A 72,089-nucleotide genomic window follows, 5' to 3' on the forward strand; every position below is an offset into this window, starting at 1 on the left:
GATGGACACGCTGAAGGGAGGCAACCAACTCAGCAGAGTCAGTCGCTGTCAAGTCTGCAGTAAGATCTTGTAGCCGGGAGAAGTGTCGAAGATAGAGAGAAGAAAGGGAAAACACAGAGACTGAAACAACAAAAGAGAGGGTGATGATTACTTCTCAGAAAGAAAAAGAGAGAGGAGGTAAAAAATTAAAAAACAATCCCCCTTAAAAAAAAATTCTTGACCAGATGACTGACTGAATTTAAGCACCGTCCCCTGCTTCATCCCAGGATCTCACTTGGGGTGTAAAGGTGTCCTGAAGGGCTGACGAGGGCACTTCTGTGGGTTTACGATGCGTGAATATCGATGTTAGAGAGAGGGGGATGGATATAGAACGAGAGAGAGAGAGAGAGAGGAGGGATGGAGAGATGTGGGGTCTTGGTTTTGATTGCTCTGCACTAGGATATCACTGACAGTGTTGCTAATATGTGTCTTTATGTGGGTGTTTTATCGTTACTATGGCTACGTGGTCTGAAAACATTCACGGCTACCTACTGCAACTGCAAACCAACCCTTCGGACCACACTGAACCGTTTCCCCTTCCTGGCTACGTCCCACATGCCCCCCTATTCCCTATATAGTACAGTACTTATGGCTTGGGCTCCATAGGCCTCTGGTCACAAGTAGTGAACAATACAGAGTTCCATTTGGGACAGATCTCTACCATAACAACTACAGTCATAAACCTGAGAGACCTGCTATTCTGTACATACCTATTTACTGCTAGCCAGCCACTTTAACACACACACACCAATGATATCTTTGATGTCTGAGATACAGTAAGACTCTATTATTACCAATATGTCTTTTTTTTTATGTTACCCTACTCCGGGACTCAACTTGACAACAGTTTGGAAAAAGGCACTTTTAAAATACTAGAATGATTGGCATAGATAGTGAGACAACATCATCCAATGACGAATCACAGTATTAGAACAAAAACAATTGGTCATAAGAGACCATGTATGTGAATGTATTGCACTGATGTGAATTCCAATAATGGGTAAGATATAAATGTCAGTCCGTCTGTAACAGTCAGTCCGCAACGTTTGACTTGTCAATCAAACGTGTGCCTTTTCAGTTTAGCTATAGTGACGGACGGTGAAGATTTAGGTTCAGCACCACAGAAACAAACCTATCAGCTCCTCGATTCACTGCTGGCACACAAATCATCAACAACAAATGCACATGATTATTATGGTTATTTCATCTCACTCCACAATTGATGTTTCCGCCCACAGTGAGATCCTGATAGTTGTGAAAAGGGGTGGGACTTGTAATGCAAATGTACTGTAACTGCCACAGAGCGGAGAGGATACCACAAGAGCGTTGGGCCAGTAACCGAAACGTTGCTGGTTCGAATCCCTCGCTGATTATGTGACAAATCTGCCGATGTGCCCTTGAGCAAGGCACTTAACATTAATTGCTCCTGTAAGTCACTCTGGATGAGAGCGTCTGCTAAATTAGTAAAATGTCAAATTAAAGTTGCTTTATGGCAATTACATTTGCCCAAGACAAACACAAATGTTCGGGGAAACAGATATAGAGCACTGCTACTTTACTTCAACTCTCTCGCTGACTAGAATGGGTGACCAAGCTGATAGTACGATGCACCAAATCATACTATCATTTAAAACCGTCATATTCTGCAGGGTTTCACTCACTCACTCTGCTCACCTCGCTAGCCTATCTGCTCACCTCGCTAGCCTATCTGCTCACCTCGCTAGCCTATCTGCTCACCACGCTAGCCTATCTGCTCACCTCGCTAGCCTATCTGCTCACCACGCTAGCCTATCTGCTCACCTCGCTAGCCTATCTGCTCTCCATGTTTTGTGACCAAAATGTTTTTAGTTTTTTTATAAAAACCCGCCACCCACCATGCTCAAGACAAAACATACAAGTACGCAATAACCGCTTGGAAGGAATCCCAAATAAATTGATTTTGTCCCCCCACACCAAATGCGATCACGACACGCAGGTTCAAATTTCTAAACAAACTGTGAACTATTTGTTAATTTGAGGACAGGTCAAAAAGCGCTAAACATTTATGGCAATTTAGCTAGCTAGCTTGCAGTTGCTAACTAATTTGTCCTATTTAGCTAGCTTGCAGTTGCTAGCTAATTTGTCCTGGGATATAAACGTTGAGTTGTTATTTTACCTGAAATGCACAAGGTCCTCTACTCCACCAATTCATCCACACATAAAACGGTCAACCAAATAGTTTCTAGTCATCTCTCCTCCTTCCAGGGGTGGCAGGTAGCCTAGTGGTTGAGCATTGTGCTATTAACCAAAAGGTTGCTAGATCGAATCCCTGACCTGACAAGGTAAAATCTGTCGTTCTGCCCCTGAACAAGGCAGTTAACCCACTGTTCCTAGTCCAACATTGTAAATAAGAATTTGTTCTTAACTGACTTGCCTGGTTAAATAACATTTTTAAAAATGTTTAAATCCAGGCTTTTTCTTCTTTGGACTTTATATGGCGATTGGTGTTACCACGATGACCAACCGAACTCAGTTAACCTTTCAATCACCCACGTGGGTATAACAAATGAGGAGATGGCTCGTGGGTATCTGCTTCTATAAACCAATAAGGAGATGGGAGAGGCAATAATTGAATAACATGTATGTGTACATTTATTTTGCAGCGCTCGCACACACAGTACAAGTGGTGTAGTCAGCATGTTAGAATGTTTGTTATTGTACAGAAGCTTACTATATATCTTTATCAACGTTAAGGCCTATTGTGTTCTGGTAGTCCCTATCTGCTGTCCTTAGCCTGTTTTGTTAATGGCCACGTTCCAGAGCCGACTACATTAGGTTCCAGAGCCGACTACATTAGGTTCCAGAGCCGACTACATTAGGTTCCAGAGCCGACTACATTAGGTTACAGAGCCGACTACATTAGGTTCCAGAGCCAACTACATTAGGTTCCAGAGCCGACTACATTAGGTTCCAGAGCCAACAACATTAGGTTCCAGAGCTGACTACATTAGGTTCCAGAGCCGACTACATTAGGTTCCAGAGCCAACAACATTAGGTTCCAGAGCCAACTACATTAGGTTCCAGAGCTGACTACATTAGGTTCCAGAGCTGACTACATTAGGTTCCAGAGCCGACTACATTAGGTTCCAGAGCCGACTACATTAGGTTCCAGAGCCGACTACATTAGGTTCCAGAGCCGACTACATTAGGTTCCAGAGCCGACTACATTAGGTTCCAGAGCTGACTACATTAGGTTCCAGAGCTGACTACATTACAGACGCCTACCAAATCTCACAACACCTGAATAGGTGATTAACATATCAGCTGATCACATTCTATGATCTAACAATCTGATTGATGCCTAACTGCGTAGTCGGTGAGGTGGCTCACAACCATTGGTTGGTGGTTGATGCAAAGCAACACCTGGAATGTAGGTGGCCTGGAACGTGGCCGTTGTGGCTGAATTCATGTTAAAGGTACTGGGTGACTTAATAAATTGTAACCACTATGACCACTATGTCTATCACATAGGTCCATCTCTCGTTGGTAGCCCTGAGTACATTATTTGTCCTCATTTGTCATTGTTTTCTCTGTAATCTAGATTATAATTATTTTTACTTCACAGTATGTATCCCCTGTTTCAAAAGTTATTTACAAATACATTTTGTGGATGCTGGTCTGTACATTCGATGATAGGAATGGACGCTTTTTTTAGGATGTGTTTTTATATGGAAATACATACAGTACTATGATTATTTTTGAATGACCCAATAGGATAAAACACATTTTTATTGTCGCTCTTTTGACACAGTCCTCTGATGGTAAATAAATTCCACCATCTTGAAAGGAATTTTGAGAAAACCCAAATATTTTTTTTTCTTCATACAAATCCACATTTGACATGTATAACAGAAACACACATAAGTGCCGACAATGATTATGCCGTTGTGCTACATTTTCCTCAAAGAGGATAAACAACAGAATTGAATGAGTCTGAAATGTGTATTCTTGTGTTCACACTGAAATAAAGTATTACAATTTAATCAGATTAAAAACAATGATTAAGATTATGTGAGAACAATGTAACTAAATTATAGACCACCAATACAAATAAAATAAAATTTTATTGGTCACATATTGAGCAGATTTTATTGTGGGTGTAGCGAAATGCTTGTGTGTCTACTGTAGGTCCAACAATGCAGTAGTTTCTTAACAATTCACAACAATACACAAATCTAAAAGTAAAAGAATGGAATTAAGAAATATATAAATATTAGATTGAGCAATGTTGGAGTGGCATTGATTAAAATACAGTAGAATAGAATACAGTATATACACATGAGATGAGTAAAACAGTATGTAAAGAATATTTAAACATGGTTAAATTGACTAGTGTTCCAGTATTAAAGATTCCATGTCTATGTATACAGGGCAGCAGCTTCTAAGGTGCAGGGCCGTGTAACCGGGTGGAAGCCGGCTAGTGATGGCTATTTAACAGTCTGATGGCCTTAAGATAGAAGCTGTTTTTCAGTCTCTCGGTCCCAGCTTTGATGCACCTGTACTGACCTTGCCTTCTGGATGATAGCGGGGTGAACAGGCTTTGGCACGGGTGGTTGATGTCCTTGATGATCTTTTTGGCCTTCCTGTGACATCATGTGCTGTAGTATAGGTGTCCTGGAGGGCAGGCAGTGTGCCCCCAGTGATGAATTGGGCAGACCGCACCACCCTCTGGAGAGCCCTCGGTTTCGGGGCGGTACAGTTGCCGTACCAGGCGACGATACAGCCCGACAGGATGCTCTCAATTGTGCATCTGTAAAAGTTTGTGAGGGTTTTAGGGGCCAAGACAAATTTCTAAAGGCTCCTGAGGTTGAAGAGGCACCGTTGCGCCTTCTTCACCACACTGTCTGTCTGGGTGGACCATTTTAGATCGTCAGTGATGTGTCCGCCGAGGAACTTGGAGCTGTCCAGCTTCTCCACTGCCGTCCCGTCGATGTGGATAGGGGCTCCCTCTGCAGTTCCTGAAGTCCACCATCAGCTCCTTTGTTTTGTTAATGTTGAATGAGAGGTTATTTTCCTGGCACCACACTCCCAGGGCCCTCACCTCCTCCCTACAGGCTGTCTCGTCATTGTTTGTAATCAGGCCTACTACTGTTGTGTCGCCTGCAAACTTGATGATTGAGTTGGAGGCGTGTGTGGCCACGCAGTCATGGGTGAACAAGGAGTACAGGAGGGGGCTGAGTATGCACCCTTGTGGAGCCCATTGTTGAGGATCAGCAAAGTGGTGTTGTTTCCTACCTTCACCACCTAGGGGCGGCAGGTCAAGAAGTCCAGGGCCCAGTTGCACAGGGCAGGGTAGAGACCCAGGGCCCCGAACTTAATAATGAGCTCGCCAGACTATTTACATTGACCCCCGCCCAGTTGTTTTGTACACTGCTGCTACTCTGTTTATTATCTATGCATAGTCACTTCACCCCTACCTGCATGTACAAATGACCTTGACGAATCTGTACCCCCTGTATATAGCCTAGTTGTTATTTTATTGTGTTACTTTTTATTATTATTTTTACTTTATTTGGTAAGTATTTTCTTAACTCTTTCTTGAACTTCACTGTTGGTTAAAGGCTTGTAAGTAAGCATTTCACGGTAAAGTCTACACATGTTGTATTCGGTGCATGTGACAAATAAAGTTAGATTTTATGTACTATGGTGTTGAATGCTGAGCTATAGTAAATGAACAGGATTCTTACATTGGTATTCCTCTTCTCCAGATGGGATAGGGAAATGTGCAGTGCAATGGCGATTGCATCGTCTGTGGATCTATTGGGGCGGTAAGCAAATTGAAGTGGGTCTAGGGTATCAGGGAGAGGTGATATGTTCCTTAACTAGTCTCTCAAAGCACTTCATGATGACAGAAGTCAGTGCAACAGTGCGATAGTCATTTAGTTCAGTTACCTTTGCTTTCTTGGGTACAGAAATAATGGTGGACATCTTGAAGCATGTGGGGGCAGCAGACTGGGATAGGGAGAGATTGAATATATCCGTAAAACACTCCAGCCAGCTGGTCTGCTTATGCTCTGAGGACGCGGCTAGGGATGCGGTCTGGGCCGGCAGCCTTACTCACGTCGGCCACAGAGAAGTAGAGCCCACAGTCCTTGGTAGCAGGCCACGTCGGTGGCACTGTGTTATCCTTAAAGCAGGCAAAGGTGTTTAGCTTGTCCGGAAGCAAGATGTCAGTGTCTGCGACGTGGCTGGTTTTCCCTTTGTATTCATCAAATCAAATGTATTTATATAGCCCTTCTTACATCAGCTAATATATCAAAGTGCTGTACAGAAACCCAGCCTAAAACCCCAAACAGCAAGCAATGCAGGTGTAGAAGCATGGTGGCTAGGAAAAACTCCCTAGAAAGGCCAAAACATAGGAAGAAACCTGGAGAGGAACCAGGCTATGAGGGGTGGCCAGTCCTCTTCTGGCTGTGCAGGGTGGAGATTATAACAGAAATGGCCAAGATTTTCAAATGTTCATAAATGACCAGCAGGGTCAAACAATAATAATCACAGTAGTTGTCGAAGGTGCAACAAGTCAGCACCTCAGGAGTAAATGTCAGTTGGCTTTTCACAGCCGATCATTGAGAGTATCTCTACCGCTCCTGCTGTCTCTAGAGAGTTGAAAACAACAGGTCTGGGACAGGTAGCACGTTCGGTGAACAGGTCAGGGTTCATTAGCCGCAGGCAGAACAGTTGAAACTGGAGTAGCAGCATGGCCAGGTGGACTGGGGACAGCAGGGAGTCATCATGCCAGGTAGTCCTGAGGCATCGTCCTAGGGCTCAGGTCTTCAGAGAGAGAGAAAGAGAGAATTAGAGAGAGCATACTTAAATTCACACAGGACACCGGATAGGACAGGAGAAATACTCCAGATATAACAGAATGACCCTAGCCCCCGAACACGTACTGGAGGCTGAGACAGGAGGGGTCAGGAGACACTGTGGCCCCATCCGATGATCCACCCGGACAGGGCCAAACAGGCAGGATATAACCCCACCCACTTTGCCAAAGCCCAGCCCCCACACCACTAGAGGGATTTCTTCAACCACCAACTTACCATCCTGAGACAAGGCCGAGTATAGCCCACAAAGATAGTCCGTGATTGTCTGTTGACCCTGCCACATACAGTGGGGAGAACAAGTATTTGATACACTGATGATTTTGCAGGTTTTCCTACTTACAAAGTATGTAGAGGTCTGTAATTTTTATCATAGGTAAACTTCAACTGTGAGAGATGGAATCTAAAACAAAAATCCAGAAAATCACATTGTATGATTTTTAAATAATTAATTTGCATTTTATTGCATGACATAAGTATTTGATACATCAGAAAAGCAGAACATAATGTTTGGTACAGAAACCTTTGTTTGCAAAGGTTTTCTTCATCCTTTCACTGAAAGCCACTGCAGTCATATTTGGAGGTAGACTGGCCAAAGGGCAGTTCGGGCGAATGCCAGATGGGCTTGTTCATTTTAATCCAATTGGGCCTGTTTAATTCCATTGGGCCTGTTAATATTGGTTTTGTGCAAAATGATAATTTTTTGGCTTATAAAGGGGGCCTCGAGGAGAAAATGGGGCGTGTGTTGGAAATGCCCTGGCTGATCCCTGGTCCCAGTCCATCCTTGGTCCCAGTCCATCCCTGGTCCCAGTCCATCCCTGGTCCCAGTCCATCCTTGGTCCCAGTCCATCCCTGGTCCCAGTCCATCCTTGGTCCCAGTCCATCCCTGGTCCCAGTCCATCCCTGGTCCCAGTCCATCCTTGGTCCCAGTCCATCCCTGGTCCCAGTCCATCCCTGGTCCCAGTCCATCCCTGGTCCCAGTCCATCCCTGGTCCCAGTCCATCCTTGGTCCCAGTCCATCCTTGGTCCCAGTCCATCCCTGGTCCCAGTCCATCCCTGGTCCCAGTCCATCCCTGGTCCCAGTCCATCCCTGGTCCCAGTCCATCCCTGGTCCCAGTCCATCCTTGGTCCCAGTCCATCCCTGGTCCCAGTCCATCCCTGGTCCCAGTCCATCCCTGGTCCCAGTCCATCCTTGGTCCCAGTCCATCCCTGGTCCCAGTCCATCCCTGGTCCCAGTCCATCCCTGGTCCCAGTCCATCCCTGGTCCCAGTCCATCCCTGGTCCCAGTCCACCCCTGGTCCCAGTCCATCCCTGGTCCCAGTCCATCCCTGGTCCCAGTCCATCCCTGGTCCCAGTCCATCCCTAGTCCCAGTCCACCCCTGGTCCCAGTCCATCCCTGGTCCCAGTCCATCCCTGGTCCCAGTCCATCCCTGGTCCCAGTCCATCCCTGGTCCCAGTCCACCCCTGGTCCCAGTCCATCCCTGGTCCCAGTCCATCCCTGGTCCCAGTCCACCCCTGGTCCCAGTCCACCCCTGGTCCCAGTCCATCCCTGGTCCCAGTCCATCCCTGGTCCCAGTCCACCCCTGGTCCCAGTCCACCCCTGGTCCCAGTCCATCCCTGGTCCCAGTCCATCCCTGGTCCCAGTCCATCCCTGGTCCCAGTCCACCCCTGGTCCCAGTCCACCCCTGGTCCCAGTCCATCCCTGGTCCCAGTCCATCCTTGGTCCCAGTCCATCCCTGGTCCCAGTCCATCCCTGGTCCCAGTCCACCCCTGGTCCCAGTCCACCCCTGGTCCCAGTCCATCCCTGGTCCCAGTCCATCCCTGGTCCCAGTCCACCCCTGGTCCCAGTCCATCCCTGGTCCCAGTCCATCCCTGGTCCCAGTCCATCCCTGGTCCCAGTCCATCCCTGGTCCCAGTCCACCCCTGGTCCCAGTCCATCCCTGGTCCCAGTCCACCCCTGGTCCCAGTCCATCCCTGGTCCCAGTCCATCCCTGGTCCCAGTCCATCCCTGGTCCCAGTCCATCCCTGGTCCCAGTCCATCCTTGGTCCCAGTCCATCCCTGGTCCCAGTCCATCCCTGGTCCCAGTCCATCCTTGGTCCCAGTCCATCCCTGGTCCCAGTCCATCCCTGGTCCCAGTCCATCCCTGGTCCCAGTCCATCCCTGGTCCCAGTCCATCCTTGGTCCCAGTCCATCCCTGGTCCCAGTCCATCCCTGGTCCCAGTCCATCCTTGGTCCCAGTCCATCCCTGATCCCAGTCCATCCCTGGTCCCAGTCCATCCCTGGTCCCAGTCCATCCATGGTCCCAGTCCATCCTTGGTCCCAGTCCATCCCTGGTCCCAGTCCATCCCTGGTCCCAGTCCATCCCTGGTCCCAGTCCATCCTTGGTCCCAGTCCATCCCTGGTCCCAGTCCATCCCTGGTCCCAGTCCATCCCTGGTCCCAGTCCATCCCTGGTCCCAGTCCATCCTTGGTCCCAGTCCATCCCTGATCCCAGTCCATCCCTGGTCCCAGTCCATCCTTGGTCCCAGTCCATCCCTGGTCCCAGTCCATCCCTGGTCCCAGTCCATCCCTGGTCCCAGTCCACCCCTGGTCCCAGTCCATCCCTGGTCCCAGTCCATCCCTGGTCCCAGTCCATCCCTGGTCCCAGTCCACCCCTGGTCCCAGTCCATCCCTGGTCCCAGTCCATCCCTGGTCCCAGTCCATCCCTGGTCATCAACCAATGATCAACACCATCAATAGATGTAAACCCCTTATGGGTTGAGGGACATTTTGAAGACTGCTGCTGGATGGGTAAAACAATCTTTGTGTTTAAAAATGTTTGTATTATTATTTTTGTAAAGTGTGTTGAGACCTTGTTAATAAAATAAATACATTGTGATTTGATTTGACATATTTTTAGGGTAAAGTGTTTGTCAAAACCGTGTCATTCTTGACCAAAATAGCAAATTAATTATACTGCCCTCAAGTGTGAAGGTTACCTTTAAAAAAATAATAAAAATCCACAGTGAAACAAATGATGACCATTTTAATGTTGAATTTGTTGGATCCTGTATTTTACATTATAGCCATTACCATATATATGATTGAATATTATCTGCTGTGGGCTTGTGTGGATGTATGTATGTGTTATGCAACATAGCTGACTTGAAACATTGTTAAAAGTATCAGGGCCATGGGACTTTCTCATGATGGAAAAATACAGAGAAGCATGAAGACAGGAACTGTTCAATGAGTTGGGAGGGGGGCACATTCAGAGCGGGGTGTTGCGAGAACAATCGGTCTTTTGTTAGATAACAGGAGCCAGGTGCGAGATAACGGTATGGAGCATGAGAGCCTGGATGTTCTTCACATCTATCAACAGAAGCGCCAAGAGGCGGGGCACGCATGAGCGCCTGCAATAGACTGGACAAGTTTAAACCACGCCCAGTCTCTACTGTGATAGGCCAACAGACGGGTTGGAACTGTCTATCACAGTATAAAGAATACTGTTTTACATACGTCTTGTCAGTTCTCTGTTCTGCCCTGCGTGGTATTACAGAGAGCCCGTATATACGAAAGTTGCATTTGCCATTTATTACTTAGCTAATAAAAAATACATAGTATAAAATTGGTGACTCATTGTTATATTTATCCTGATACCAGATTTGAATTTACGCAACTCTAACAATTTGGTGACCCCGACGTGATCTGGTAAAAGGACTTCGCTGGACATTGGTGTGCCAGCCGATTGGCCAGTACTGTCGTCGACGGTGTGTCTCACAAATCCTGACCGGTCAACTAAAAGAGGTAAGCAGACACCTGTTGTGAAAAACTAAAGTTCTGCACATTGGACTTATCCAAATTTAGTTTTGTGAGACACCTGTTTGATGTAAGTTGCTAAATTTAAACTATTGTGACGTGATATTGGAATATAGTTGAGAAAGTAATATCTCCATTGGCAACTGCAATTGTATTATTGATCAACAATACTTAATGGTGCATTGTGTATGGGATGTACTAGTATGCCTGGCTGGTAGGTGGTAACAGAGAACACTTACTACATGTATGAATGGTGGGTAACGAGTGACCACCATAGTGTGACTGGATAGTCTGGGACTACATGTATGAGTGGTGGGTAACGGGTGACCACCAAAGTGTGACTGGATAGTCTGGGACTACATGTATGAGTGGTGGGTAACGAGTGACCACCATAGTGTGACTGGATAGTCTGGGACTACATGTATGAGTGGTGGGTAACGAGTGACCACCATAGTGTGACATGGATAGTCTGGGACTACATGTATGAGTGGTGGGTAACGAGTGACCACCAAAGTGTGACTGGATAGTCTGGGACTACATGTATGAGTGGTGGGTAACGAGTGACCACCAAAGTGTGACTGGATAGTCTGGGACTACATGTATGAGTGGTGGGTAACGAGTGACCACCATAGTGTGACTGGATAGTCTGGGACTACATGTATGAGTGGTGGGTAACGAGTGACCACCAAAGTGTGACTGGATAGTCTGGGACTACATGTATAAGTGATGGGTAACGAGTGACCACCAAAGTGTGACTGGATAGCCATATGATGCGAATGTGATGTACTAGGCAGGGCCAAGTGTGAATGACGGATATTTAAATTGATTACTCGGACTTGAGACCGATTTAGCCTTAAGGAGAGGGTCTCTCTAAGGTCCTGACAAAGCATAGGTGTGTGTGAAGTACATCGGGGAGTAAAGTCGTCGCACTGACTACCAAGTTTGAATGACACATTAAGTTGTACTAGAAACGTGATCCGGTCGACACGTTAGTCATATATGGAGTGATTGTATTGTTTATTTTGTACATTTGGTATTGAAGTAAAGGTGATAATCCGGGGGACACTAGACTACTTAATACCCTAGGGGACCCACAGTGCATAATTGAGTTCTTACTTTAGACCTAATTGGGGGCCGATTTAGCCGTAAGGAAAGGGTACCACTTGGGTTTGAGTAAAGGCATATGTTGTTGACAGTATTGTAGTGTACATAAAATGTCGTTGGAAATAGAAAAGGTGTTGAAAACGCTGAAGTCCACTCTAGAAGTGAATGAAGGCAGAGAGGGTAAGGAGTGGACGAGATGGGGGAGAAGCTGTACAGAGAATGGATAGAAGGCGGGGCCATTGCGTCTCCCACTGGTCTGCTTGCTGGGGTGAATGAAGATTTGTGTGTGAATGGTGTAAATTGAATATTGAGGGGGTGTGCATGACTGTTGGAAAAGGTGTTAAACTCTATTAATGTAAAATTCTGTGTGTAGATTTATATTATGAGGTTTGAACTATACTAATATTGTAGAATGACATAATCAACATCTGAACATACTTACGTTAAACATTAATTGAGCCACTGAGTAATAGATAAGATATACACTAGGTACGGTGCGACGGGTGTGGTCGATGAAAGAAGGGAGTGGTGTTCTAACCAAGTGCTGAGAAATAAGGTAGATTTATGTTGTTCTTTTAATTAATTTACACAAGTACTTCCCGGTTATTGATTTTGGTTTGATTGTTCAGATAACACCATTGAAATTAAACAGGAGGTTAAGGTATACTAACATTAGAATCTGTTTTCATTATGGGGAACAATGAAAGGCCCGCAGAGGGGATTGCAGGCTGAGTTTTTACGTTAAGAGGACAGTATACGTTTATCACAGTTGTGTGTGTGTCTAATGGCTGGGTAGTTTAAGAAGTATTTTGGGGAGACAATTTGGAGAAATACGAATAAAACATGAAACATCGAGACAAATTATTTGAGTTTGAGGGGATTATCGTAATTGTTAGGTTTTGTTTTTGTAGTAAATGTTTGGGTTAAGGGGATTTCCATGTTCCCAGAGACATGATATCTTAAAGGGGTACACTCACATATGGAATATTAGGAGTTTTATTTTCTGAGTTAATTACACAAGTGAATTTTTTTTTAAAGATAAAGGGTTCTTTAATATGTCTAATATGGTATGGAACACGAATGTAAGGGGATGGTGTAACCTTTGACCTGCTTTCATGACTCTCCCGGGTGGTCTGATCAGCCACAAGGGGGTGCCATTTGAATAATGAATTTGTGGTCATGGGTAATACTGTTTAAAAAATAATAATAATGTTTTTTTTTGTTTTGTTTTTTTAAGGTAACTTAATTATAGTGGAGTTTAATTAGCCTATATAAGGACTTTAGAAAATGCCACCATAGACATGTTTTTCTAATAAAAAAAATCCATGAGTTTAGATAAAGCCAAACAGTGAGACATTTAGTTCAAATTTGGAAACATGAGAAAAAGAGCTACAGACAGATAGGGGGAAAAGGCAGACAGAAGAGCCCCCCCCCCGCACTGCAGAGACCTTGAAGGTTGGAGAGCAGAGAGGAGAAGTTTTAGAAGGGGAGCCTTGACGAGCAAAGATAACAGAATGTGTAGATAACAGTTACTGAGTGGAGACAAAATGAAGAATTGGACATGGGGAGAATGAAAGGGGAGCTCCTACATGATAATGTCAGAACAGAAGGATAATATATTAATCTTACCTAAGTCATTATTTAGAGTAGGTAAGGTTGTTACCTGGGCAGAGCCTGGTATCATACGGGGGATGGGTAAATTGTGGTCTAGGATAGGATGGGGTCTATTGGATAAGAAACTAAAGATATAATCAGATAAAACATATGAGAAACTGTTTGTTAACCAAGCCTGTATGTCCAGGATTTGATGCATTACAGGTGAACTACAGGTGAAGTCACTCAATCCAGTCCCCGAGGCTTGTTGGGGGACCATACCAAAGACTCCTGGTGACAGCTAGCTGAAAGAGCTACCCGGATTCATATCGCACGGCGGGAGGGTAGGACACATTGACACTTTCGAACAATAAACAGTGTTCGAGAGGAGAACTGGAATTAACAGAATTCCGGGGGCCATCTCTCGATTGAAGTATTCCTGCCTGTCCTATCACCCCTGTTTTTGTTCATAGAAGTGAAGATGTGTCTGGCGCTTGCTAAGTGATGTGTTCTCGGGGAAAGGGTGGGGCTTCACATGGAAGCTGTTCGTCTGAGCTGTCTTATCGTGGGTGACATATTCCTGATACAGCACGTCCTACTTGAGTATGCGGAGAGTGGCAATTTGACCCATGGTTTAGACGATGAGGATTTTGTTCCAAAATAAGCATAGGAGATCCCTAGATCTGGGTAGACTGGAAGTTAGAGTAGAGGTTGGGAAGGATCTCTCAATGGAGTTTTATGTAGACCAAAATGGAGTCTCTAACTACATGGCAGTCTGGGACACTGAGCCATTATGGGATATATCGGTGCAGGTTCCCATATTGATCGTGGACACAGGTCATAGCTCATATGGAGAGAGAGGGCTATATGAATCCACTCACCCAGTATGGAAGGACAAAGTATACATTGATAACATTGGGGTTCCACGGACGTGGACTGGATTAATTATATTTATTATAATCAACAGCGCTTTAACAATTATACCAGAGATGCTATTAAATGTTTTGCAGAACAGACTGAAGCAACCAGCCTGATGGCTTGGCAGAATAGAATTGCATTAGATTTGTTATTGGCTGAAAAGGGAGAAGTAGGCGTGATTATCGGGACCATGTTTGTGCTTACATCCCAAATAGCACAGCTCCGGACGAATCAGTGCCCGAAGCCTCAGCTGGTTTGACCACCCTGGCTCACGGTTTGGCAGAAAACTCTGGGGTGGATACTTCTCTGACTAATTGGTTTGTTAAGTATGTTCGGAAAATGGGAAAAAATATTATGATCACTGTGTTATGGGCTACATTCACCTGTGTGACTGTATTGGTTTTATGTGGCTGTTGTCTAATTCCCTGTGTATGAGGCCTTATTTCCAGGACTCTGGAGAAATCGATGGCAATAGATGGTGAGGTACCAGCGGATTCCAGGTTCTGACCCATGGGGTTCTGAATGCATGTCTACAGAACAAGTGGACGAAAATTATAAATTAAATTATATTAAATTGGGAGGGTGTCTGTATGGGGATTACATGATAACCGACTTGGGACAGTTCTGGGATTGGAGAAGAGGGTATCCTTATAGCATAGGGGATCCCACAAAGGTGGATAGGTTTTCCATGATATGGGGGAAACCTGGGAGCACTGTTGAACTTTGTAAAGGTGATGAAATCCTACTAACCATCAAAACTATTAAGCTCTCTGATGCAGGCACTTACACCCTCAGACTACAAAGGACCGGGACAGACACGATGGGTGTGTTTTCTATTAAGGTGCTGCCAAAACCAGAGGTCCCAGACGAACCGGGGCCAGACACACTCCTCTAACACCCCTGGACCGCCCCTGCCACCACTGTGTTAAAAATCCCATTCAGGTAATTAATGTTAGAGACTATTCAGCTATTGATCAATTAGGCACTGAGACTGGTTTTGATGGTAGGGACAATTTGTGGCTGTCGTATATGAGGTATACAGCTAAGACCCTGAAAAGAAAGGACTGCATGAGTTACATGAAACATTGGTCATGCTAGACCTGTTCTGGCAACGCACCCATTTGCTATAGGAGAAGGAGAGGGGTGGTTGTGTATTCTGAGAGGTTTTTACCAGGTTCAGCCCAATTCAACTCTCTGTTCCTCTTTGAGCCTTGTTTCCTACAGTACCTCCTCATTGGGCCCCTTGGGGTGTTAAGGCATATGGGGGCAATTACAGTTGCATCACGGGTATAGGTAATGGCATTGATTATGGGAGATTGCCTGAAGCTGATTGCAGTAGTAACATAACCATTAATGCCACTTGGCCAGTTACAGGCCTAAACCAAACTAGTGGTCTGGCTGATGTGTGGTGGATCTGTGGACCCAAAAGAGTGCTGAGACCCATTCTTAGAGGAGACTGGCAAGGTACGTGTGCTCTGACCAGTTTGATAATTCCACTGACCATTGTTGATGTTACTGCTGAGCAGCTGTTGGGTTCTGTATCCAGGGGACCTGAAAACATTCCATCCCATGGGAGACATAGACGTAGTGCTCCATGGACAGAGGATGTAGTTGACATATACACTAACCTGTTGGGAGTGCCAGTGGGGGTTCCTCATGAGTTTCAGGCCTTGGGTAGGAATGATGGACTCTGGCACTTACTACCTATTATAGGTCCAGCCATAGTGGATGCTAGACAGACTGCATGGATTAATTACATCTACTATAATCAACAGCGTTTTGTGAACTACTCCCGTGATGCACTCACTGGTCTGTCTGAACAGCTTGAGGCCACATCTAGGGTTGCCAGACAGAGTAGACTTGCTTTGGATATGCTTCTTGCCAGTCAGGGGGGCGGCTGCAAGATGTTCGGTGAAAAATGTTGCACGTATATTCCTAATAACACCAGTAGTGGTAGTATATCTAAGGCCCTTAGTGGGCTTGATGCACTATCTGCTGAGATGAGGACCATGGCGGGGGTGGAGGAGTCTGGACTGTTCTCTTGGTTGGGAGCCTGGTTTGGTAAGTACACTGGTATGGTGGTTACTGGATTTCTGACCCTAATTCTTGTATTTTTATTATTGATGTCTTGTGCTGCTTGCATCATACCGTGTTTTAAGAAGTCTGTTACAGATGTGGTGAAGGCTTCAGGCATGATGCCTTTGCTTGATGCTCCAGTTGGAGATGCTGATACTGAAGCATGCTTTCAGGGGAGGATGGGACTGGCTGAGGATGACCCATGGTATGCTGTGGGTGAGATAGTAGAATAAATATTACACCACCACAGTTCCTTGTTTTACATGTTTGTTTTATGATAAGTTCTTTCCAGTATGTTTGTTCTCCCTGTTGTGAAGGTTTGGGAGTCCCTGGGCGGCATGGTGCCCACCTGGTGCAGGATAGGAGTAGCTGAGAGGACCAGATGGTTTATAATAATGCTTTGCTCTGCTTTACTCTGTCTTCCATGACTAAAGTTTTATCCTACATCTTACATGTCAATAAACAATAAAGTCGTATCCTGTTTTTGTCAACAGGGGGCGACATAAGCATATATCACTTGATTTTTATATTTTCTTGGTTGATTTTTATTTTCTGTTTTTCTGTAAAAAATCAATAAAAATAAAAATAATAATTATGTTTTATTAATAATAAACTTTTTCATGAAATGCTATTAACACATTGCTATGTTGGGTCCGCTGAAATAAGGGTAATGAGTGACACCCTGGCGGGTGTCAACAGGGGGATTGTTGGATCCTGTGTTTTACATTATAGCCATTACCATATATATGATTGAATATTATCTGCTGTTGGCTTGTGTGGATGTATGTATGTGTTATGCAACATAGCTGACTTGAAACATTGTTAAAAGTATCAGGGCCATGGGACTTTCTCATGATGGAAAAATACAGAGAAGCATGAAGACAGGAACTGTTCAAATGAGTTGGGAGGGGGGCACATTCAGAGCGGGTGTTGCGAGAACAAGCGGTCTTTTGTTAGATAACAGGAGCCAGGTGCGAGATAACGGTATGGAGCATGAGAGCCTGGATGTTCCTCACATCTATCAACAGAAGCGCCAAGAGGCGGGGCCCGCCTGAGCGCCTGCAATAGACTGGACAAGTTTAAACCACGCCCAGTCTTTACTGTGATAGGCCAACAGACGGGTTGGAACTGTCTATCACAGTATAAAGAATACTGTTTTACATACGTCTTGTCAGTTCTCTGTTCTGCCCTGCGTGGTATTACAGTGAGCCCGTATATACGAAAGTTGCATTTGCCATTTATTACTTAGCTAATAAAAAATACATAGTATAAAATCGGTGACTCATTGTTATATTTATCCTGATACCAGATTTGAATTTTACGCAACTCTAACAAATTCCATCATGCATTACATGGCTGGACATGTCTGGCAAGGTCAACTGAATTTTTTCATAAATTGATCTTTAGATAATAAAAAGACGTACTGTTAGGCCTTGCTGGAAATGTAGATTGATTGGTCCGATTCTGAGAGCCACCCTCTGCCGTAAAGCGGTCTGCGCCAAACTGTCGTCGTAATATCACAGCTTGTATAGCATCGCCACAACAACACTGTTTTGCAGAAAAGGGGATTTTGACGTCTGATTTGGAACACATAAACAGGTAAATATCATCACCAACATCTGAAGATGTGGTATAATATGCTTTCCGAATGTTTTAATGTGTTGGATAAGATCGACAATTGCTTATAGTCACGCTAATACTAGTGCGTTAGCTAGCATCCTTTTCTTAGCTTATCTGGCAAGAAGTAGCTAGCTAGGTGTTTATCTTGTTTATCTTGGATAGCTGACTAGCTATCCTCTGCATGTGCAGTTAAACGTTTACTTATACGCCAAGCGAACTTTTATTCAGGGTTTGCCTTTCGTAATACCGTAATTTAAGGATCTAACTAGGTAATAATAATGTTCTGCTCATTTCAGTAATAAGAGCTAACTTAGCTACCTACCTTGTGTTAGCTCTAGCTACAGTGCCTAAAGAGAGTATTTATACTCCTTTTATTTCACCTTTATTTAACCAGGTAGGCTAGTTGAGAACAAGTTCTCATTTACAACTGCGACCTGGCCAAGATAAAGCAAAGCAGTGCGACAAAAACAACACAGAGTTACACATGGAATAAACAAACTTACAGTCAATAACACAATAGAAAAATCTGTATACAGTGTGCAAATGAAATAAGGAGGTTAGGTAATAAATAGGCCAATTGTGGCGTAGTAATTACAATTTAGCAATTTACACTGGAGTGATATGTGCAGATAAGGATGTGCAAGTAGAAATACGGGTGTGCAAAAGGGCAGAAAAACAAATATGGGGATGAGGTAGGTAGTTGGATGGGCTTTTTACAGATGGGCTGTGTACAGCTGCAGCGATTTGTAAGCCTCTCTGATAGCTGACGCTTAAAGTTGGTGAGGGAGATTTAAGTCTCCAGCTTCAGTGATGTTTTGCAATTCGTTCCAGTCATTGGCAGCAGAGAACTGGAAGGAAAGGCGGCCAAAGGGATGTTGGCTTTGGGGATGACCAGTTAGATATACCTGCTGGAGTGCGTGCTACGGGTGGGTGCTGCTATGGTGACCAGTGAGCTGAGATAAGGCGGGGCTTTACCTAGCAAAGACTCATAGATGACCTGCAGCCAGTGGGTATGACGACGAATATGTAGCGAGGACCAGCCAACGAGAGCATACAGGTCGCAGTGGTGGGTAGTATATGTGGCTTTGGTGACAAAACGGATGGCACTGTGATAGACTGCATCCAATTTGTTGAGTTGAGTTTTGGAGGATATTTTGTAAATGACATCGCCAACGTCAAGGATTGGTAGGATAGTCAGTTTTACAAGGGTATGTTTGGCAGCATAAGTGAAGGAGGCTTTGTTGTGAAATAGGAAGCCGATTCTAGATGTAACTTTGGATTGGAGATGCTTAATGTGACTCTGGAAAGAGAGTTTGCGGTCTAGCCAGACATTTAGGTATTTATAGTTGTCCATATATTCTAAGTCAGAACCGTCCAGAGTAGTGATGCTAGGCAGGCGGGTGCGGGCAGCGATCATTTTGACGAGCATGCATTTGGCTTTACTAGCATTTAAGAGCAGTTGGAGGCCACGGAAGGAGTGTTGTATGGCGTTGAAGCTCGTTAAGTGTCCAGAGAAGGGCCAGAAGTATACAGAATGATGTCGTTTGCATAGAGGTGGATCAAAAACTCACCCTTGACTTATTACACATCTTGTGTTACAGCCTGAATTTAAAATCGATTTAAAAAAATGTTTCCACCAACACACAATACCCCATAATGACAAAGTAAAACTTTGTTTGTGGATGTTTTCTTTTGGTCTGGTGTAGAGGTCGATCGATTATGATTTTTCAACACCGATACCGATTATTGGAGGACCAAAAATAGCCAATACCGATTAATCGGCCGATTATTATTATTTTTTTTACATTTGTAATAATGACAATTACAATAATACTGAATGAACACTTATTTTAACTTAATATAATACATCAATAAAAATCAATTTAGCCTCAAATAAATAATTAAACATGTTCAATTTGGTTTAAATAATGCAAAAACAAAGTTTTGGAAAAGTAAAAGTTAGCGCGCACCTCGCTAACTAGCTAGCCATTTCACATTGGTTACACCAGCCATTAGGCTGATAGGCTTGAAGTCATAAACAGCGCTGTTCTTGCGAAGAGCTGCTGGCAAAACGCACGAAAGTGCCGTTTGAATGAATGCTTACAAGCCTGCTGCTGCCTACCATCGCTCAGTCAGACTGCTCTATCAAATCATAGACTTAATTATAACATAACACACAGAAATATGAGCCTTAGGTCATTAATATGGTTGAATACGGAAACTATAATTTAGAAAACAAAACATTTATTTCAGTGAAATACGGAACCGTTCGGTATTTTATCTAAGGGGTTGGCATCCCTAAGTCTAAATATTCTTGTTACATTGCACAACTGAGGGACCTTACAGAGATTTGGTAGTTATTCAAGAGGAAGTCCATGCAACTTATGTGACTTGTTAGGCAGATGTTTACTGCTGAATGTATTTAGGCTTGCTATAACAAAGGAGTTGAATACTTATTGATTAAAGACATTTCAGTTTTTCATTTTTTATTTTAATTGGTAGAAAAATTCTACATACAGTTCCACTTTGACATTATTGGGTATTGTGTGTAGGCCTGTAACACAACATATTGTGGGAAAGCCAAGGGGTGTAATTACTTCCTGAAGGCACCGTACATAGTCCTAACCACTAAAGCTTTTCTTTTCTCCGTTTCCTCCCTCTGCCTTCCTCCTCGTCTTCTTCCTTCCCCTCCCTTCCTCCATATCCCCCCTTCAGGTACGCTGGAATTTTCGGACACCCACTCGGACATGTCCTATGTCTTCATCAATGACTCGTCTCAGACCTCCGTTCCCCTGCTCCAGGTAGGGAATATGCCTACCCCTGCACATTGACTCTGTACCAGTAGTGTTGTTATTGTTACTTTATTGTTGGGTAAGAGCTCGTAAGTAAGAATTTCACTGTATATTCTACAGTTGTTGTATTCGGCGCGTGTGATTTGACAACCCTAATGTCTGCTCCCCTGCTCCTGGTGGGGTTGAGTCCAACACAAGGGGTTGCATCCCAAATCCACCCCTACGCCCTATTTACTTGTGGAGGTCTGTGAGGATCTGACAGGCATAAGCAATCTGGTAGTAGCTTCACTTGTCCTCTGATAGGTTAGATGGAGGATTCACCATATTGACGACACCTGTCAAATCCTCTCAGATCCCCACAAGTGTGTAGGGTCTAGGGTCCGGTGTGGTGTTGTGCAACAGTGTAGGAACCAAACGGAAGCAAACAGGGATGGACCTACCAGAATTTGTCCAATTTAGAAACTCTTGTTTCGGTTGCAAAACGTTTTGCTACGGTGTGCTCCCAGGTCTTCAGAATCCCTTATTCTCTGATTCAATACAGAATCAATCAATCAACTAATTAATCTAACTCATCCCGGGACGTTATTGTGAAAGACAATGTGTTCTCAATGACTTACCTGGTTAAATAATGGCAAATCCCTAACTGCAGGCCTGCATCGACGGGGACCTGCTATTCGCCAAGCGGCTCCTGGAGACGGGCTGTGACCCCAACACACGGGACAACCGGGGTCGTACGGGCCTGCACCTAGCGGCCGCCAGGGGGAACGTGGACATCTGTTGTTTCCTCCATAAGTTTGGGGCGGACCTCCTGGCTACAGACTACCAGGGAAACACGGCGCTACACCTCTGTGGACACGTGGATACCATCCAGTTCCTGGTGTCCAACGGTCTCAAGATAGACATCTGGTGAGAGAGGGGCTGAGGGTTGGGAGGGCCTGGAAGGGAGGGAGGGGGAGTAGAGACTGTTTTACAGTTGGCTTGGGGCCTGAGATGGGCTGAGGGTTGGGAGGGCCTGGAAGGTAGGGAGGGGGAGTAGAGACTGTTTTACAGTTGGCTTGGGGCCTGAGAGGGGCTGAGGGTTGGGAGGGCCTGGAAGGTAGGGAGGGGGAGTAGAGACTGTTTTACAGTTGGCTTGGGGCCTGAGAGGGGCTGAGGGTTGGGAGGGCCTGGAAGGGAGGGAGGGGGAGTAGAGACTGTTTTACAGTTGGCTTGGGGCCTGAGAGGGGCTGAGGGTTGGGAGGGCCTGGAAGGTAGGGAGGGGGAGTAGAGACTGTTTTACAGTTGGCTTGGGGCCTGAGGGGGCTGAGGGTTGGGAGGGCCTCGAAGGGAGGGAGGGGAGTAGAGACTGTTTTACAGTTGGCTTGGGGCCTGAGAGGGGCTGAGGGTTGGGAGGGCCTGGAAGGGAGTGAGGGGGAGTAGAGACTGTTTTACAGTTGGCTTGGGGCCTGAGAGGGGCTGAGGGTTGGGAGGGCCTGGAAGGTAGGGAGGGGGAGTAGAGACTGTTATACAGTTGGCTTGGGGCGTGAGAGGGGCTGAGGGTTGGGAGGGCCTGGAAGGGAGTGAGGGGGAGTAGAGACTGTTATACAGTTGGCTTGGGGCCTGAGAGGGGCTTTGACTGAGGGGTAAAAGCAGGGTTAGAGTTACAGGGGTTCTATCACATAGAGGAACCCTTTAGGTCACCCTGTTAGGATTTTCAGATATACACATTGGTCCAACAGTCCACTCCCCATAGTGTCAATGTGTTTCTCAAACATTGGTTGGACCCTTGTTTGAACATTATCATGCTACATTGTGTGTTTCTCTCTCCCAGTAACCACAACGGGTCCACTCCTCTGGTGCTGGCCAAGAGGCGCGGGGTGAACAAGGACGCTATCCGCCTGCTGGAGGGCCTAGAGGAACAGGAGCTGAAAGGATTCAACAGGGGAGCCCACTCCAAACTGGAGACCATGCAAATGGCTGAGAGCGAGAGGTGAGGAGAGGGGGGGGGGAGTTAATGAGAGAGGTGCAGAACAGGGGGAGGACAGTGCAGGAAGTGGAGGGGAGCCTATGTTACAGGCATAACTATGCTGCTTAACAGTATAGTTCCCTCACTCACAAGTCCTTACCGGTACTTGATGTTTCGTACTCTGCCTCGCCAACACACTTAACCGCCCGCTTGACAATAATGCGCCTCCGAAAAGCTAGCAATTCAGCAACGTGATTGGTGACATTTCGATTGGTGACATAACTCTGTTACACCCACTCTAAGCTGGAATATAAACTGTCTTTTATATAAACTCAGCAAAAAAAGAAACGTCCTCACTGTCAACTGCATTTATTTTCAGAAAACTTGTCATGTGTAAATATTTGTATGAACATAAGGTTCAACAACTGAGACATAAGCTGAACAAGTTCCACAGACATGTGACTAACAGGATAATTTGTCCCTAAACGAAAGGGGGGGTCAAAATCAAAAGTAACAGTCAGTATCTGGTGTGGCCACCAGTACTGTAGTGCATCTCCTCATCATGGACTGCACCAGATTTGCCAGTTCTTGCTGTGAGATGTTACCCCACTCTTCTAACAAGACACCTGCAAGTTCCCTGACATTTCTGGGGGGAATGGCCCCAGCGCTCATCCTCCGATCCAACAGGTCCCAGACATTTCTGGGGGGAATGGCCCTAGCCCTCACCCTCCGATCCAACAGGTCCCAGGCGTGCTCAATGGGATTGAGATCCGGGCTCTTCGCTGGCCATGGCAGAACACTGACATTCCTGTCTTGCAGGAAATCACGCACAGAACGAGCAGTATGGCTGGTGGCATTGTCATGCTGGAGGGTCATGTCAGGATGAGCCTGCAGGAAGGGTACCACATGAGGGAGGAGGATGTCTTCCCTGTAATGCACATCGTTGATTGCCTGCAATGAAAACAAGCTCAGTCCGATGACGCTGTAACACACCGCCCCAGACCATGACAGACCCTCCACCTCCAAATCGATCCCGCTCCAGAGTACAGGCCTCGGTGTAACGCTCATTCCTTCAACGATAAACGCGAATCCACAATCAACCCCGTGAGACAAAACCACGACTCGTCAGTGAAGAGCACCCCTGTGACGGTGGGTTTGTGCCCATAGGCTATGTTGTTGCTGTCTCTTCTATCTGTCTCTCTCCTATATATATATATATATCTGTCTCTTCTATATATATATATCTGCACTATCTGTCTCTTCTATCTATCTCTCTCCTATATATATATATATATATGTCTCTTCTATATATCTCTCTCCTATATATCTATATCTGTCTCTTCTATCTATCTCTCTCCTATATATATATATATCTGTCTCTTCTATCTATCTCTCTCCTATATATATATATATATCTGTCTCTTCTATCTATCTCTCTCCTATATATATATATATATCTGTCTCTCCTATCTATCTCTCTCCTATATATATATATCTATATCTGTCTCTTCTATCTATCTCTCTCCTATATATATATATATCTGTCTCTTCTATATATCTCTCTCCTATAGTGCAGATATATATTAATATATCTCTCCTATATATATATATATCTGTCTCTTCTATATATCTCTCTCCTATAGTGCAGATATATATTAATATATCTCTCCTATATATCTCTCCTATCTGTCTCTCCTATATATCTATCTGTGCTATCTCCAACACAAGGGGGTTCCATCCCAAACTGACCCCTATGCCCTATGTACTTGTGTACCATCTATCTCTCCTATCTGTCTTTCCTGTCTATCTCTCCTGTTTATAATCAAGTAATGGCATGTAAGCTGACACTGGGCAACTTCTTCCTCTTCCTGTCAGTGCAATGGAGAGCCACTCCCTGCTGAACCCCGACTTCCAGAACAGGGAGGGAGTCCTGTCCAGCTTCAGGACCACCTGGCAGGAGTTTGTTGAGGACCTGGGCTTCTGGAGGGTGCTGCTACTGCTGGTGGTCATCGCCTTGCTCTCTCTGGGCATCGCTTACTACGTCAGTGGGGTGCTGCCCTTCTCCGCCAGCCAGCTGGAGCTGGTACACTGAGGGAGGGGTGGATGGACAGAGGGTGAAAGTTTGGCTTGGGCTACATTCTGGTTATCCACCCTTGTCCAGAAGTGTGCACTTGCACACTCCCCTTTTTATGGATTTAAAAGCGTAGGAGTGGTGTAAGCGTTGGCTGGTTTCAACCTTCGTGAAATCGTTACGAGAAAGTGTGCAAGTGCACACTTCGGGGGAAAGGCGGAGAATGGGGACTCAGCCATGGATGCATCTGCAGTCTGGCGTATGTGTGTTATATGAACATTTTCTCACTGTGGCCAGTTATACATGAGAATGCACATCATTTCATGTGTCATTAATTTGTGTGACTAAATTGACCAAATATCGACCAGTGACGTGACCATCTTCTTTCTGGAATACCGAGCTTTTAAAGCATAACTATCAAAACAAGAACATATTCAGTACCAGTCAAAAGTTTGGAAACACATTCAAGAGTTTCTATATGTTTTATTCAAGATTGTGCAAAGCTGTCAAGGCAAAGGGTGGCTACTTGGAGAATCTCAAATGTAACATATATTTTGATTTGTTTTAACACTTTTTTGGTTACTACATGATTCCATATGTGTTATTTCATAGTTTTGTCTTCACTATTATTCTACCATGTAGAAAATAGTTTGTTTTTTTTAAACAAACCTGGAATGAGGTGTGTCCAACCTTTTGACTGATACTGTACATTTCTTACATGCGGTTTCATAACTTTTCATGTCTATTTCAGTTTTGACCGTATTCAGCTCTATATGAAGCAACTGTTGTATTATGGACCTTTTTCCTAATGTCACAATATGTATTGTTCTGTGTTGTGTGGAGTAACAAGCTGTATATTGCTATAGTTTTTTTGTGTGCGTAATTATTTACTTGTGTTTTGTTATTTTTCTGTTTCTTGTTTGAAAAGGGCCCATTTGTTAATTGATTTACCCTACAAGGTCAAATCCTCTTGCAAGGTCAATATTTTAGTTTTATTTCCATTCTTACCATTTTAACTGAAGTCTGTTTCTCTCACACTAGTTGCACATTTCCCTAATAATGCTAATCAGGCTATAACTGTTGAATCTTACATGGTACAAACATCTAACAGTGTGTAGAGTTACCCTGGGTGTCAGTCTGTTTCTGCTCTCTTACCAACAAACTGTTCTGGGATCAGGTTAGTGGAGAGTTATCCTGGGTGTCAGTCTGTTTCTGCTCTCTTACCAACAAACTGTTCTGGGATCAGGTTAGTGTAGAGTTACCCTGGGTGTCAGTCTGTTTCTGCTCTCTTATCAACAAACTGTTCTGGGATCAGGTTAGTGTAGAGTTATCCTGGGTGTCAGTCTGTTTCTGCTCTCTTATCAACAAACTGTTCTGGGATCAGGTTAGTGTAGAGTTATCCTGGGTGTCAGTCTGTTTCTGCTCTCTTATCAACAAACTGTTCTGGGATTAGGTTAGTGTAGAGTTACCCTGGGTGTCAGTCTGTTTCTGCTCTCTTATCAACAAACTGTTCTGGGATCAGGTTAGTGTAGAGTTACCCTGGGTGTCAGTCTGTTTCTGCTCTCTTACCAACAAACTGTTCTGGGATCAGGTTAGTGTAGAGTTATCCTGGGTGTCACTCTGTTTCTGCTCTCTTACCAACTCATTAAAGGAAGTGTGATGTCACGTCTTCATATTGAGAGCATAAACTGTTCTGGGATCAGGCTAGTGTAGAGTTGCATGGGAATGTAATGTAAAGGGATGTGTCATGTTTCCCTCGTCCATCACCAAGTCAAGTACAATATGAACTACAGAGTAGCACCTTTTATAGCCTCTTTGAACTAAAGATAAATGTTTGCTGTATTTTATTTAGCATTTCATCTGTGTAGTTCACATCATGCAGCTTAGTTACATTTAACATTTATGAATAGTTATTTCTAATATTATGTTGTTGTTTTTTTGCTATGTCAATCGTAGCATCCATCACATATTCTAAACCATATAGTTTAACGATTGATTCAGTTGTTTTGTGTCTGGATCTTGTAGAATAACATTTGAGGTATATCCATAATGTGATGTGTAAAATGAATTGATCACATACAAAATACATACTGAACTTCCAAAATGTTTAATGTTTCTATTAATCAAATTGGAGACAGGAAACACTCCTCAAATAGGCAGAGGGGGGTCCATCAGTAGCCTTGGTAACAAGGCCTGGGGTAGAGGGAGGTCCATCAGTAGTCTTGGTAACAAGGCCTGGGGTAGAGGGAGGTCCATCAGTAGCCTTGGTAACAAGGCCTGGGGTAGAGGGAGGTCCATCAGTAGTCTTGGTAACAAGGCCTGGGGTAGAGGGAGGTCCATCAGTAGCCTTGGTAACAAGGCCTGGGGTAGAGGGAGGTCCATCAGTAGCCTTGGTAACAAGGCCTGGGGTAGAGGGAGGTCCTGACAGGGCTCTGATGATACAGGCAGGTGCATAGGGGACAAAACATGTCCTTGTCCCAGTCCTGTCTTCTTCTGTCTCTGATTCACTTTCACTTATGTTGACAGAGAGATGCTCCCCACCCTGTTCCCCTTATGGACAGGGACTGAATTGAGATCTCAAACAAGTCCCTTTAAACCACGCAGCCAATCTACCTATAAGAAAATAGAAAATAACAGCAACTAGGATGATCACCAAAACAACCACCAACACCACCTCCAACATAGTTGGCCTTCCTGTGTCTCTCTTTGGGAGTGATAGTGAGAACAACAGCTTCTGGAATTCCTCTCGTCTGTTTGTCAGGGCGGAGGAGACATAGGTATTTCCCCTGATCATAAAGGCTCAAGTCAGTGAGGGGGAGGGAAATGTGTCCCTGTCTGTAAGCATCGTTGGACCCAGAATCCCAGTTCTCAAACCGAGGGCCATAGGTTATATTCCCTGCTGTGACATTCAGTACAGTCTCTACATCCTTTTCGAAGTAGATGTGTACCTCACTGTCAAGCAGGTTTACCTTCATCAATGGGGACTAAAACTACAAATTGTACATCTTCTTGAGTCTTACCGCAATAACACTCAAACCACCCATTGTCATTAAATACAACAGAGGTGATGTTGAGATAGAGGTCTCCATCCCCGGGTTTAACCCTGTTCTCAAAGCCCACTCCGGGTGTGAATTCTCCTTGGTGCAGTGTAGCGACCGTGGTGTGTGTAACACCTGCTGATTCACTCTCATGGCGATGCTTCCATTCTATAAAACCATCACATGATCCAGAGAAGGGGAGTGTGACAGTGTCATTCAAAACGACTGTAATTGTTGGACGCACGGAGGATTCCACAACGTAGAAAAACACATGGTGGTAAACAGAGATAAACACTGTCTTCCAAAAACAATTCATTGTAGTTTGCTGGTCAGTGGTGTAAAAAGCTTAAAAACTTCTGTTGATAGCAGCTATAACCAGCTGATAGTCTGCAAACTATTCCAGATATCTGGGATGGTTCTGCCCCGTGTTAAATAACCTATGCGTACCTGCCTGTGCTGCTCAGCAGTAGCGGTCCCTAATAACTTCCAGGTAGAGTAAATTAACATTTTGGAAAAAATAATCACCTAGAAAAGGGGTCTGGGACTGTTGGGGTCCACTGGCCTGTTGGGGTCCACTGGGCTGTTGGGGTCCACTGGGCTGTTGGGGTCCACTGGGCTGTTGGGGTCCACTGGCCTGTTGGGGTCCACTGGCCTGTTGGGGTCCACTGGGCTGTTGGGGTCCACTGGGCTGTTGGGGTCCACTGGCCTGTTGGGGTCCACTGGGCTGTTGGGGTCCACTGGCCTGTTGGGGTCCACTGGGCTGTTGGGGTCCACTGGCCTGTTGGGGGTCCACTGGGCTGTTGGGGTCCACTGGCCTGTTGGGGTCCACTGGCCTGTTGGGGTCCACTGGGCTGTTGGGGTCCACTGGGCTGTTGGGGTCCACTGGCCTGTTGGGGTCCACTGGGCTGTTGGGGTCCACTGGGCTGTTGGGGTTCAGGTCCTGGGAGGTTTGGGGGGCCAAGGAAGTTCTTCCTGGCAATGATTAAGCAATCAGGCTTCTGGTTACCTTGTTGGTGTTGTTCTTCTGGCTACCTTGTTGGTGTTGTTCTTCTGGCTACCTTGTTGGTGTTGTTCTTCTGGTTACCTTGTTGGTGTTGTTCTTCTGGCTACCTTGTTGGTGTTGTTCTTCTGGCTACCTTGTTGGTGTTGTTCTTCTGGCTACCTTGTTGGTGTTGTTCTTCTGGCTACCTTGTTGGTGTTGTTCTTCTGGCTACCTTGTTGGTGTTGTTCTTCTGGCTACCTTGTTGGTGTTGTTCTTCTGGCTACCTTGTTGGTGTTGTTCTTCAGTCTCCTTCTGGCTACTTTGGATAGCTCAGTGTCAGTGACAGTGGAGGCTGCTGAGGGGAGGACGACTCATAAAAAGCTTGACAGAGCAGCTGTACTACAGTGGGTGTAGCTTGTTTTGGATTGGCAGCAGAGTATCTTGTTTTGTTTGATCAATGCATAATGTGTGTGCCTCCCACCAGTACTTATAAAAGGTTCTGCTGTAGCAGCTGGTCAGATGAAATTCCCTGTGTAGTGGCAGTTATCTTCAGTCGTTGTTCTGTTATGACTGTGCAATACTTATATTTACTCTGAATAATGAAGAGTGTTTGATGGTCCTGTCATGTGGTCAGCATAGCAGGTTGTTTGTTTCCTCTCCATGTTTCTGTTGTTAGTATTACACCATTTCTCACATCACAGAGTTGGAATAACATAAGAGTGTCAGGGCCATAGTAGCTGGGGTCACATTTTTACTGAAGGTTTGTCCGATTCTACACATTTATCCATGACTTATGCCATGTTAATATGCTATCTGAGTGAGAGTGAATAACAAAATATATGAGGGTCACCTGGAGGTCAGGGTCCCTGGGGAATGGGCCCTCGTTGCCTGGTTGGTAATTCAGCCATGATTACTACAAGTTTAGCAGGCTAAACTAGGCTCATTTACCAATGTAAAACATGTTAACTGACATGGTGGGGTGATTGAGTGACTATCAGTGGGTGACATATAACAAGAGGAAAATTGTTGATTCACAACCAAGTTTCGAAATTGCACTTTGTGTAATTTATATATGCATGTCGTCTTCCTACAAACTGGGACTGCGTCCTAAATAGCACCCTTTTCTCAATTCGGGCCACTAGAGCCCCCCAGCACTATATAGGGAGTAGGGTGCCATATAGGGAGTAGGGTGCCATATAGGGAGTAGGGTTTACGGACAGAAACCTTGGTTACTTGGCCGTGGGCTTTGGCCATCCCCTAGAACAGCGGTTCTTAACCTTTTTCAGCCTGGGACCCAAATTAGAAATTCTGTGTTTTCTTGGGACCCAAATGAGAAATTCTGTGTTTTCCTGGGACCCAAGCTTAGGAACATATGCAACTACTTGTAAATATTGGTACATTTCATTGTCCTTATGCCTAAAACAAATGCAATATAGACAAAAGCAAAGAAACAATGAAATGGCCATATAAATAGCTAGTCATGTTTATTTCCCCATTAAAAACTCGGACATATCCGTCTAGGTTGGAACTGTTGCTGTTAAAATTCATGAAATAATTTTCGTTCTGAACTGGAATAAACTGATTGATCCAGGTTGTATCATATCCGGCCGTGATCGGGAGTCCCATACGGCAGCGCACAATTATCCCAGCGTCGTCCAGGTTTGGCCGGGGTAGGCCGTCATTGTAAATAATTATTTGTTCCTAACTGACTTGCCTAGTTAAATGAAGGTTCAATTTAAATAAAAAACATATTTAAAAAACTATCACACAGATGTAGACCAGAAAACACACACAGTCCTAATGAGAGGTGTGTGGCTGGTTGAAGTTTTCAACACGCATGTCTGTTCTGGGATCAGTTTTTGACTGTGTAATACTGAGGTCATGCTCAGCATTTAGACTGTTTCTGTACTTGTTTTTTTAAAGTAATGCAGAGTTGAGAACCCTGACTGACATAGGCACGTGGTGCCAAACTGGACCAGAACATCTACTGCTTTCTCAGACTGGCAAGAGACAGCTTCCTGTTGTAGATGAGCCAAAGTTTATTCCAGTTCAGAATAGAAATGATGACTTGTACTTTAACCGCAACGGTTCCAACTTGTTTTCAACAATAATTTCTACAGTAAGATGTACAGTAGGCCTGATCATTTTTCATCTGTACTGTTACTTACTCACTCACTGTGTATCTCACTGATCATCCCTAAAGCCAACACCTCATTTGGCCGCCTTTCGTTCCAGTACTCTGCTGCCTGTGACTGGAACGAATTGCAAAAATCCCTGAAGTTTGAGACTTCAAACATCCGCTATCTGAGCAGCTAACCAATCGCTGCAGCTGTACATAGTCTGTTGGTAAATAGCCCACCCATTTTCACTTACCTCATCCCCATACTGTTTTTATTAATTTACTTGTCTGCTCTTTTGCACACCAATATCTCTACCTGTACATGACCATCTGATCATTTATCACTCCAGTGTTAATCTGCAAAATTGTAATTATTCGCCTACCTCCTCATGCCTTTTGCACACAATGTATATAGACTCCCCTTTTTTTCTACTGTGTTATTGACTTGTTAATTGTTTACTCCATGTGTAACTCTGTGTTGTCTTTTCACACTGCTATGCTTTATCTTGGCCAGGTCGCAGTTGCAAATGAGAACTTGTTCTCAACTAGCCTACCTGGTTAAATAAAGGTGAAATAAAAAATTAAAAAATAAACTTAGGGTTGCACTATCAGTAGCCGCAGTTGCACTTGGCCAAATCAATTCATTATATAATTATACATTTACTCTGACACGTCGCTACCCACCATGAACAGATCCACGACCCAAACTTTAAAAAAGGCTGCCCGAGAAGACTCCTTGTCTTCCTGTGTTCTGTACATTGATATGAGCTATGTGTGTGTGTGTAACAGTATAGCATCCGTCCTTACCCGGGCTCGAACCAGGGACCCTCTGCCACCGACAGCTTCCTGTTGTAGATGAGCCAAAGTTTATTCCAGTTCAGAATATAAATGATGACATGTACTTTAACCGCAACGGTTCCAACTTGTTTTCAACAATAATTTCTACAGTAAGATGTACAGTAGGCCTGATCATTTTTCATCTGTACTGTTACTTAGGGTTGCACTATCAGTAGCTAGCTAACTTGCTTTGGCTAACGTTCGCTATTAGATGTGTACAAGGCCAGGGGGTTGTTTGAAAGAGAAACTCACATCTAGTACTATGAGAGAGTACTCCCTTATTTCTGCTCATCATCACCTTTTATAAAATGACAACACTGCTTTGCCAGCTGACTGACTTTTCCACTGTGGAAGCACTGTTTCCTGAAGCATTCTGCCCTGTTCTGAAACAATCCCCAGGGTATACCGTCATGCTGTGGATGTTTGGTCAGGACGTGCCGTTATATGAATTTGTTCGTTTTGATTGACTCATTAGTAAGCACTTCCCCGCACAAAACACATTGAGGGAGCTCCTCGTTAATTCTCAAAGTTTATATGAAAGAGAGAAACTAATCGGTGTATTGGCTTTTCATGACGATTGAGCTCAGTCAGAAGTTGCGAGCATGAGTCCATTTTGCGAGTAGGAATGACAGGTCAGTGGTTGACAGCGAAACATCTGCTATTCAACGACAGCGCTGCAGCGTGTGTCGCTGAGTGATCTTCAAGAAAACTCCAGAAAAATATATGTTAAACCGCGAAGCACACGGGCATCTCCCTCTCCCACAGCTGCCAAACTGAGCAGAGACCGATGCAAAGCAGAGAGCGCACTAAACAGGGACCGCAGTTGCACTTGGCCAAATCAATTCATTATATAATTATACATTTACTCTGACACGTCGCTTACCCACCATGAACAGATCCACGACCCAAACTTTAAAAGAGGCTGCCCGAGAAGACTCCTTGTCTTCCTGTGTTCTGAACATTGATATGAGCTATGTGTGTGTGTAACAGTACAGCTTCCGTCCCTACCCTCGTCCCTACCTGGGCTCGAACCAGGGACCCTCTGCCACCTTCGAAGCATCGTTAACGAGCTAGCCATTTCACACGGGTTACACGTGCGTGCGTGTTTTCAGGCATCACTGAAGCAAAGTCAATTCAGACAGAGGGGAGTTTATGTGTCACTGCGCGCTGTTGTTAATTTCTTTCTTGGGTTTTTGCAATTTCAAACCATTTCTCATTGTTGTTCATTTTCTTCAGTTGTCTGTTTGATTTTTAAAAATTTGATAGGGAAGCTGAGACGTCAAATATACCGTTTAGGTTTTCTACTGTCAAGTTTACACTTTCACTATTACAGTGGAACGTTTTATCCAAGACATTGTCTAAAGGTTTGAATTTGTTGTTGCCTCATTTTTTCCTTACATCTATAGCATTTCTTAATATTATTCTGTTCCTATTTTCAGCCTTGTGGTCTTCGCTGGACAAAGGTTGTTATCCGGTTTTGTGATCAAATATAATGTAGGTCAGGTGGAATTATTTTCTTCTGTCATGGCTGGTTAGGGGCAGTTCCCTTTGATGCAGTGGCTGTGATAAGACAGTGAGTGACATATACCAAGAGGAAAATTGCTGATTTATAACCAAGTTTGGAAATTGCACTTTGTGTTTTCTACTACTCTAACTCTTAACAGCAAGTTGAGACCCCTGGCTCTATTTTAACAAACCTAATGCAATGGTAAATCTCAGCGCTGTTGGTGGATCTATAGGTTAGGTCTTGTGTCAGAAATAGTTTTCTATTTTCACAACCAAGGTTGATGGGCGAAGGGGATGGGTTTTGACGAATCAACAAGTTGTGAGTGGTGAATCAAAATGGTTAATCGTTCAAATTCGTTTTTAAATTAACGAATAACAAGCAATCTGTTTGTTTTAAACAACAACAATAAAATATGTAATAAGTGTAATGATATCATAAAATCGCCAGTATAGAAAAGACACAAGGCATTGGCGTTGAACCAGCCTTGGGTAAGGGGGGCTTGTGTTTTGAACATATGAAACGGAAAACAAGATATTGTTACACGATCATAACTTCTAAAAACGAGGTATTCACTGAGGTTCTCATATCTAGCTTCAGGATGGGCCTGGACACATGTAGCCTACAGGATGGAGAGTGTTTTCCGCACGCCCAATACCGGAGCTACATGGCTAAAATAATGTAGGCCTGCCTACAATATAAAAAGGTCAGCAAATGTCAACTCACTATTTTACTCCACTCAAACTTGACCTTTTAATATAGCTTTGTTGATTAAGATGCATTTCCAGTCGGTTTCACGAGACAAACAAACCCTTTATCAACAGCCTTGATTACCGGAAGGCTCCCGCATCCGCTTTCAAAATGCATGCCATAATACTGCTAACACCAGCTTTTGGTTGGTATTAAGTATCCCTACCAGCGCTGCCTGAAATTAGGACTTTTCCCCTCTGAACGCAAACGAGCTAATATAAAACCGGTAAATTACCAATCCTTGCGCAACAGTTTGACTTTAACAGGTCGAAATTGCCAATGAACATACGTGCATTTCACACTAGCACCACCTTAACGCCAGCCGAAAATAAAGCCCCTCCTAATATATATGTGTATATATAGTAACCGTCAAAAGTTTGGCTAAACCAACTCATTCAAGGGTTTTTCTTTATTTTTATTATTTCTACATTGTAGAATAGCAGTGAGACGTCAAAACTATGAAATAACACATTAGGAATCATATAGTAACCAAAAAAGTGTTCTATTTTATATTTCAGATTTTTCGAACGAGCCACCCTTTGCCTTGATGACAGCTTTGCACACTCTTGGCATTCTCTCAACCAGCTTCATGAGGTAGTCATCTGGAATGCATTTCAATTAATAGGTGTGCCTTGTTAAAAGTTAATTTGTGGAATGTCATTCCAAGGTAGGGGTGGTATACAGAAGGTAGCTCTATTTGTTAAAAGACCAAGTCCATATTACGGCAAGAACAGCTCAAATAAGCAAATAGAAATGACAGTCCATCATTACTTTAAGCGCAGTCTCAAAAACCATCCGGCGCTATGGTGAAACTGGCTCTCATGAGGACCGCCACTGGAAAGGAAGACCAAGAGTTACCTCTGCTGCAGAGGACAAGTTCATTAGAGTTACCAGTCCAAATAAATTATTCACAGAGTTCAAGTAACAAGCACATCTCAACATCAACTGTTCAGTGGAGACTGCGTGAATCAGGCCTTCATGGTCAAATTGCTGCAAAGAAACCAGTAATAAAGGACACCAATAAGAAGAAGAGACTTGCTTAGGCCAAGAAACACGAGCAACGGTCATTAGACTGGTGGAAATCTGTCCTTTGGTCTGATGAGTGCAAAATTGAGATTTTTGGATGCAACCGCCATTTCTTTGTGAGACACAGAGTATGTGAAATGATGTTCGGTGTGGTTCCCACCGTGAAGCATGGAGGAGGAGGTGTGATGGTGTGGGGGTTCTTTGCTGGTGACACTATCAGTGATTTATTTAGAATTCAAGGCACACTTAACCAGCATGGCTACCATACCATTCTGCAGTGATACGCCATCCCATCTGGTTTGCGCTTAGTCGGACTATCATTTGTTTTTCAACAGGACACTTACCCAACACACCTCCAGGCTGTGTAAGGACTATTTGACCAAGAAGGAGAGTGATGGAGTGCTGCATTAGATGGCATGGCCTCCACAATCACCCGACCTCAACCCAGTTGAGATGGTTTGGGATGAGTTGGACCGCAGAGTGAAGGAAAAGCAGCCAACAAGTGCTCAGCATATGTGGGAACTCCTTCAAGACTGTTGGAAAAGCATTCATCATGAAGTTGGTTATAGGTGTGGTTGAATTTATTCTGCAGGTGTCGTTGAATGTGTTCGGTTAGGGGAATTCCCTTTGATGCAGTGGCTGTGATAAGACAGTGAGTAACATATAACAAGAGGAAAATTGCTGATGCACAAGTTTCGAAATTACACTTTGTGTATTCTACTATTTTAATTCTTTGTGAGACACAGAGTATGTGAGCTGATGATTTCCGCATGTGTGGTTCCCACCGTGAAGCATGGAGGAGGAGGAGGTGTGATGCTGTGTGGGTTCTTTGCTCGTGACACTGTCAGTGATTTATTTAGAATTCAAGGCACACTTAACCAGCATTGCTACCATATCATTCTGCAGTGATACACCATCCAATCTGGTTTGCGTTTAGTCAGACTGTCATTTGTTTTTCAACAGGACAATTACCACACTACTCCTGCAAGACTGTTGGAAAAGCATTTATCATGAAGCTGGTTGAGAAAATGCCAAGAGTGTGCAAAGCTGTCATTTAAGCAAATGGTGGCTACTTTGAAGAATCTCAAATGTAAAATGTAACTTTTTTTTTGTTACTTCAGAGTTATGTGTTATTTCATAGTTTTGATATCTTCACTAGCTCAAGCAGTTATTTATTCTGTGAATCTTTGATTTTGTGTTGATGCTGAATATTAACAGCTGCTAGTTTGTGGTCAGCACCAACTCTCTATGTCCCTTTGTAATGCACCCATGCTCCCTACCTTAAAGGGCAAAATACCTTTATGGTGGAAAAAGAGTACCTGTTCCAGCCCATACGATGTCAAAATATATACACTAGATGGCGCTAAAGTTTAAAATATAATGCATGTGTCACCAACGAGTGAAGTCAGGAATACTCATCAACTCTTGGGGAAGGGAGGGCAGGGGGAGTATGTTATAATTCACTCCATTTAACCTGTTGAAACTCTGGGGGCGCTATATCATTTTTGGATAAAAAGACGTGCCCGTTTTAAGCGCAATATTTTGTCACAAAAAGATGCTCGACTATGCATATAATTGGTAGCTTAGGAAAGAAAACACTCTGACGTTTCCAGAACTGCAAAGATATTTTCTGTGCGTGCCCTAGAACGTGAGCTACAGGCAAAACCAAGATGAAACGGCATCCAGGAAATGAGCAGGATTTTTGAGGCTTAGTTTTCCATTGTCTCCTTATATGGCTGTGAATGCGAGAGGAGTGAGTCAGCCCTTTCTGTCGTTTCCCCAAGGTGTCTGCAGCATTGTGACGTATTTGTAGGCATATCATTGGAAGATTGACCATAAGAGACCACATTTACCAGGTGTCCGCCCGGTGTCCTGCGCCGAAATTGGTGCGCAAAAGTCAGCTGCAAGTATTTTTCCACAGAATTCAGAGAAGAATGCAGGCTTCCACGAACGATATATCAATGAAGAGATATGTTGTAAGTCGCTCTGGATAAGAGCGTCTGCTAAATGACTTAAATGTAAATGTAAATGTAATATGTGAAAAAACACCTTGAGGATTGATTCCAAACAACGTTTGCCATGTTTCGGTCGATATTATGGAGTTAATTCGGAAAAAGTTTGACGTTATAGGTGACTGAATTTTCGGTTCGTTTCGGTAGCCAAATGTGATGTACAAAACGGAGCGATTTCTCCTACACAAAGACGCTTTCAGGAAAAACTGCACATTTGGCATGTAACTGAGAGTCTCCTCATTGAAAACATCCGAAGCTCGTCAAAGGTAAATTATTTTATTTATTTGGTTATCTGGTTTTTGTGAAAATGTTGCGTGCTAAATGCTACTCAAAATGCTAAGCTAGCTTAGCATACTCTTACACAAATTAGTGAATTGCTATGGTTCAAAAGCATATTTTGAAAATCTGAGATGATAGTGTTGTTAAGAAAAGGCTAAGCTTGAGAGTAGGCGCATTATTTTCATTTTATTTGTGATTTTCAGAAATCGTTAACGTTACATTATGCTAATGAGCTTCAGGCTATAACTGTATACAGGTTTTTTTCATAGCCAAATGTGAACAAAACGGAGCGATTTGTCCTACACAAGTAATATTTTTTTGAAAAACTGCACATTTGCTATGTAACTGAGAGTCTCCTCATTGAAAACATCCAAAGCTCTTCAAAGGTAAATGATTTTATTTATTTGGTTATCTGGTTTTTGTGAAAATGTTGCGTGCTAAATGCTACTCAAAATGCTAAGCTAGCTTAGCATACTCTTACACAAATTAGTGAATTGTTATGGTTCAAAAGCATATTTTGAAAATCTGAGATGACAGTGTTGTTAAGAAAAGGCTAAGCTTGAGAGTAGGCGCATTATTTTCATTTTATTTGCGATTTTCAGAAATCGTTAACGTTGCGTTATGCTAATGAGGCTTTAGTCACGATCCCGGATCCGGGATGGGGAGTTTCAAGAAGTTAACAGCTTTCAAACACAGGTTAGAAACAGGATATCTGGGAAAATACATTTCTGGAGGATCACAAAAATATGTTTGCTTACTAATCCAATAGGGGCGGCAGGGTAGTGTAGTGGTTAGAGTGTCAGACTAGTAACTGAAAGGTTGCTGAATCAAAGCCCTGACCTGACAAGATAAATATCTGTCTTTCTGAACAAGGCAGTTAACCCACTGTTCCTAGGCTGTCAATTCAAATATGAATTTGTTCTTAACTGACTTGCCTAGTTAAATCAAGGTGAGAAAAAAAAAATGCAACAGTGTTTGGTACAAGTTCACTTTCTTGGCCAGGCTGTTTACCTCACATCTGAAGGATGGTTTATAAAATTGGGAACCAAGATGGTTACCAGTGTATCCTGTTATCACCTGGACTGTTTTTTGACGCCAAGAAGAAAAAAACTCCAGGCCTCCGTCATAGCTGTCAATTTATACATGCGGACTCTCCTTCACTGCAGCCGAGGTGAGTAAAACATTTAAACGTGTTAACCCTCGCAAGGCTGCAGGCCCAGACGGCATCCCCAGCCGCGCCCTCAGAGCATGCACAGACCAGCTGGCTGGTGTGTTTACGGACATATTCAATCAATCCCTATACCAGTCTGCTGTTCCCACATGCTTCAAGAGGGCCACCATTGTTCCTGTTCCCAAGAAAGCGAAGGAAACTGAGCTAAACGACTACCGCCCCGTAGCACTCACTTCCGTCATCATGAAGTGCTTTGAGAGACTAGTCAAGGACCATATCACCTCCACCCTACCTGACACCCTAGACCCACTCCAATTTGCTTACCGCCAAAATAGGTCCACAGACGATGCAATCACAACCACACTGCACACTGCCCTAACCCATCTGGACAAGAGGAATACCTATGTGAGAATGCTGTTCATCGACTACAGCTCGGCATTTAACACCATAGTACCCTCCAAGCTCGTCATCAAGCTCGAGACCCTGGGTCTCGACCCCGCTCTGTGCAACTGGGTACTGGACTTCCTGACGGGCCGCCCCCCAGGTGGTGAGGGTAGGCAACAACATCTCTACCCCGCTGACCCTCAACACTGGGGCCCCACAAGGGTGCGTTCTGAGCCCTCTCCTGTACTCCCTGTTCACCCACGACTGCGTGGCCACGCACGCCTCCAACTCAATCATCAAGTTTGCGGACGACACAACAGTGGTAGGCTTGATTACCAACAACGACGAGATGGCCTACAGGGAGGAGGTGAGGGCCCTCGGAGTGTGGTGTCAGGAAAATAACCTCACACTCAACGTCAACAAAACTAAGGAGATGATTGTGGACTTCAGGAAACAGCAGAGGGAACACCCCCATCGATGGAACAGTAGTGGAAAGGGTAGTAAGTTTTACGTTCCTCGGCATACACATCACAGACAAACTGAATTGGTCCACCCACACAGACAGCATCGTGAAGAAGGCGCAGCAGCGCCTCTTCAACCTCAGGAGGCTGAAGAAATTCGGCTTGTCACCAAAAGCACTCACAAACTTCTACAGATGCACAATCGAGAGCATCCTGGCGGGCTGTATCACCGCCTGGTACGGCAACTGCTCCGCCCACAACCATAAGGCTCTCTAGACGGTAGTGAGGTCTGCACAACGCATCACCGGGGGCAAACTACCTGCCCTCCAGGAAACCTACACCACCCAATGTTACAGGAAGAAAAAAATAAGTAATTACAGGGGTCAGTTTGGGAAAAAAGTATCCGGTCTGAAAGGTCCTCTGGAATAACGGACATTCTGGGGTAATAAATACATAACCAACGTCTTCTAGTAATACTAGTCCAGTGTAAATAGGACTATAGCCTTAATAATAACTCCTGCAGAATGAAACATTTATTACAGTAAGATTATACACTAAATGTTGGCAAAATGTGGACTTGGGAACAGGAGTGGAGAAATATATATTTTTATGTCTGCATGTTGAGAGAATGCAATGCTCATTAGATAACATCTGTAGACGTGATGTCTTCATCATAACAGCAGTCTTCCATGGAAACATATAATGAATGAGAAGAGAGACATATAGGTTGCCATCTCCATCTGCATGGCCTGATGAGCCATGGGTTATACATCACTGTTTACATCCCTGACAGCTGAGAATATAGGCCACATGTGTCAAACTCATTCCATGGAGGGCAGAGTTTCTGCAGGTTTTCACCCCTCCCTTATACTTGATTGATCATTTAAGGTAATTGATTAGTTAAACTCCCCTCACTGGTTGTCTAGGTCTTAATTGGACACAACTTGTAAAACCAGCATACACTCAGTCCTCCATGGAATGAGTTTGACAACCCTGATTTAGGGCCCAGGGCCTCAGCTTGGATCAGGGCCTTAGTCTTGGACTGTTTTCCCCAGTTCTTACTGTTTTCACACTTTAATAACTCTTGTTTGTTTAATTTAAAATACAGTTGAGAACTTCTCATACACTAATCAGGATAGAACTGTTGTGTGGATAAAATATTTAATACAACAGACAGTTTGTACCATTTGTGTGTTACAAGTGTGAAATATATTTTTAAACTGTGTTCTTTGAGCTTGGTCTAAAATCATGTTTTAGGAAATGTCCACAATGCAACTATTACAGATCTAGAAGGACAGTTGGTAGGTGACAATATTTGTGTGTTACACATGTGAAATACCTTTTGAAACAGTTGTCCATGAACATGGCCTAAACTTGTGTTTAAAGCCATTTCCACACTCTAATTAGTACTGTACAGAACTGTAAGGAGAGATGATATGAGACACCATTTGTTTTACAACAGTGAATTATATTTTAGCTGCATTTAAAACAATGTTAGAAATAGTTAGGCTACAATAGCTACAAAATATAGAAACCACATTCGACAAAGATTATTTCTAATATGATGTTATGTTCTTTTGCTTTGTCAGTCATAGCGTCCATCATAGTGGACCTACATAGCACACAGAGGTACAGTATCCATCATCACATATTGTAAACCATGTAGTTAACGATTGATTCAGTTGTTTTGTGTCTGGATCTTGTAGAATAACATTTGAGGTATATCCATAATGTGATGTGTAAAATGAATTGATCACGTACAAAATACATTCAACTACCAAAAGTTAAAGTTTAACATTTTATTAAACAAACTGGAGACAGTAAACAATCATGAAATATATATTATAGGGAGGTCCATCATCTTGGTAACAAGGCCTGGGATAGAGGGAGGTTCTTCAGTACCATTGGTGACAAGGCCTGGGATAGAGGGAGGTCATTCAGTACCATTGGTGACAAGGCCTGGGGTAGAGGGAGGTCAATCAGTAGCCTTGGTAACAAGTCCGGTGGTCGAGGGAGGTTCTGACAGGGCTCTGATGATACAGGCAGTTGCATAGGGGACAAAACATGTCCTTGTCCCAGTCCTGTCTTCTTCTGTCTCTGATTCACTTTCACTTATGTTGACAGAGAGATGCTCCCCACCCTGTTCCCCTTCTGGACAGGGACTGAACTGAGATCTCAAACAAGTCCCTTTAAACCAAGCAGCCATTGTTTCTTTCAATCTACCTCCAGGAAAACAGTAAACAGCAACTAGGATGATCACCAAAACTACCACCAACACCACCACCTTCACCCATGTTGGCATTCCTGTGTTGTCGTTGTTCTTTTCTTTGGGTGTGATATTGAGAATTACAGCTCCTGGATTTCCTCTCTGGTGGTCAGGTCCGAAGAAACACAGGTATGTCCCCTGATCAGAAAGGCGTAAGTCTGTGAGGTTGAGGAAAATGTCTCCGTTTCGGTAAGCATCCATGGACACAGATACCCTGTCATTATACCCAGAGCCATAGGTTACATTCCCTGCACTGATGGTAGACACATTCTGTCCATCTTTCATCCATTGGACATATATCTCACTGTCCTTAGTCTGTTTATTAGTTAAGCCATGGCAGGCAAGTGTGACATGTCCTCCAACATGGGCAGATTTGTCAGTGGGGACCAAAACTTGTAGATTTACATGCTGTATGTACTCGCCACAGACACACTCGTACAACCCCATGTCATTGTACTCAGCTGAGGAGATGGTTAGAGAGAATTTTCCATCCCTGTTTTCAAACCTCTTCTTAAAAAATCCTTCACCTGTGGTTAAATGATCTCCATCAAGTTTAGCAACCATCTTCATGGACCCTGATTGAGATTCCTGATAACGCCTCAACTCGATGACACCACCAACGCATGATCCAGAGCAGAGTGTAACTGGGTCATTCAACATCACTGTTAAATTGATAGGATGAGACAATGAGTATTTTACAACAAGTGCAAACAGGAAAAAGGTGATGACTCGTCCCCCTTCATAATCGAAGCAGTTCTCTATAGGCAGTGCTCACGCCCTCAATTTGGCTTCAGGAAACTTTGTTGTTTCTGGACGGTTGGCAGCACTTTTATGCATACAGAAATCTCACTCACTCACTTTATAAAGGTAACATCTTCGGTGAGATGGTGACTCCTCGTCCTTATCCGAAAGTGTTCTGCTCCTAACATTACCAAGGTTTATACTGCTGCGGTTTGTGTTCAAGAGTTCCGTATGCACATTTTTTATTTTCTTATAAGAACATTACATTACACACTACTACGTTTCACAAATATATAACGTAAATAATATATTAACTAACTAAGTAAAACTAACTTAGTTTTAGCAGAAAATTTAACAGATAATATCGGTACCACAGAAATATAACGATAGTATAATGTATATAATCATATTGTGTGTATATGATGATATTTAAGAAAAGGGAACAGAGGACACAGGGACATCGTTATGGTAGTTGAATTCGTCTGCTGGTTTGACAATGAATACGCGTCTTAACTCGGAGAAGCAGCTGAAGTGGGGTCGGTCAGGAGGAGAACGGCTGGGCTGTGAGCGTATCGGGAGCACTGCCAGTGAAGCCGCGGAACACCTATATATATACGCTTTAGCTCCTTCAGGCTCGTCGGCCGAGAGTGGATCTTCGGCCGAAAGTCTTTCACTTACTCAGAAGGCTGCCCCAACTACGCGCTCTACACCACACCCACATTACGCGCACTCCGCTGCCACCCCATGTAATTTGCTGACACTCTATCCTGTTCAGCCAGACTTGCCCCGCTACTGGTTGGATAAGCGTAATGTTGTAAGGACAGATGGAGGAGAGCCCGTGAGCCTGTTTCCCCCTGTTCTCTGACGGACCAGTCTCTCACCATCTCTCCTTCTCTTTAGTCTATGGACCGTCAGATATTGAGGAAAGGGAATATTCTGTACGGCTTTCACTCGGTGGATCCAAGACCTCTCTCTACTCGACTCCGCTACCAGCCACCAGCATGACTTACACACTTCGTCGGTTTCTCTCTACTCTGCCACCGCTGCCATCCAGAGGGAGGTACAGGACAGTCGGACAGGCTTACTGTGTGGAGGAAGGACAGCAGCACCTCCACTACCAGGTTCAAGAATAGCTTTTATCTGACTGCTGTTTTTAACACTTTAGCATTCATGACTGTAGTGTTATTGTAATCTTACCACTCTGAACTTTTAGTTGTTGGTCTATTTCTATTTATTGATATTCTATTTGTGACTGTTTTACTGTATTCTGTGTACGTGCTACTATATGAGCGAGAGCTCCAACGAATAATTACAATGTATGAATTACTATTAATACTGGTAAATGGCAATATCGTACTTAAGAAAAATTGAATAAACCAATTGAATAAACATAAAATGACTGTCAGATGATTTATGTACCACATGAATATAATGGTATAATGTATAAAATGATAGTGTAGGCAGCGATATTATGATTATTGAGAAAAGGACACTGGGGACATGGTTGATATGGGTAATGGCAGTTTGACTAGTCTGCTGGTTTGACGCTGAAAATGGTTTGATTTCAACTGGCAGTTGTAGTGTTGCTGGAGGGAGAATAACGTCTGGGCTGTGTGAGGAGACGACAGTCAGCGGCAGGTGAAGCGGCTGAGCAGCTCTGCTATCTGGGGTGTAGCTCGTTTTGGCTCGAAGGACGAGCGTCTTTCACTTCCATGTTTGATCAGTGCAGAATGCCCGGCAGTCTTAAAATAAAAGTAATTTAAATGTTCTGATCGTGGCATAGCTGATCAAAGCTGCTATCGCGGCTGGTTTGGCAGATTTCCATGTGTTGCAGTGTCTGTGGTATCTCCAGTCTTTATTCTGTTATTAAACTGAGGGGGAGGAGTCACCATCGAACCGAATATGAAACCTTTATAAAGAACGTCTTTTCTGAGTGAAAATAAATGAGAGCGAAGCTGCCAAGCAACAATAAAGTACACTGAAGCCAGATTAAGTGTTTGAGAGCTGCCTTGATTATGAAGGGGAAAAGTGTAATGACTGTTTTCCTACTTGCACTTGTTGCAAAATCCTTTGTGTCTCTTCCTATCACTATAACAGTGATTTTGAACGACCCAGTTACACCCCCCTGCTCTGGATCATGCCATGGTGGCAGATATAAGAAGGGAAGGAAAGAACCATAGAATCAATGGACCATTCTGCTGTCACTCTGTGGATCCAAGACCAAGAAAACACATCCCCTCAGGAACAAACACTGGCATGTCACGCGCTTGTCTTTCGTCGCTACCAGCCACTGCTGAGTTCCTCTGCAGCCCAGCCCACTGAATTCGTAGGAGGAGGTCTACATTCCACACGCCACATTGCATCAACCAATGGCTGTGTGCCATGTCATTGACAATAATAAAGTACATATTTCATGCAGAACGCTCCATTCTCAGTTTTTAAAATAATATGTTTTGATATTAAGGAGGCTGTTGGTTTGTATGTGATCTTAGCACTATACTATAAGGGGTTCCTAGAAATCCATTGTGAGACTAATAACTTCATAGAGTTCTTCACTATCAATATATCTATCTATCACTATTACTATCTTTAGACAACCTATGGCTCTGGGTATAAGGACAGGGTATCTGGGTCCATGGATGGATTCCGACAGGGAGATATTTCCTTCATCCTCACTGACCTACGCCATTCTGATCAGGGGACATGCCTGTGTTTCTTCGGACCTGACCACCAGAGAGGAAATCCAGGAGCTGTCATTTTCACTATCACACCAAAAGAAAAGAACAACGACAACACAGGAATGCCAACATGGGTGGTGGTGGTGGTGGTTGTGGTTTTGGTGATCATCCTGGTTGCTGTTTCTATTTTCTTGGAGGTAGATTGAAAGAAAGAAGGCCTGCTTGGTTTAATGAGAGGTGTTCAAGATCTCAGTCCCTTTCCAGAAGGGGAGTGGGGAGCATCTCTCTGTCACCAAAAGTGAAAGTGAATCAGAGACAGAAGAAGACAGGACTGGGACAGGGACATGTTGTGTCCCCTTTGCTCCTGCTTGAATAATAAGAGATCGGTTAGAACCTCCCTCTACCCCAGGCCTTGTTACCAAGGCTACTGATGGACCTCCCTCTACCCCAGGCCTTGTAACCAAGGCTACTGATGGACCTCCCTCTACCCCAGGCTTTGTTACCAAGGCTACTGATGGACCTCCCTCTACCCCAGGCTTTGTTACCAAGGCTACTGATGGACGTCCCCCTAATATCTATTTCAGGAGTGTCTCCATTTAAAAAAATAAAATGTTGAACTTTAACTTTTGGTAGTTGAATGCATTTTGTACATGATCAATTCATTTTACACATCACATTATGGATATACCTCAATACATTTCTGGAGGATCACAAAAATATGTTTGCTTACTAATCCAATAGGGGCGGCAGGGTAGCGTAGTGGTTCGAGTGTCAGACTAGTAACTGAAAGGTTGCTGAATCAAAGCCCTGACCTGACAAGATAAATATCTGTCTTTCTGAACAAGGCAGTTAACCCACTGTTCCGAGGCTGTCAATTCAAATAAGAATTTGTTCTTAACTGACTTGCCTAGTTAAATCAAGGTGGAAAAAAAGCTATGCGACAGTGTTTAGTACAAGTTCACTTTCTAGGCCAGGCTGTTTACATCACATCTGAAGGATGGTTTAGAAAATTGTGAACCAAGATGATTACCAGTGTATCCTGTTATCACCTGGACTGCTTTTTGACACCTAGAAAAAAAAACTCCAGGCCTCCGTCATAGCTGTCAATTTATAGAGAAAAAGAAATAATTACAGGGGTCAGTTTGGGAAAAAAGAATCCGTTCTGAAAGGTCCTTTGGAATAACGGACATTCTGGGTAATAAATACATAACCAACGTCTTCTAGTAATACTAGTCCAGTGTAAATAGGAATATAGCCTTAATAATAACTCCTGCAGAATGAAACATTTATTACAGTAAAATTATACACTAAATGTTGTCAAAATGTGGACTTGGGAACAGGAGCCGAGAAATATATATTTTTATGTCTGCATGTTGAGAGAATGCAATGCTCATTAGATAACATCTGTAGACGTGATGTCTTCATCATAACAGCAGTCTTCCAGGGAAACATATAATGAATGAGAAGAGAGACATATAGGTTGCCATCTCCATCTGCATGGCCTGATGAGCCAGGGGTTATACATCACTGTTTACATCCCTGACATCTGAGAATATAGGCCACATGTGTCAAACTCATTCCATGGAGGGCAGAGTTTCTGCAGGTTTTCACCCCTCCCTTATACTTGATTGATCATTTAAGGTAATTGATTAGTTAAACTCCCCTCACTGGTTGTCTAGGTCTTAATTGGACACAACTTGTAAAACCAGCATACACTCAGTCCTCCATGGAATGAGTTTGACAACCCTGATTTAGGGCCCAGGGCCTCAGCTTGGATCAGGGCCTTAGTCTTGGACTGTTTTCCCCAGTTCTTACTGTTTTCACACTTTAATAACTCTTGTTTGTTTAATTTAAAATACAGTTGAGAACTTCTCATACACTAATCAGGATAGAACTGTTGTGTGGATAAAATATTTAATACAACAGACAGTTTGTACCATTTGTGTGTTACAAGTGTGAAATATATTTTTAAACTGTGTTCTTTGAGCTTGGTCTAAAATCATGTTTTAGGAAATGTCCACAATGCAACTATTACAGATCTAGAAGGACAGTTGGTAGGTGACAATATTTGTGTGTTACACATGTGAAATACCTTTTGAAACAGTTGTCCATGAACATGGCCTAAACTTGTGTTTAAAGCCATTTCCACACTCTAATTAGTACTGTACAGAACTGTAAGGAGAGATGATATGAGACACCATTTGTTTTACAACAGTGAATTATATTTTAGCTGCATTTAAAACAATGTTAGAAATAGTTAGGCTACAATAGCTACAAAATATAGAAACCACATTCGACAAAGATTATTTCTAATATGATGTTATGTTCTTTTGCTTTGTCAGTCATAGCGTCCATCATAGTGGACCTACATAGCACACAGAGGTACAGTATCCATCATCACATATTGTAAACCATGTAGTTAACGATTGATTCAGTTGTTTTGTGTCTGGATCTTGTAGAATAACATTTGAGGTATATCCATAATGTGATGTGTAAAATGAATTGATCACATACAAAATACATTCAACTACCAAAAGTTAAAGTTTAACATTTTATTAAACAAACTGGAGACAGTAAACAATCATGAAATATATATTATAGGGAGGTCCATCATCTTGGTAACAAGGCCTGGGATAGAGGGAGGTTCTTCAGTACCATTGGTGACAAGGCCTGGGATAGAGGGAGGTCATTCAGTACCATTGGTGACAAGGCCTGGGGTAGAGGGAGGTCAATCAGTAGCCTTGGTAACAAGTCCGGTGGTCGAGGGAGGTTCTGACAGGGCTCTGATGATACAGGCAGGTGTATAGGGGACAAAACATGTCCTTGTCCCAGTCCTGTCTTCTTCTGTCTCTGATTCACTTTCACTTATGTTGACAGAGAGATGCTCCCCACCCTGTTCCCCTTCTGGACAGGGACTGAACTGAGATCTCAAACAAGTCCCTTTAAACCAAGCAGCCATTGTTTCTTTCAATCTACCTCCAGGAAAACAGTAAACAGCAACTAGGATGATCACCAAAACTACCACCAACACCACCACCTTCACCCATGTTGGCATTCCTGTGTTGTCGTTGTTCTTTTCTTTGGGTGTGATATTGAGAATTACAGCTCCTGGATTTCCTCTCTGGTGGTCAGGTCCGAAGAAACACAGGTATGTCCCCTGATCAGAAAGGCGTAAGTCTGTGAGGTTGAGGAAAATGTCTCCGTTTCGGTAAGCATCCATGGACACAGATACCCTGTCATTATACCCAGAGCCATAGGTTACATTCCCTGCACTGATGGTAGACACATTCTGTCCATCTTTCATCCATTGGACATATATCTCACTGTCCTTAGTCTGTTTATTAGTTAAGCCATGGCAGGCAAGTGTGACATGTCCTCCAACATGGGCAGATTTGTCAGTGGGGACCAAAACTTGTAGATTTACATGCTGTATGTACTCGCCACAGACACACTCGTACAACCCCATGTCATTGTACTCAGCTGAGGAGATGGTTAGAGAGAATTTTCCATCCCTGTTTTCAAACCTCTTCTTAAAAAATCCTTCACCTGTGGTTAAATGATCTCCATCAAGTTTAGCAACCATCTTCATGGACCCTGATTGAGATTCCTGATAACGCCTCAACTCGATGACACCACCAACGCATGATCCAGAGCAGAGTGTAACTGGGTCATTCAACATCACTGTTAAATTGATAGGATGAGACAATGAGTATTTTACAACAAGTGCAAACAGGAAAAAGGTGATGACTCGTCCCCCTTCATAATCGAAGCAGTTCTCTATAGGCAGTGCTCACGCCCTCAATTTGGCTTCAGGAAACTTTGTTGTTTCTGGACGGTTGGCAGCACTTTTATGCATACAGAAATCTCACTCACTCACTTTATAAAGGTAACATCTTCGGTGAGATGGTGACTCCTCGTCCTTATCCGAAAGTGTTCTGCTCCTAACATTACCAAGGTTTATACTGCTGCGGTTTGTGTTCAAGAGTTCCGTATGCACATTTTTTATTTTCTTATAAGAACATTACATTACACACTACTACGTTTCACAAATATATAACGTAAATAATATATTAACTAACTAAGTAAAACTAACTTAGTTTTAGCAGAAAATTTAACAGATAATATCGGTACCACAGAAATATAACGATAGTATAATGTATATAATCATATTGTGTGTATATGATGATATTTAAGAAAAGGGAACAGAGGACACAGGGACATCGTTATGGTAGTTGAATTCGTCTGCTGGTTTGACAATGAATACGCGTCTTAACTCGGAGAAGCAGCTGAAGTGGGGTCGGTCAGGAGGAGAACGGCTGGGCTGTGAGCGTATCGGGAGCACTGCCAGTGAAGCCGCGGAACACCTATATATATACGCTTTAGCTCCTTCAGGCTCGTCGGCCGAGAGTGGATCTTCGGCCGAAAGTCTTTCACTTACTCAGAAGGCTGCCCCAACTACGCGCTCTACACCACACCCACATTACGCGCACTCCGCTGCCACCCCATGTAATTTGCTGACACTCTATCCTGTTCAGCCAGACTTGCCCCGCTACTGGTTGGATAAGCGTAATGTTGTAAGGACAGATGGAGGAGAGCCCGTGAGCCTGTTTCCCCCTGTTCTCTGACGGACCAGTCTCTCACCATCTCTCCTTCTCTTTAGTCTATGGACCGTCAGATATTGAGGAAAGGGAATATTCTGTACGGCTTTCACTCGGTGGATCCAAGACCCCTCTCTACTCGACTCCGCTACCAGCCACCAGCATGACTTACACACTTCGTCGGTTTCTCTCTACTCTGCCACCGCTGCCATCCAGAGGGAGGTACAGGACAGTCGGACAGGCTTACTGTGTGGAGGAAGGACAGCAGCACCTCCACTACCAGGTTCAAGAATAGCTTTTATCTGACTGCTGTTTTTAACACTTTAGCATTCATGACTGTAGTGTTATTATAATCTTACCACTCTGAACTTTTAGTTGTTGGTCTATTTCTATTTATTGATATTCTATTGTGACTGTTTTACTGTATTCTGTGTACGTGCTACTATATGAGCGAGAGCTCCAACGAATAATTACAATGTATGAATTACTATTAATACTGGTAAATGGCAATATCGTACTTAAGAAAAATTGAATAAACCAATTGAATAAACATAAAATGACTGTCAGATGATTTATGTACCACATGAATATAATGGTATAATGTATAAAATGATAGTGTAGGCAGCGATATTATGATTATTGAGAAAAGGACACTGGGGACATGGTTGATATGGGTAATGGCAGTAGGACTAGTCTGCTGGTTTGACGCTGAAAATGGTTTGATTTCAACTGGCAGTTGTAGTGTTGCTGGAGGGAGAATAACGTCTGGGCTGTGTGAGGAGACGACAGTCAGCGGCAGGTGAAGCGGCTGAGCAGCTCTGCTATCTGGGGTGTAGCTCGTTTTGGCTCGAAGGACGAGCGTCTTTCACTTCCATGTTTGATCAGTGCAGAATGCCCGGCAGTCTTAAAATAAAAGTAATTTAAATGTTCTGATCGTGGCATAGCTGATCAAAGCTGCTATCGCGGCTGGTTTGGCAGATTTCCATGTGTTGCAGTGTCTGTGGTATCTCCAGTCTTTATTCTGTTATTAAACTGAGGGGAGGAGTCACCATCGAACCGAATATGAAACCTTTATAAAGAACGTCTTTTCTGAGTGAAAATAAATGAGAGCGAAGCTGCCAAGCAACAATAAAGTACCCTGAAGCCAGATTAAGTGTTTGAGAGCTGCCTTGATTATGAAGGGGAAAAGTGTAATGACTGTTTTCCTACTTGCACTTGTTGCAAAATCCTCTGTGTCTCTTCCTATCACTATAACAGTGATTTTGAACGACCCAGTTACACCCCCCTGCTCTGGATCATGCCATGGTGGCAGAAATAAGAAGGGAAGGAAAGAACCATAGAATCAATGGACCATTCTGCTGTCACTCTGTGGATTCAAGACCAAGAAAACACATCCCCTCAGGAACAAACACTGGCATGTCACGCGCTTGTCTTTCGTCGCTACCAGCCACTGCTGAGTTCCTCTGCAGCCCAGCCCACTGAATTCGTAGGAGGAGGTCTACATTCCACACGCCACATTGCATCAACCAATGGCTGTGTGACATGCCATTGACAATAATAAAGTACATATTTCATGCAGAACGCTCCATTCTCAGTTTTTAAAATAATATGTTTTGATATTAAGGAGGCTGTTGGTTTGTATGTGATCTTAGCACTATACTATAAGGGGTTCCTAGAAATCCATTGTGAGACTAATAACTTCATAGTGTTCTTCACTATCAATATATCTATCTGTCACTATTACTGTCTTTAGACAACCTATGGCTCTGGGTATAAGGACAGGGTATCTGGGTCCATGGATGGTTTCCGACGGGGAGATATTTCCTTCATCCTCACTGACCTACGCCATTCTGATCAGGGGACATGCCTGTGTTTCTTCGGACCTGACCACCAGAGAGGAAATCCAGGAGCTGTCATTTTCACTATCACACCAAAAGAAAAGAACAACGACAACACAGGAATGCCAACATGGCTGGTGGTGGTGGTTGTGGTTTTGGTGATCATCCTGGTTGCTGTTTCTATTTTCTTGGAGGTAGATTGAAAGAAAGAAGGCCTGCTTGGTTTAATGAGAGGTGTTCAAGATCTCAGTCCCTTTCCAGAAGGGGAGTGGGGAGCATCTCTCTGTCACCAAAAGTGAAAGTGAATCAGAGACAGAAGAAGACAGGACTGGGACAGGGACATGTTGTGTCCCCTTTGCTCCTGCTTGAATAATAAGAGATCGGTTAGAACCTCCCTCTACCCCAGGCCTTGTTACCAAGGCTACTGATGGACCTCCCTCTACCCCATGCCTTGTAACCAAGGCTACTGATGGACCTCCCTCTACCCCAGGCTTTGTTACCAAGGCTACTGATGGACCTCCCTCTACCCCAGGCTTTGTTACCAAGGCTACTGATGGACCTCCCTCTACCCCAGGCTTTGTTACCAAGGCTACTGATGGACCTCCCTCTACCCCAGGCTTTGTTACCAAGGCTACTGATGGACCTCCCTCTACCCCATGCCTTGTAACCAAGGCTACTGATGGACCTCCCTCTACCCCAGGCTTTGTTACCAAGGCTACTGATGGACGTCCCCCTAATATCTATTTCAGGAGTGTCTCCATTTAAAAAAATAAAATGTTGAACTTTAACTTTTGGTAGTTGAATGCATTTTGTACATGATCAATTCATTTTACACATCACATTATGGATATACCTCAATACATTTCTGGAGGATCACAAAAATATGTTTGCTTACTAATCCAATAGGGGCGGCAGGGTAGCGTAGTGGTTCGAGTGTCAGACTAGTAACTGAAAGGTTGCTGAATCAAAGCCCTGACCTGACAAGATAAATATCTGTCTTTCTGAACAAGGCAGTTAACCCACTGTTCCGAGGCTGTCAATTCAAATAAGAATTTGTTCTTAACTGACTTGCCTAGTTAAATCAAGGTGGAAAAAAAGCTATGCGACAGTGTTTGGTACAAGTTCACTTTCTAGGCCAGGCTGTTTACATCACATCTGAAGGATGGTTTAGAAAATTGTGAACCAAGATGATTACCAGTGTATCCTGTTATCACCTGGACTGCTTTTTGACACCTAGAAAAAAAAAAAAACTCCAGGCCTCCGTCATAGCTGTCAATTTATAGAGAAAAAAGAAATAATTACAGGGGTCAGTTTGGGAAAAAAGAATCCGGTCTGAAAGGTCCTCTGGAATAACGGACATTCTGGGTAATAAATACATAACCAACGTCTTCTAGTAATACTAGTCCAGTGTAAATAGGACTATAGCCTTAATAATAACTCCTGCAGAATGAAACATTTATTACAGTAAAATTATACACTAAATGTTGTCAAAATGTGGACTTGGGAACAGGAGTGGAGAAATATATATTTTTATGTCTGCATGTTGAGAGAATGCAATGCTCATTAGATAACATCTGTAGACGTGATGTCTTCATCATAACAGCAGTCTTCCAGGGAAACATATAATGAATGAGAAGAGAGACATATAGGTTGCCAACTCCATCTGCATGGCCTGATGAGCCAGGGGTTATACATCACTGTTTACATCCCTGACATCTGAGAATATAGGCCACATGTGTCAAACTCATTCCATGGAGGGCAGAGTTTCTGCAGGTTTTCACCCCTCCCTTATACTTGATTGATCATTTAAGGTAATTGATTAGTTAAACTCCCCTCACTGGTTGTCTAGGTCTTAATTGGACACAACTTGTAAAACCAGCATACACTCAGTCCTCCATGGAATGAGTTTGACAACCCTGATTTAGGGCCCAGGGCCTCAGCTTGGATCAGGGCCTTAGTCTTGGACTGTTTTCCCCAGTTCTTACTGTTTTCACACTTTAATAACTCTTGTTTGTTTAATTTAAAATACAGTTGAGAACTTCTCATACACTAATCAGGATAGAACTGTTGTGTGGATAAAATATTTAATACAACAGACAGTTTGTACCATTTGTGTGTTACAAGTGTGAAATATATTTTTAAACTGTGTTCTTTGAGCTTGGTCTAAAATCATGTTTTAGGAAATGTCCACAATGCAACTATTACAGATCTAGAAGGACAGTTGGTAGGTGACAATATTTGTGTGTTACACATGTGAAATACCTTTTGAAACAGTTGTCCATGAACATGGCCTAAACTTGTGTTTAAAGCCATTTCCACACTCTAATTAGTACTGTACAGAACTGTAAGGAGAGATGATATGAGACACCATTTGTTTTACAACAGTGAATTATATTTTAGCTGCATTTAAAACAATGTTAGAAATAGTTAGGCTACAATAGCTACAAAATATAGAAACCACATTCGACAAAGATTATTTCTAATATGATGTTATGTTCTTTTGCTTTGTCAGTCATAGCGTCCATCATAGTGGACCTACATAGCACACAGAGGTACAGTATCCATCATCACATATTGTAAACCATGTAGTTAACGATTGATTCAGTTGTTTTGTGTCTGGATCTTGTAGAATAACATTTGAGGTATATCCATAATGTGATGTGTAAAATGAATTGATCACGTACAAAATACATTCAACTACCAAAAGTTAAAGTTTAACATTTTATTAAACAAACTGGAGACAGTAAACAATCATGAAATATATATTATAGGGAGGTCCATCATCTTGGTAACAAGGCCTGGGATAGAGGGAGGTTCTTCAGTACCATTGGTGACAAGGCCTGGGATAGAGGGAGGTCATTCAGTACCATTGGTGACAAGGCCTGGGGTAGAGGGAGGTCAATCAGTAGCCTTGGTAACAAGTCCGGTGGTCGAGGGAGGTTCTGACAGGGCTCTGATGATACAGGCAGGTGCATAGGGGACAAAACATGTCCTTGTCCCAGTCCTGTCTTCTTCTGTCTCTGATTCACTTTCACTTATGTTGACAGAGAGATGCTCCCCACCCTGTTCCCCTTCTGGACAGGGACTGAACTGAGATCTCAAACAAGTCCCTTTAAACCAAGCAGCCATTGTTTCTTTCAATCTACCTCCAGGAAAACAGTAAACAGCAACTAGGATGATCACCAAAACTACCACCAACACCACCACCTTCACCCATGTTGGCATTCCTGTGTTGTCGTTGTTCTTTTCTTTGGGTGTGATATTGAGAATTACAGCTCCTGGATTTCCTCTCTGGTGGTCAGGTCCGAAGAAACACAGGTATGTCCCCTGATCAGAAAGGCGTAAGTCTGTGAGGTTGAGGAAAATGTCTCCGTTTCGGTAAGCATCCATGGACACAGATACCCTGTCATTATACCCAGAGCCATAGGTTACATTCCCTGCACTGATGGTAGACACATTCTGTCCATCTTTCATCCATTGGACATATATCTCACTGTCCTTAGTCTGTTTATTAGTTAAGCCATGGCAGGCAAGTGTGACATGTCCTCCAACATGGGCAGATTTGTCAGTGGGGACCAAAACTTGTAGATTTACATGCTGTATGTACTCGCCACAGACACACTCGTACAACCCCATGTCATTGTACTCAGCTGAGGAGATGGTTAGAGAGAATTTTCCATCCCTGTTTTCAAACCTCTTCTTAAAAAATCCTTCACCTGTGGTTAAATGATCTCCATCAAGTTTAGCAACCATCTTCATGGACCCTGATTGAGATTCCTGATAACGCCTCAACTCGATGACACCACCAACGCAAGATCCAGAGCAGAGTGTAACTGGGTCATTCAACATCACTGTTAAATTGATAGGATGAGACAATGAGTATTTTACAACAAGTGCAAACAGGAAAAAGGTGATGACTCGTCCCCCTTCATAATCGAAGCAGTTCTCTATAGGCAGTGCTCACGCCCTCAATTTGGCTTCAGGAAACTTTGTTGTTTCTGGACGGTTGGCAGCACTTTTATGCATACAGAAATCTCACTCACTCACTTTATAAAGGTAACATCTTCGGTGAGATGGTGACTCCTCGTCCTTATCCGAAAGTGTTCTGCTCCTAACATTACCAAGGTTTATACTGCTGCGGTTTGTGTTCAAGAGTTCCGTATGCACATTTTTTATTTTCTTATAAGAACATTACATTACACACTACTACGTTTCACAAATATATAACGTAAATAATATATTAACTAACTAAGTAAAACTAACTTAGTTTTAGCAAAAAAATTAACAGATAATATCGGTACCACAGAAATATAACGATAGTATAATGTATATAATCATATTGTGTGTATATGTTGATATTTAAGAAAAGGGAACAGAGGACACAGGGACATCGTTATGGTAGTTGAATTCGTCTGCTGGTTTGACAATGAATACGCGTCTTAACTCGGAGAAGCAGCTGAAGTGGGGTCGGTCAGGAGGAGAACGGCTGGGCTGTGAGCGTATCGGGAGCACTGCCAGTGAAGCCGCGGAACACCTATATATATACGCTTTAGCTCCTTCAGGCTCGTCGGCCGAGAGTGGATCTTCGGCCGAAAGTCTTTCACTTACTCAGAAGGCTGCCCCAACTACGCGCTCTACACCACACCCACATTACGCGCACTCCGCTGCCACCCCATGTAATTTGCTGACACTCTATCCTGTTCAGCCAGACTTGCCCCGCTACTGGTTGGATAAGCGTAATGTTGTAAGGACAGATGGAGGAGAGCCCGTGAGCCTGTTTCCCCCTGTTCTCTGACGGACCAGTCTCTCACCATCTCTCCTTCTCTTTAGTCTATGGACCGTCAGATATTGAGGAAAGGGAATATTCTGTACGGCTTTCACTCGGTGGATCCAAGACCTCTCTCTACTCGACTCCGCTACCAGCCACCAGCATGACTTACACACTTCGTCGGTTTCTCTCTACTCTGCCACCGCTGCCATCCAGAGGGAGGTACAGGACAGTCGGACAGGCTTACTGTGTGGAGGAAGGACAGCAGCACCTCCACTACCAGGTTCAAGAATAGCTTTTATCTGACTGCTGTTTTTAACACTTTAGCATTCATGACTGTAGTGTTATTATAATCTTACCACTCTGAACTTTTAGTTGTTGGTCTATTTCTATTTATTGATATTCTATTGTGACTGTTTTACTGTATTCTGTGTACGTGCTACTATATGAGCGAGAGCTCCAACGAATAATTACAATGTATGAATTACTATTAATACTGGTAAATGGCAATATCGTACTTAAGAAAAATTGAATAAACCAATTGAATAAACATAAAATGACTGTCAGATGATTTATGTACCACATGAATATAATGGTATAATGTATAAAATGATAGTGTAGGCAGCGATATTATGATTATTGAGAAAAGGACACTGGGGACATGGTTGATATGGGTAATGGCAGTAGGACTAGTCTGCTGGTTTGACGCTGAAAATGGTTTGATTTCAACTGGCAGTTGTAGTGTTGCTGGAGGGAGAATAACGTCTGGGCTGTGTGAGGAGACGACAGTCAGCGGCAGGTGAAGCGGCTGAGCAGCTCTGCTATCTGGGGTGTAGCTCGTTTTGGCTCGAAGGACGAGCGTCTTTCACTTCCATGTTTGATCAGTGCAGAATGCCCGGCAGTCTTAAAATAAAAGTAATTTAAATGTTCTGATCGTGGCATAGCTGATCAAAGCTGCTATCGCGGCTGGTTTGGCAGATTTCCATGTGTTGCAGTGTCTGTGGTATCTCCAGTCTTTATTCTGTTATTAAACTGAGGGGGAGGAGTCACCATCGAACCGAATATGAAACCTTTATAAAGAACGTCTTTTCTGAGTGAAAATAAATGAGAGCGAAGCTGCCAAGCAACAATAAAGTACCCTGAAGCCAGATTAAGTGTTTGAGAGCTGCCTTGATTATGAAGGGGAAAAGTGTAATGACTGTTTTCCTACTTGCACTTGTTGCAAAATCCTCTGTGTCTCTTCCTATCACTATAACAGTGATTTTGAAGGACCCAGTTACACCCCCCTGCTCTGGATCATGCCATGGTGGCAGAAATAAGAAGGGAAGGAAAGAACCATAGAATCAATGGACCATTCTGCTGTCACTCTGTGGATCCAAGACCAAGAAAACACATCCCCTCAGGAACAAACACTGGCATGTCACGCGCTTGTCTTTCGTCGCTACCAGCCACTGCTGAGTTCCTCTGCAACCCAGCCCACTGAATTCGTAGGAGGAGGTCTACATTCCACACGCCACATTGCATCAACCAATGGCTGTGTGACATGTCATTGACAATAATAAAGTACATATTTCATGCAGAACGCTCCATTCTCAGTTTTTAAAATAATATGTTTTGATATTAAGGAGGCTGTTGGTTTGTATGTGATCTTAGCACTATACTATAAGGGGTTCCTAGAAATCCATTGTGAGACTAATAACTTCATAGTGTTCTTCACTATCAATATATCTATCTGTCACTATTACTATCTTTAGCCAACCTATGGCTCTGGGTATAAGGACAGGGTATCTGGGTCCATGGATGGTTTCCGACAGGGAGATATTTCCTTCATCCTCACTGACCTACGCCATTCTGATCAGGGGACATGCCTGTGTTTCTTCGGACCTGACCACCAGAGAGGAAATCCAGGAGCTGTCATTTTCACTATCACACCAAAAGAAAAGAACAACGACAACACAGGAATGCCAACATGGGTGGTGGTGGTGGTTGTGGTTTTGGTGATCATCCTGGTTGCTGTTTCTATTTTCTTGGAGGTAGATTGAAAGAAAGAAGGCCTGCTTGGTTTAATGAGAGGTGTTCAAGATCTCAGTCCCTTTCCAGAAGGGGAGTGGGGAGCATCTCTCTGTCACCAAAAGTGAAAGTGAATCAGAGACAGAAGAAGACAGGACTGGGACAGGGACATGTTGTGTCCCCTTTGCTCCTGCTTGAATAATAAGAGATCGGTTAAACCTCCCTCTACCCCAGGCCTTGTTACCAAGGCTACTGATGGACCTCCCTCTACCCCAGGCTTTGTAACCAAGGCTACTGATGGACCTCCCTCTACCCCAGGCCTTGTTACCAAGGCTACTGATGGACCTCCCTCTACTCCAGGCTTTGTTACCAAGGCTACTGATGGACCTCCCTCTACCCCAGGCCTTGTTACCAAGGCTACTGATGGACCTCCCTCTACCCCAGGCTTTGTAACCAAGGCTACTGATGGACCTCCCTCTACCCCAGGCCTTGTAACCAAGGCTACTGATGGACCTCCCTCTACCCCAGGCCTTGTTACCAAGGCTACTGATGGACCTCCCTCTACCCCAGGCTTTGTTACCAAGGCTACTGATGGACCTCCCTCTACCCCAGGCTTTGTTACCAAGGCTACTGATGGACGTCCCCCTAATATCTATTTCAGGAGTGTCTCCATTTAAAAAAATAAAATGTTGAACTTTAACTTTTGGTAGTTGAATGCATTTTGTACATGATCAATTCATTTTACACATCACATTATGGATATACCTCAATACATTTCTGGAGGATCACAAAAATATGTTTGCTTACTAATCCAATAGGGGCGGCAGGGTAGCGTAGTGGTTCGAGTGTCAGACTAGTAACTGAAAGGTTGCTGAATCAAAGCCCTGACCTGACAAGATAAATATCTGTCTTTCTGAACAAGGCAGTTAACCCACTGTTCCGAGGCTGTCAATTCAAATAAGAATTTGTTCTTAACTGACTTGCCTAGTTAAATCAAGGTGGAAAAAAAAGCTATGCGACAGTGTTTGGTACAAGTTCACTTTCTAGGCCAGGCTGTTTACATCACATCTGAAGGATGGTTTAGAAAATTGTGAACCAAGATGATTACCAGTGTATCCTGTTATCACCTGGACTGCTTTTTGACACCTAGAAAAAAAAAACTCCAGGCCTCCGTCATAGCTGTCAATTTATAGAGAAAAAAGAAATAATTACAGGGGTCAGTTTGGGAAAAAAGAATCCGGTCTGAAAGGTCCTCTGGAATAACGGACATTCTGGGTAATAAATACATAACCAACGTCTTCTAGTAATACTAGTCCAGTGTAAATAGGACTATAGCCTTAATAATAACTCCTGCAGAATGAAACATTTATTACAGTAAAATTATACACTAAATGTTGTCAAAATGTGGACTTGGGAACAGGAGTGGAGAAATATATATTTTTATGTCTGCATGTTGAGAGAATGCAATGCTCATTAGATAACATCTGTAGACGTGATGTCTTCATCATAACAGCAGTCTTCCAGGGAAACATATAATGAATGAGAAGAGAGACATATAGGTTGCCATCTCCATCTGCATGGCCTGATGAGCCAGGGGTTATACATCACTGTTTACATCCCTGACATCTGAGAATATAGGCCACATGTGTCAAACTCATTCCATGGAGGGCAGAGTTTCTGCAGGTTTTCACCCCTCCCTTATACTTGATTGATCATTTAAGGTAATTGATTAGTTAAACTCCCCTCACTGGTTGTCTAGGTCTTAATTGGACACAACTTGTAAAACCAGCATACACTCAGTCCTCCATGGAATGAGTTTGACAACCCTGATTTAGGGCCCAGGGCCTCAGCTTGGATCAGGGCCTTAGTCTTGGACTGTTTTCCCCAGTTCTTACTGTTTTCACACTTTAATAACTCTTGTTTGTTTAATTTAAAATACAGTTGAGAACTTCTCATACACTAATCAGGATAGAACTGTTGTGTGGATAAAATATTTAATACAACAGACAGTTTGTACCATTTGTGTGTTACAAGTGTGAAATATATTTTTAAACTGTGTTCTTTGAGCTTGGTCTAAAATCATGTTTTAGGAAATGTCCACAATGCTTCTATTACAGATCTAGAAGGACAGTTGGTAGGTGACAATATTTGTGTGTTACACATGTGAAATACCTTTTGAAACAGTTGTCCATGAACATGGCCTAAACTTGTGTTTAAAGCCATTTCCACACTCTAATTAGTACTGTACAGAACTGTAAGGAGAGATGATATGAGACACCATTTGTTTTACAACAGTGAATTATATTTTAGCTGCATTTAAAACAATGTTAGAAATAGTTAGGCTACAATAGCTACAAAATATAGAAACCACATTCGACAAAGATTATTTCTAATATGATGTTATGTTCTTTTGCTTTGTCAGTCATAGCGTCCATCATAGTGGACCTACATAGCACACAGAGGTACAGTATCCATCATCACATATTGTAAACCATGTAGTTAACGATTGATTCAGTTGTTTTGTGTCTGGATCTTGTAGAATAACATTTGAGGTATATCCATAATGTGATGTGTAAAATGAACTGATCACGTACAAAATACATTCAACTACCAAAAGTTAAAGTTTAACATTTTATTAAACAAACTGGAGACAGTAAACAATCATGAAATATATATTATAGGGAGGTCCATCATCTTGGTAACAAGGCCTGGGATAGAGGGAGGTTCTTCAGTACCATTGGTGACAAGGCCTGGGATAGAGGGAGGTCATTCAGTACCATTGGTGACAAGGCCTGGGGTAGAGGGAGGTCAATCAGTAGCCTTGGTAACAAGTCCGGTGGTCGAGGGAGGTTCTGACAGGGCTCTGATGATACAGGCAGTTGCATAGGGGACAAAACATGTCCTTGTCCCAGTCCTGTCTTCTTCTGTCTCTGATTCACTTTCACTTATGTTGACAGAGAGATGCTCCCCACCCTGTTCCCCTTCTGGACAGGGACTGAACTGAGATCTCAAACAAGTCCCTTTAAACCAAGCAGCCATTGTTTCTTTCAATCTACCTCCAGGAAAACAGTAAACAGCAACTAGGATGATCACCAAAACTACCACCAACACCACCACCTTCACCCATGTTGGCATTCCTGTGTTGTCGTTGTTCTTTTCTTTGGGTGTGATATTGAGAATTACAGCTCCTGGATTTCCTCTCTGGTGGTCAGGTCCGAAGAAACACAGGTATGTCCCCTGATCAGAAAGGCGTAAGTCTGTGAGGTTGAGGAAAATGTCTCCGTTTCGGTAAGCATCCATGGACACAGATACCCTGTCATTATACCCAGAGCCATAGGTTACATTCCCTGCACTGATGGTAGACACATTCTGTCCATCTTTCATCCATTGGACATATATCTCACTGTCCTTAGTCTGTTTATTAGTTAAGCCATGGCAGGCAAGTGTGACATGTCCTCCAACATGGGCAGATTTGTCAGTGGGGACCAAAACTTGTAGATTTACATGCTGTATGTACTCGCCACAGACACACTCGTACAACCCCATGTCATTGTACTCAGCTGAGGAGATGGTTAGAGAGAATTTTCCATCCCTGTTTTCAAACCTCTTCTTAAAAAATCCTTCACCTGTGGTTAAATGATCTCCATCAAGTTTAGCAACCATCTTCATGGACCCTGATTGAGATTCCTGATAACGCCTCAACTCGATGACACCACCAACGCATGATCCAGAGCAGAGTGTAACTGGGTCATTCAACATCACTGTTAAATTGATAGGATGAGACAATGAGTATTTTACAACAAGTGCAAACAGGAAAAAGGTGATGACTCGTCCCCCCTTCATAATCGAAGCAGTTCTCTATAGGCAGTGCTCACGCCCTCAATTTGGCTTCAGGAAACTTTGTTGTTTCTGGACGGTTGGCAGCACTTTTATGCATACAGAAATCTCACTCACTCACTTTATAAAGGTAACATCTTCGGTGAGATGGTGACTCCTCGTCCTTATCCGAAAGTGTTCTGCTCCTAACATTACCAAGGTTTATACTGCTGCGGTTTGTGTTCAAGAGTTCCGTATGCACATTTTTTATTTTCTTATAAGAACAGTACATTACACACTACTACGTTTCACAAATATATAACGTAAATAATATATTAACTAACTAAGTAAAACTAGCTTAGTTTTAGCAGAAAATTTAACAGATAATATCGGTACCACAGAAATATAACGATAGTATAATGTATATAATCATATTGTGTGTATATGATGATATTTAAGAAAAGGGAACAGAGGACACAGGGACATCGTTATGGTAGTTGAATTCGTCTGCTGGTTTGACAATGAATACGCGTCTTAACTCGGAGAAGCAGCTGAAGTGGGGTCGGTCAGGAGGAGAACGGCTGGGCTGTGAGCGTATCGGGAGCACTGCCAGTGAAGCCGCGGAACACCTATATATATACGCTTTAGCTCCTTCAGGCTCGTCGGCCGAGAGTGGATCTTCGGCCGAAAGTCTTTCACTTACTCAGAAGGCTGCCCCAACTACGCGCTCTACACCACACCCACATTACGCGCACTCCGCTGCCACCCCATGTAATTTGCTGACACTCTATCCTGTTCAGCCAGACTTGCCCCGCTACTGGTTGGATAAGCGTAATGTTGTAAGGACAGATGGAGGAGAGCCCGTGAGCCTGTTTCCCCCTGTTCTCTGACGGACCAGTCTCTCACCATCTCTCCTTCTCTTTAGTCTATGGACCGTCAGATATTGAGGAAAGGGAATATTCTGTACGGCTTTCACTCGGTGGATCCAAGACCTCTCTCTACTCGACTCCGCTACCAGCCACCAGCATGACTTACACACTTCGTCGGTTTCTCTCTACTCTGCCACCGCTGCCATCCAGAGGGAGGTACAGGACAGTCGGACAGGCTTACTGTGTGGAGGAAGGACAGCAGCACCTCCACTACCAGGTTCAAGAATAGCTTTTATCTGACTGCTGTTTTTAACACTTTAGCATTCATGACTGTAGTGTTATTATAATCTTACCACTCTGAACTTTTAGTTGTTGGTCTATTTCTATTTATTGATATTCTATTGTGACTGTTTTACTGTATTCTGTGTACGTGCTACTATATGAGCGAGAGCTCCAACGAATAATTACAATGTATGAATTACTATTAATACTGGTAAATGGCAATATCGTACTTAAGAAAAATTGAATAAACCAATTGAATAAACATAAAATGACTGTCAGATGATTTATGTACCACATGAATATAATGGTATAATGTATAAAATGATAGTGTAGGCAGCGATATTATGATTATTGAGAAAAGGACACTGGGGACATGGTTGATATGGGTAATGGCAGTAGGACTAGTCTGCTGGTTTGACGCTGAAAATGGTTTGATTTCAACTGGCAGTTGTAGTGTTGCTGGAGGGAGAATAACGTCTGGGCTGTGTGAGGAGACGACAGTCCGCGGCAGGTGAAGCGGCTGAGCAGCTCTGCTATCTGGGGTGTAGCTCGTTTTGGCTCGAAGGACGAGCGTCTTTCACTTCCATGTTTGATCAGTGCAGAATGCCCGGCAGTCTTAAAATAAAAGTAATTTAAATGTTCTGATCGTGGCATAGCTGATCAAAGCTGCTATCGCGGCTGGTTTGGCAGATTTCCATGTGTTGCAGTGTCTGTGGTATCTCCAGTCTTTATTGTTATTAAACTGAGGGGGAGGAGTCACCATCGAACCGAATATGAAACCTTTATAAAGAACGTCTTTTCTGAGTGAAAATAAATGAGAGCGAAGCTGCCAAGCAACAATAAAGTACCCTGAAGCCAGATTAAGTGTTTGAGAGCTGCCTTGATTATGAAGGGGAAAAGTGTAATGACTGTTTTCCTACTTGCACTTGTTGCAAAATCCTCTGTGTCTCTTCCTATCACTATAACAGTGATTTTGAACGACCCAGTTACACCCCCCTGCTCTGGATCATGCCATGGTGGCAGAAATAAGAAGGGAAGGAAAGAACCATAGAATCAATGGACCATTCTGCTGTCACTCTGTGGATCCAAGACCAAGAAAACACATCCCCTCAGGAACAAACACTGGCATGTCACGCGCTTGTCTGTCGTCGCTACCAGCCACTGCTGAGTTCCTCTGCAGCCCAGCCCACTGAATTCGTAGGAGGAGGTCTACATTCCACACGCCACATTGCATCAACCAATGGCTGTGTGCCATGTCATTGACAATAATAAAGTACATATTTCATGCAGAACGCTCCATTCTCAGTTTTTAAAATAATATGTTTTGATATTAAGGAGGCTGTTGGTTTGTATGTGATCTTAGCACTATACTATAAGGGGTTCCTAGAAATCCATTGTGAGACTAATAACTTCATAGTGTTCTTCACTATCAATATATCTATCTGTCACTATTACTATCTTTAGCCAACCTATGGCTCTGGGTATAAGGACAGGGTATCTGGGTCCATGGATGGTTTCCGACAGGGAGATATTTCCTTCATCCTCACTGACCTACGCCATTCTGATCAGGGGACATGCCTGTGTTTCTTCGGACCTGACCACCAGAGAGGAAATCCAGGAGCTGTCATTTTCACTATCACACCAAAAGAAAAGAACAACGACAACACAGGAATGCCAACATGGCTGGTGGTGGTGGTTGTGGTTTTGGTGATCATCCTGGTTGCTGTTTCTATTTTCTTGGAGGTAGATTGAAAGAAAGAAAGAAGGCCTGCTTGGTTTAATGAGAGGTGTTCAAGATCTCAGTCCCTTTCCAGAAGGGGAACAGGGTGTGGAGCATCTCTCTGTCACCAAAAGTGAAAGTGAATCAGAGACAGAAGAAGACAGGACTGGGACAGGGACATGTTGTGTCCCCTTTGCTCCTGCTTGAATAATAAGAGATCGGTTAGAACCTCCCTCTACCCCAGGCCTTGTTACCAAGGCTACTGATGGACCTCCCTCTACCCCAGGCCTTGTAACCAAGGCTACTGATGGACCTCCCTCTACCCCAGGCTTTGTTACCAAGGCTACTGATGGACCTCCCTCTACCCCAGGCCTTGTAACCAAGGCTACTGATGGACCTCCCTCTACCCCAGGCCTTGTAACCAAGGCTACTGATGGACCTCCCTCTACCCCAGGCCTTGTAACCAAGGCTACTGATGGACCTCCCTCTACCCCAGGCTTTGTTACCAAGGCTACTGATGGACCTCCCTCTACCCCAGGCTTTGTTACCAAGGCTACTGATGGACCTCCCTCTACTCCAGGCTTTGTTACCAAGGCTACTGATGGACGTCCCCCTAATATCTATTTCAGGAGTGTCTCCATTTAAAAAAATAAAATGTTGAACTTTAACTTTTGGTAGTTGAATGCATTTTGTACATGATCAATTCATTTTACACATCACATTATGGATATACCTCAATACATTTCTGGAGGATCAAAAAAATATGTTTGCTTACTAATCCAATAGGGGCGGCAGGGTAGCGTAGTGGTTCGAGTGTCAGACTAGTAACTGAAAGGTTGCTGAATCAAAGCCCTGACCTGACAAGATAAATATCTGTCTTTCTGAACAAGGCAGTTAACCCACTGTTCCGAGGCTGTCAATTCAAATAAGAATTTGTTCTTAACTGACTTGCCTAGTTAAATCAAGGTGGAAAAAAAGCTATGCGACAGTGTTTGGTACAAGTTCACTTTCTAGGCCAGGCTGTTTACATCACATCTGAAGGATGGTTTAGAAAATTGTGAACCAAGATGATTACCAGTGTATCCTGTTATCACCTGGACTGCTTTTTGACACCTAGAAAAAAAAAACTCCAGGCCTCCGTCATAGCTGTCAATTTAAAGAGAAAAAAGAAATAATTACAGGGGTCAGTTTGGGAAAAAAGAATCCGGTCTGAAAGGTCCTCTGGAATAACGGACATTCTGGGTAATAAATACATAACCAACGTCTTCTAGTAATACTAGTCCAGTGTAAATAGGACTATAGCCTTAATAATAACTCCTGCAGAATGAAACATTTATTACAGTAAAATTATACACTAAATGTTGTCAAAATGTGGACTTGGGAACAGGAGCCGAGAAATATATATTTTTATGTCTGCATGTTGAGAGAATGCAATGCTCATTAGATAACATCTGTAGACGTGATGTCTTCATCATAACAGCAGTCTTCCAGGGAAACATATAATGAATGAGAAGAGAGACATATAGGTTGCCATCTCCATCTGCATGGCCTGATGAGCCAGGGGTTATACATCACTGTTTACATCCCTGACATCTGAGAATATAGGCCACATGTGTCAAACTCATTCCATGGAGGGCAGAGTTTCTGCAGGTTTTCACCCCTCCCTTATACTTGATTGATCATTTAAGGTAATTGATTAGTTAAACTCCCCTCACTGGTTGTCTAGGTCTTAATTGGACACAACTTGTAAAACCAGCATACACTCAGTCCTCCATGGAATGAGTTTGACAACCCTGATTTAGGGCCCAGGGCCTCAGCTTGGATCAGGGCCTTAGTCTTGGACTGTTTTCCCCAGTTCTTACTGTTTTCACACTTTAATAACTCTTGTTTGTTTAATTTAAAATACAGTTGAGAACTTCTCATACACTAATCAGGATAGAACTGTTGTGTGGATAAAATATTTAATACAACAGACAGTTTGTACCATTTGTGTGTTACAAGTGTGAAATATATTTTTAAACTGTGTTCTTTGAGCTTGGTCTAAAATCATGTTTTAGGAAATGTCCACAATGCAACTATTACAGATCTAGAAGGACAGTTGGTAGGTGACAATATTTGTGTGTTACACATGTGAAATACCTTTTGAAACAGTTGTCCATGAACATGGCCTAAACTTGTGTTTAAAGCCATTTCCACACTCTAATTAGTACTGTACAGAACTGTAAGGAGAGATGATATGAGACACCATTTGTTTTACAACAGTGAATTATATTTTAGCTGCATTTAAAACAATGTTAGAAATAGTTAGGCTACAATAGCTACAAAATATAGAAACCACATTCGACAAAGATTATTTCTAATATGATGTTATGTTCTTTTGCTTTGTCAGTCATAGCGTCCATCATAGTGGACCTACATAGCACACAGAGGTACAGTATCCATCATCACATATTGTAAACCATGTAGTTAACGATTGATTCAGTTGTTTTGTGTCTGGATCTTGTAGAATAACATTTGAGGTATATCCATAATGTGATGTGTAAAATGAATTGATCACGTACAAAATACATTCAACTACCAAAAGTTAAAGTTTAACATTTTATTAAACAAACTGGAGACAGTAAACAATCATGAAATATATATTATAGGGAGGTCCATCATCTTGGTAACAAGGCCTGGGATAGAGGGAGGTCATTCAGTACCATTGGTGACAAGGCCTGGGGTAGAGGGAGGTCAATCAGTAGCCTTGGTAACAAGTCCGGTGGTCGAGGGAGGTTCTGACAGGGCTCTGATGATACAGGCAGTTGCATAGGGGACAAAACATGTCCTTGTCCCAGTCCTGTCTTCTTCTGTCTCTGATTCACTTTCACTTATGTTGACAGAGAGATGCTCCCCACCCTGTTCCCCTTCTGGACAGGGACTGAACTGAGATCTCAAACAAGTCCCTTTAAACCAAGCAGCCATTGTTTCTTTCAATCTACCTCCAGGAAAACAGTAAACAGCAACTAGGATGATCACCAAAACTACCACCAACACCACCACCTTCACCCATGTTGGCATTCCTGTGTTGTCGTTGTTCTTTTCTTTGGGTGTGATATTGAGAATTACAGCTCCTGGATTTCCTCTCTGGTGGTCAGGTCCGAAGAAACACAGGTATGTCCCCTGATCAGAAAGGCGTAAGTCTGTGAGGTTGAGGAAAATGTCTCCGTTTCGGTAAGCATCCATGGACACAGATACCCTGTCATTATACCCAGAGCCATAGGTTACATTCCCTGCACTGATGGTAGACACATTCTGTCCATCTTTCATCCATTGGACATATATCTCACTGTCCTTAGTCTGTTTATTAGTTAAGCCATGGCAGGCAAGTGTGACATGTCCTCCAACATGGGCAGATTTGTCAGTGGGGACCAAAACTTGTAGATTTACATGCTGTATGTACTCGCCACAGACACACTCGTACAACCCCATGTCATTGTACTCAGCTGAGGAGATGGTTAGAGAGAATTTTCCATCCCTGTTTTCAAACCTCTTCTTAAAAAATCCTTCACCTGTGGTTAAATGATCTCCATCAAGTTTAGCAACCATCTTCATGGACCCTGATTGAGATTCCTGATAACGCCTCAACTCGATGACACCACCAACGCATGATCCAGAGCAGAGTGTAACTGGGTCATTCAACATCACTGTTAAATTGATAGGATGAGACAATGAGTATTTTACAACAAGTGCAAACAGGAAAAAGGTGATGACTCGTCCCCCTTCATAATCGAAGCAGTTCTCTATAGGCAGTGCTCACGCCCTCAATTTGGCTTCAGGAAACTTTGTTGTTTCTGGACGGTTGGCAGCACTTTTATGCATACAGAAATCTCACTCACTCACTTTATAAAGGTAACATCTTCGGTGAGATGGTGACTCCTCGTCCTTATCCGAAAGTGTTCTGCTCCTAACATTACCAAGGTTTATACTGCTGCGGTTTGTGTTCAAGAGTTCCGTATGCACATTTTTTATTTTCTTATAAGAACATTACATTACACACTACTACGTTTCGCAAATATATAACGTAAATAATATATTAACTAACTAAGTAAAACTAACTTAGTTTTAGCAGAAAATTTAACAGATAATATCGGTACCACAGAAATATAACGATAGTATAATGTATATAATCATATTGTGTGTATATGATGATATTTAAGAAAAGGGAACAGAGGACACAGGGACATCGTTATGGTAGTTGAATTCGTCTGCTGGTTTGACAATGAATACGCGTCTTAACTCGGAGAAGAAGCTGAAGTGGGGTCGGTCAGGAGGAGAACGGCTGGGCTGTGAGCGTATCGGGAGCACTGCCAGTGAAGCCGCGGAACACCTCCTATATATACGCTTTAGCTCCTTCAGGCTCGTCGGCCGAGAGTGGATTTTCGGCCGAAAGTCTTTCACTTACTCAGAAGGCTGCCCCAACTACGCGCTCTACACCACACCCACATTACGCGCACTCCGCTGCCACCCCATGTAATTTGCTGACACTCTATCCTGTTCACCCAGACTTGCCCCGCTACTGGTTGGATAAGCGTAATGTTGTAAGGACAGATGGAGGAGAGCCCGTGAGCCTGTTTCCCCCTGTTCTCTGACGGACCAGTCTCTCACCATCTCTCCTTCTCTTTAGTCTATGGACCGTCAGATATTGAGGAAAGGGAATATTCTGTACGGCTTTCACTCGGTGGATCCAAGACCTCTCTCTACTCGACTCCGCTACCAGCCACCAGCATGACTTACACACTTCGTCGGTTTCTCTCTACTCTGCCACCGCTGCCATCCAGAGGGAGGTACAGGACAGTCGGACAGGCTTACTGTGTGGAGGAAGGACAGCAGCACCTCCACTACCAGGTTCAAGAATAGCTTTTATCTGACTGCTGTTTTTAACACTTTAGCATTCATGACTGTAGTGTTATTATAATCTTACCACTCTGAACTTTTAGTTGTTGGTCTATTTCTATTTATTGATATTCTATTGTGACTGTTTTACTGTATTCTGTGTACGTGCTACTATATGAGCGAGAGCTCCAACGAATAATTACAATGTATGAATTACTATTAATACTGGTAAATGGCAATATCGTACTTAAGAAAAATTGAATAAACCAATTGAATAAACATAAAATGACTGTCAGATGATTTATGTACCACATGAATATAATGGTATAATGTATAAAATGATAGTGTAGGCAGCGATATTATGATTATTGAGAAAAGGACACTGGGGACATGGTTGATATGGGTAATGGCAGTAGGACTAGTCTGCTGGTTTGACGCTGAAAATGGTTTGATTTCAACTGGCAGTTGTAGTGTTGCTGGAGGGAGAATAACGTCTGGGCTGTGTGAGGAGACGACAGTCAGCGGCAGGTGAAGCGGCTGAGCAGCTCTGCTATCTGGGGTGTAGCTCGTTTTGGCTCGAAGGACGAGCGTCTTTCACTTCCATGTTTGATCAGTGCAGAATGCCCGGCAGTCTTAAAATAAAAGTAATTTAAATGTTCTGATCGTGGCATAGCTGATCAAAGCTGCTATCGCGGCTGGTTTGGCAGATTTCCATGTGTTGCAGTGTCTGTGGTATCTCCAGTCTTTATTCTGTTATTAAACTGAGGGGGAGGAGTCACCATCGAATCGAATATGAAACCTTTATAAAGAACGTCTTTTCTGAGTGAAAATAAATGAGAGCGAAGCTGCCAAGCAACAATAAAGTACACTGAAGCCAGATTAAGTGTTTGAGAGCTGCCTTGATTATGAAGGGGAAAAGTGTAATGACTGTTTTCCTACTTGCACTTGTTGCAAAATCCTCTGTGTCTCTTCCTATCACTATAACAGTGATTTTGAACGACCCAGTTACACCCCCCTGCTCTGGATCATGCCATGGTGGCAGAAATAAGAAGGGAAGGAAAGAACCATAGAATCAATGGACCATTCTGCTGTCACTCTGTGGATCCAAGACCAAGAAAACACATCCCCTCAGGAACAAACACTGGCATGTCACGCGCTTGTCTTTCGTCGCTACCAGCCACTGCTGAGTTCCTCTGCAGCCCAGCCCACTGAATTCGTAGGAGGAGGTCTACATTCCACACGCCACATTGCATCAACCAATGGCTGTGTGCCATGTCAATGACAATAATAAAGTACATATTTCATGCAGAACGCTCCATTCTCAGTTTTTAAAATAATATGTTTTGATATTAAGGAGGCTGTTGGTTTGTATGTGATCTTAGCACTATACTATAAGGGGTTCCTAGAAATCCATTGTGAGACTAATAACTTCATAGAGTTCTTCACTATCAATATATCTAACTATCACTATTACTATCTTTAGACAACCTATGGCTCTGGGTATAAGGACAGGGTATCTGGGTCCATGGATGGTTTCCGACAGGGAGATATTTCCTTCATCCTCACTGACCTACGCCATTCTGATCAGGGGACATGCCTGTGTTTCTTCGGACCTGACCACCAGAGAGGAAATCCAGGAGCTGTCATTTTCACTATCACACCAAAAGAAAAGAACAACGACAACACAGGAATGCCAACATGGGTGGTGGTGGTGGTGGTGGTTGTGGTTTTGGTGATCATCCTGGTTGCTGTTTCTATTTTCTTGGAGGTAGATTGAAAGAAAGAAAGAAGGCCTGCTTGGTTTAATGAGAGGTGTTCAAGATCTCAGTCCCTTTCCAGAAGGGGAACAGGGTGGGGAGCATCTCTCTGTCACCAAAAGTGAAAGTGAATCAGAGACAGAAGAAGACAGGACTGGGACAAGGACATGTTGTGTCCCCTTTGCTCCTGCTTGAATAATAAGAGATCGGTTAGAACCTCCCTCTACCCCAGGCTTTGTTACCAAGGCAACTGATGGACCTCCCTCTACCCCAGGCCTTGTAACCAAGGCTACTGATGGACCTCCCTCTACCACAGGCTTTGTTACCAAGGCTACTGATGGACCTCCCTCTACCCCAGGCTTTGTTACCAAGGCAACTGATGGACCTCCCTCTACCCCAGGCCTTGTAACCAAGGCTACTGATGGACCTCCCTCTACCCCAGGCTTTGTTACCAAGGCTACTGATGGACCTCCCTCTACCCCAGGCTTTGTT

The 72,089-nt window shown here is 43.4% G+C and overlaps 2 protein-coding genes across 2 annotated transcripts in view; both read left to right on the top strand.

The window, feature by feature from the left end:
• LOC135510318 (collagen alpha-6(IV) chain-like) overlaps positions 1-4,151 on the top strand; it is a 229,955-nt gene extending 225,804 nt beyond the window's left edge. Inside the window, 1 exon segment of the mRNA XM_064931155.1 lies at positions 1-4,151. This exon segment is cut by the window's left edge and continues 185 nt beyond it. Within this exon segment, the coding sequence (XP_064787227.1) occupies positions 1-73 (73 nt within the window). The 3' untranslated portion in view covers positions 74-4,151.
• Positions 4,152-17,874: 13,723 nt separating this feature from the next.
• LOC135510320 (ankyrin repeat domain-containing protein 46-like) lies at positions 17,875-25,681 on the top strand. Its single transcript, XM_064931156.1, has 5 exons — positions 17,875-17,987; positions 20,724-20,809; positions 21,450-21,706; positions 22,611-22,769; positions 24,621-25,681. Exons 2-5 carry the CDS (start codon positions 20,756-20,758, stop codon positions 24,835-24,837), a joined length of 687 nt encoding a protein of 228 aa, XP_064787228.1. The 5' UTR covers positions 17,875-17,987; positions 20,724-20,755; the 3' UTR covers positions 24,838-25,681.
• The last annotated feature ends 46,408 nt before the right edge of the window (positions 25,682-72,089 follow it).

This window comes from Oncorhynchus masou, chromosome 23, assembly GCF_036934945.1.
Source record: "Oncorhynchus masou masou isolate Uvic2021 chromosome 23, UVic_Omas_1.1, whole genome shotgun sequence".
NCBI classification, from domain to species: domain Eukaryota; kingdom Metazoa; phylum Chordata; class Actinopteri; order Salmoniformes; family Salmonidae; genus Oncorhynchus; species Oncorhynchus masou.

Excerpts from the sequence above, each read along its gene's own strand:
- LOC135510320 (XM_064931156.1), top strand. The coding sequence starts at position 20,756 with ATGTCCTATGTCTTCATCAATGACTCGTCTCAGACCTCCGTTCCCCTG. Across the intron at positions 21,707-22,610 it reads GGTCTCAAGATAGACATCTG|TAACCACAACGGGTCCACTC; the intron begins GTGAGAGAGGGG and ends TCTCTCTCCCAG. Across the intron at positions 22,770-24,620 it reads CAAATGGCTGAGAGCGAGAG|TGCAATGGAGAGCCACTCCC; the intron begins GTGAGGAGAGGG and ends TCTTCCTGTCAG.